We start from the raw sequence: 72,089 nt of genomic DNA, 5'->3' as shown, positions 1-72,089 counted from the left end.
CCAGCAACCAATAGAGTAACATAAGATAATGTAGAACCGGGATCAATTAAGGCATATACATCAAATGAAAAGATAGACAACGTACCCGTAACCACATCTGAGGAAGAATCTAAATTCTGTTGATCCGCTAGAGCATACGTATGATTTTGAGCCCTGCTAGAACTAGTGGCTCCTCTATCACCTCTAACACAACCCATTGGTTGTGTACCCCTTCTGAATAAGGCATCGATGATGATGATGCAAAAAATAACCCCGTAGGTCATGCCATACCCCCTATGCCCCTTCATGGAAATTCTCTTATCATATGCCCCGACATACCGCAACAAAAGCAAATATTGGTCCACAGCCGACATGCGCCCAAATAATACCTTTCACATTTATTACATGTCCCTCGAGGAGGTCTCGATTGGCTCATATTCCTTTGCCCTTGGTACACCACTATCTGCGAACTCTAACTCTCTTTTCTGTGTGCAAATTGATTTCCTCTGGACCCTTGGAACTGTGGTGGGGCACTATCTACAGAATAAGAAGATAATATCCTAGGTGGTCCAGCAGAAAACTGTGGTCTGAACCCTCCTTGGGATGCCATGAACTGCCCGGTAGATCTGGCCCTCTTGGAATATCCTCTTTTTAATTCCTGTGTTCTTCTCCTCTGCCTCTGATATTCCATTTTCTGTGCAAAATCTTAGATCCTCGCTATGACCATATCTTTGTTCAAAGCGGCAATAGTATAATCTCTAACCAGATATGGATCCAGCCTATCCACATATTGATGAACTCTGTCATCCTACTACTACATTAGGAGCATATCTTTAAAAGGAATTATATTGAAGACTGTACTCCTCACGCTCATATTTCCCTAACGATGATTTAAAAACTGATCTACACGGGCCTGACGAATCTCAAATAGAAGATAATGATCAAGAAATGCCTCTTTGAACTCTTTCAAAGTAGCTGGGGGTACATCAATACCCCTACATAATTTCCAGTCCTCGTACCAATATATAGCCTCCCATTTAAATCTATACGCCGCTAACTCCATTGTCTCTCTACTCGTTACATGCATAAATCTAAGGACCTTTGAATTTGATCAATAAAGTCCTGTGGGTCCTCATTAAGATCTGATCCAGTAAAAGTGGGAGGATCCATCTTAAGAAAATCCTATGTTCGAAGGCTAGCCACCCTATCTGTACCACTAGGAACCATGGTAGGAATGTCTTGCCCTTGAGCTTGCCCAGTTACTTTACGAGTCAAAAGTTGTACTGCATTTCTAAGATCTTGATCAGCATCATTAATAGGTGGCTCTGGGGATATAGTTCCCCTCCCCCTTATTTATTCCAGAGTGGAAGAAGTTTCTGATGTATGCTCAGCTGGAGCCTCACTTTGATTAGCTGGTATAGTGGGTGACTTACTAGCTCCCTCTCTGGCAGCCACATCTTCTTGTTTATCAGTATTCTTGCTTCTGGTAACCGGCATCATTACTATAATAAGAGAAACAAATAGATTTATTGGTCAACTATGACTTCATATATAATATAGGCTCTATCGCACGATCTAAGACATGAAGAAAATAAAGAATTCCTAAATGTCCATAGCCTCCTGTTTAAAGATGCGGTGCATGACACATCGATAAACAAGACTCTACGTAGACACGGCTTTGTAGACTCACTAGGACAAACTTCTCTGATACCACTATTGTCACGCCTTAAATCCTATTGGGGCATACTAGCACCCATAATCGAGGAGGCCCGGGAGAACCAACTCATAACCTTATACTTCCCATGCATACCTTTAAGACAACACGAAATTTGGACAGCATCATGTCGCATATAAAAGGAACTAATCACCTGTATAAGCTCGAGCACACATATATATGTATATACAATACTTGGCTGTTGGAGACATCACGTCTATTAATAAAATACCACATTGACTGTACATTAGGTCTACAAAGCCTCTAGACAATACACAGGTTTAACTAAGGTCGGGACATACACCGCCATATAACTAACTTCTATACAATACCAAAAGTGACTGGATATGACACGAAAAGCCCCAAAGCAAACTGGAGCTCACCAAAACCATCTGGATATCCTGGCTCCTACTTGTATGGTGTATGAGTTGAGGTACCTGTGCCTGCAGAATAAAATGTAGGTCCCCCGTGGGAGATGTCAGTACGAAATATGTAATGAGTATGTAAAGTTGTAGCTAATCAGATATGATATAGGAGCTCAATAGAAATCAGAAACCAGCAAATAAATCATAATCGGAGTGGACCACACTTAGTAGAACTTGTGATAACCTGTACATTGTATTTATTCAATCACTTTACCTTCGTTCTTATTATCTTTGTAATTATTATTGTACTGTACTATGACCATTAGGCTGCCTCCAGTACATATCAGCTGGGATCGACCCATGATAGACTTATGCCCCTGGGATACCACCCATAAACACATAAATAGGGATCAACCCAATATAGACTTATGCCCTTGGGATACCACCTGATAAGAGAGAACTTCCATCATTTAGTTTAAATAATCTTTGAGATTGTTATTTCGATCGCCACAACATTTTTGATACTTTGAAACAATGATATATCAATAAGACATATAAATAGACCATTAATGCAATAACAATGAAGTAACAACTCAATGGCACATCAATAAAGTGTCTTGGAGTCATTAATGCCATAATAATGAAGTAGGAACTTATTGGTATATCAATGAAATGTTTTGGAGTCATTAATAGAACATGGATCTTGTTTAAGTAACTGGATACCTTCTGACATTCATTAGTGCAATAAACATGTAAGATTTGGAAAACAAGTAAGTATTGGAATGTCTTGACATCTTGTAGGGTCGAAACAAGTTCATTGGTAACGTAGGACATCATACAAAACCATTATGGATCACATGTTACTAAATAACTTTGGAAACTTTCTTAATAGAACAATTGATCACTTTCATTCCAAAGATGTGGTATAGAGTATGCTTTACATACATGACTATCAACCTTCAATACTAGTCCCAAATAGACTTCCCATCTTTTCGGATTACTTATCTACAATGAACATATATAGCAATCCAGTATTAGCAATCAAACGTCACAATTCAATTATTTGAATTCACCAGACTAGTGGTTAAGTAGTAAGCCTTAATTACACTATAAAGGGTGTCTCTTTAACCCTCTTATACTCCTATTACATTCACATGTCATGCATATTCATACAACATCCTCCAATATCAAGTTTGGATTCATTTATCGTTCAACCAATCCATTAAACCAAATTGAGCCATAGATATAAATAATCATCAATTCAATAGTATATCACCATATCCACCTTCCATAACTCAATTACCATATCCACCTTCCATAACTCAATTACCATATCGACCTTCCATAATTCAATACAACCAAACCATGCAAAATAGTCCATAACCTTATTTCCATCACCTTTCAATAACAACCAATATATATAATCCTCTATCACACATATACATATGGAAAAGAACAAAGGAAAATAATATTCATACCTTAGAATTCACCTCTTGATTATGTATTCCTGTTTGCACAAATAATAGGTGTCGTTCGAAGCTCTCGAGATGACAAACGCAGTTATCGAATTACTTTGGAATTTCTACGATTGAATCAAAAGTAATTTAAAGGTCAAATTTGGCTAGGGTTTGTTCTTCCTCAATGATTGATGATGAAAATGAGTTTTTGAACTCATATACATGTATATATATACACATATTCCCGTCCATAATATGATGGAAAATGACCAAAATGCCTTTAAAATTTAAATAATGTCAAATCTGTCCTTTGATGGACTATTTTGTTCAGCTAAAGTAGATCGACCATAACTCTTTGCTCCAGTATTAGATTTTGGTGAAATTATTATTTTCGGAAGTATAATTCAAAGGGCTTTATTTTCATATGAGGTAGGCCACCTAGTTCGTCCTATACAAGGAGTTATGATCGTTTGAAATTGACCCTAAATATCTGTTTTGATAGGCTGAAGTAAAATGAGTATAACTCCTTACTCAAACGTTGGATTTGGATGAAACCAATTGCATTGGAAAGAATACTCAAAGATATTTCTTTTCATAGTTTGAAGATTTCCTAGTTCATTATATTAAGGGAGTTATGATCATTTTAATTAGACCCAAAAATTTGGCTGGCCTCAGTAGTTTGTGTGCAGGAAATTTTCCAGCACATTTAGTATTCCCAAATATCCCGGCCACCATTTTATAGTTTCAAACATGCTCGATTATATTCGAAACCTATCTATTTTTGTAATATTTATATCATTGGAAAGCTTATTCAATAACCTTCGCATGGAACCATCGACGGGCAAATTCCGGTATAAATAAAGTAAAAAAAAATTAATTCCATATAAATAAGACCAATACATGTACTTAAGTATGCCAATAGACGTACTTGAATATGGGGTGTTACATCCTTCCCCCATTTAGGACATTCTTCCTGGAATGTTAGCGTAGTTATTCAACTGAAACAAGTTCAAGTCCATCATTAATATTCATATCATCACATAAATACTATGCATATATAAAAAAAAAACCTTACTTGTTAATGTTCTAACTCCGTTTCTTGAACTTCCTCTTCATCTTTGAACAAATAAGGGTACTTAGATTTCATTTCTTCCTCAGCTTCCCATGTAATCTCTTCCCTTTGACGATTTCTCCAATGTACTTTAATAGATGCTATCTCTTTATTTCTCATCTTCTTAACTTGGCGATCTAGAATAGCAATAGGCACTTCCTCATAGTTAAGCTCTTCCACAACTTGCACATCCTCAGTAGAAGTGATATGTAAGGATCTCCGATGCACTTTCGAAGCATTGACACATGAAATACCAAATGTACTGATGAGAGCTCTTGGGGTTGCTCTAATTCATATGCAACTTGTCCAAATCTTCGAGTGATCTTATACGAGCCTATATAACGTGGACTCAACTTCCCTTTCTTGCCAAATCTCATTACTGCTTTCATTGGTGATACCTTCAAAAATACCCAATTACCTATAGAAAACTCTAGCCCTCTCCTTATACTATCCTCATATGACTTGTGTTGACTTTAGGCTATTTAGAGTCGTTGCTGAATTACTTTAACCTTATCTATGGCTTGATAAACAATTTCTGGTCCGAAGGAAAGAGTTTCACCCACTTCGAACCATCCTATGGGTGATCTACACTTCCTTCCATATAAAGCTTCATATGGTGCCATTTTGATACTTGAATGATAGCTATTATTGTAGGCAAACTCAATAAGAGGTAAATGATCATCCCAGTTGCCCTTAAAATCTATTACACAAGCTCGTAGCATATCTTCAAGTGTTTGGATGGTATGTTCTGCTTGTCCATCTTTTTGAGGGTGAAAAGTTATACTCAACTTCACTTGTGTTCCCAAACACCTCTGAAAATACTTCATAAAGTTTGCGGTAAATTGGGTTCCCCGATACAATATAATAGAAATTGGCACTTAATGTAATCAGACTGTCTCTTTAATGTACAGCTTCGCATACTCTTCAACTGTGTAAGTAGTCCTAACTGGTAGGAAATATGTGTAGATTTGGTAAGCCTATCAACAATCACCCACATAGAATCAAAATTTCAGGATGTACAAGGCAAACCAATATTGAAATCCATGTTGATTATGTCCCACTTCCATCTTGGAGGATCAATGCATTGCATTTAACCTCCGGGTTTTTGGTGCTCAACTTTAACTCTTTGACAATTTGGACATTCAGCTACAAATTCTGCATAGCTCTTCTTCATGTCATTTCACGAATACATATCTTTCAAATCTTGATACATTTTGGTTGATCTTGGATGAATGGAATACCTTGAACAATGTGCCTCTATCATAATCTTCTTTCTTAGCCCGTCAGCATACGGCACACACAATCGGTTTTGGCACTGAAGTACTCCTTCTCGCGTAAGCTCAAATGCCTTGGTCGCACAATTCTAAATGTTCTCCTTAAGCTGTAATAAAATAGGATCTGCATATTGCTTCTCTTACACTTCAGCTACTAATGAAGATTCCATAGAATTATGTATGATAAGCTCTTTATCCGGGTTTCAAGAAGGTGAACTCCCAAACTAGATAACTAGTGAAGATCTTTAATCACCCCTTGCCTTTCTATAGAAGCCATCATAGCCATACGACTTAACGCATCAGCTACCATATTTGCTTTTCCTGGATGGTACAAGATATCAACATCGTAGTCCTTTAATAGTTCAAGCCATCTCCACTGCATTAAATTTAGATCCTTCTAATTAAAAATATATTGCAAGCTCTTATGGTCAGTATATATATCAACATGAACCCCATATAAGTAGTGGCGCCATATGTTTAAAGTAAAAATAACTGCTGCCAGCTCAAGATCGTGTGTAGGATGATTTTCTCATGTGGCCACAATTGTCTAGAAGCATATGCTATTAACTTACCATGCTAGATAAATACACATCCTAAACCAATTCTGGAAGCATCACAATACACTGTATACCCTTCGGTGCCTTCTGGAAGTACCAACACAGGTGTAGAATTCAACTTGTTCTTTAAATCTTGAAAACTCTTTTCACAGGCATCATTCCATTGGAATTTGGATTCTCTATGGGTTAGCTTGGTTAAGGGTGCTGAAATGGAAGAAAATCCTTCAAAAAACCATCTATAATAATCGGCCAACCCGAGAAAACTATGAAACTCCATAGGCGTTGTGGGTCTTGGCCAGTTCTTCACAACTTCTATCTTTTGAGCATCAATCCTTATTGCATGACTCTTGAGGAGGTCTCGATTGGCTCATATTCCCTTGCCCTTGGTATCCCACTGTCCGTAAACTCTGAATATCACTTATGTGCCCAAATTGATTTCCTCTAGACCCTTAGAACTGTGGTGAGGCACTAGCTACAGAATAAGAAGATAATGGCCTAAGTGGCCTAGCAGAAAACTGTGGTCTGAACCCTCCTTGGGATGCCATGAACTGCTCTATAGATCTGGCCCTCTTGGAATATCCTCTTTCTAATTTCTGTCTTCTTCTCCTCTACCTCTAAGCTTCCATTTTCTGTGCAAAATCTTGGATCATTGCTATGTCCATATCTTTGTTCAAAGCAGCAATAGTATAATCACTAACCAGATATGGATCCATCCTATCCATATATTGGTAAACTCTGTCATCCATAGTACCTACAAAATTAGGAGCATATCTCTACAAGGAATTAAATTGGAGACTGTACTCCCTCATGCTCATATTCCTTTGATGAAGTTTTAAAAATTGATCTGCATGGGACTGACGAATCTCGAATGGAAGATAATGATCAAGAAATGCCTCTTTGAACTCTTTCCAAGTAGCTAGGGGTGCATCAATACCCCTGGATCATTTCTAGTCCTCGTACCAACATATAGCCTGCCCTTTGAATCTATATGCCGCTAACTCCACTATTTCTCTACCCGTTACATGCATAACATCTAAGGACCTTTGAATTTGATAAATAAAGTCATGTGGGTCCTCGTTAAGATGTGATCCAGTAAAAGTGGGAGGATCCATCTTAAGAAAATCCTGTGTTCGAAGGCTAGCCCCCCTATCTGTACCACTAAGACCCGTGGTAGGAATGGCTTGCCCTTGAGCTTGCCCAACAACTATACGAGTCAAAATTTGCTCTGCATTTCTAAGATCTTGATCAACAAGATTAATAGGTGGCTTTGTGGATATAGTTCCCCTCCCCCTTATTTATTCCAGAGTGGAAGAAGTTTCTGATGCATGCTTAGCTGGAGCCTCACTTTGATTAGCTGGTATAGTGGGTGACTTCCTAGTCCCCTCTCTGGCAGCCACATTTACTTGTTTACCGGTATTCTTGCTTCAGGTAAATGACATCATTACTTTAAGGGTTTGCATGAATCTATATCTATACTAACCAATCAACATAGAGTTTATCACCCAATATAAAATAGAATTCAATTACTCATTATCAACATGAACAAGAGCAACCCAATCATGAAATTCATAATAAAAATCCATAAATCTTGAATTTAGAAAAGAGATTCTTAGGCTTCATGGACGAAAGGTGTCCATGAACGAACACTATGCATACCTGGGTTGAGTTTCTTGATGTTCTTGGACTCGAAGGATTAGAATCTCTTAGTTCTTGAAGAAGATTTGGATTTTGTTCTTGGGGATTAATCTTAGAGAGAAACCCTAATATTTGTTGTTGTGAAATAATGAATAAATGAGTTGAGGTCGGGTATAACTGGGTATATATAGGTGGGTCGTAAAATACCAAAATACCCCTATTAAAAATGACTTAAAATAATTGCACGTGTCATGAAACGGAGGAGTGTGATGGTATGTCGCTAGCCTGATGGTCCATCGGACTCACCGTCGGCTAGGACTAGAACTGGGATCTATTGCCTTTGTGCAACGGTGGGGTGAGACGGTGCGTCGCCTGTCCGATGGTATGTCGTACCTCTTCGTCATACTCAACCAGAGAGTGTACCCACTTCCTCGATGTGAAAGTGGAATGCGACAGTCCATCGTTAGTCCGATGGTTCATCGGCCTGCACCGTCGCACTTGGCCGATTTTACTGCCTTGTATTTTTTGGCCATAACTTCCTCTTCTGACATCGGATTTTGATGAAATTGGTATCAATTGAGAGCTTATTCAATTTTCCACATGATAGAAAGTGAAAGTTGTAGGAATATCATGCATAAAGAGATGGATTCATATTTCAAAGAAAGTTCTAACATTCTTAAGACACATTCGAGCTAGGAAAAGGTATTGGGTGTTACAATATCTCCCCCTAGAGAACATTCGTCCTAAAATGACTTTGAGAGTGAGGGAAAGAATATAAACTGACGTTCATACTAAGCTTGAATGGCTGGAATATAATTTCATCGCTGACATGACTGATAATCTTAACATATCATACTGAACATGCATATCTGATGCATGTGTAACTGATTCATGAATGCAAGACTGTGTCTTCTAATGAACTAAGTTTTACTCAAAATGGGAATGCATTTCTAATTCCTAATTACATGAATGAATGGATATATGAATCCATAGCTGAATATATGAGGGTACTTGGTACCAAGTTTTAAATGGGGATTTGAGTATGAACTGAATAAGCTTAAGGGGAACTGTTATCTTAAACGAAAATGCTAATGAACCCGAGATCATTTTACTAAACATGCATGAGCGGTAACATGAGAACCTAATTGAGTCTTATACGTGACATACGGATTGAACATTATGAACTTAACTGAGTCTCTGAATACCTGGCCCACAGCTGAGGTTGGGACTTTGAGGGTCAACTTATGAGTACCCTCTACTCTAGACTGAATTTGTTATGCAAAGAGAAACTGAATTTAAGATATGAGATAATTGATGAATCATGGGGTATCTCCCCCCTTGGGATACTATATCTCTCTAAGAATGCTCACTTTATAGTAATATTAGGCCGATGCACAGGGCATCAACGAACTGATTGATGACTGAATACCTGGGGTTCAAAATGAGACATGATACCATAATGGAGCTGAACTCACAATCACCAGGATGTGTTACCTTGAAACGGTCTTATTCATGAAACTTAGGATAGTATGACTAAATGGAAAGTTTGAAAACAAACCATAGGGATTTGACTATCTGACTGCTAAACAAAATTGCTAGTTGTACTGACTAACTCATGCTGAAAAACTCTTAAGCTAAAATGAGAGCAAGAGGTTTAGCAATGCATATCATGAGTATGAAGGTCCTATAACATACCTGAATCTATGCTAGGGGAATTTCCTTGATCATGGCGAGTCTAAAGAGCATAAAACCTATTCTGACGCTGACCACTAGTTGTACTGGAAGTGATGCCCTACTATCACAAATCTTTTCCCATCTGAGCCTTTTTTCTCCATTCCAAAGCCTATGTCCCAGCTCACCATATCCATAACATACCCAACTACCTGCTCTATATATACCTAGGTGATTTGTACTACACTTTTTGCAAGGCGGATAGGTAAGACTCCTATTTTAACTACCCTGGGTCTCAGATCCTGTCACCTCATTAGTATAGTCATTCCTATACTTGGGCACTGGTTCACTCGCTGAAGATAGAGCCCGAACTGAGAACTTATGACTATACTAAGAATGGCTACCCCCTTCCAACTTAGGCTGAACAAAGTTGAATCTACCTGTCCTTTCCTTCTTATTCTTCTTTTCCTTCATCTTAATCTTATGCTCTTCTATCTACTGATCATAGGTCATAATCCTGGCTAAAGTCATGTCACTATTTCTCATGGCGGATCTACACTCATTAATCACACTATCATTTACCCATGACACAAACTTACTCATCTTGGCCCTACTGTCTGCAACTATATGAGGGTCATATTTGACTAATTGAGTAAACTTAATAGAATACTCTTTCACCATAATGGTGCCCTACCTAAGGTTGATGAACTCTAGCACCTTAGCTTCTTTAAACTCCAGTGGGAAGAATCTATCAAGGAAAGTAGAAGAAAACTCCTCCCACTTAACTGACCCTGCAACATCTGCCCTCTCTAACTTCCACTACTTGAACCAAGTCTTAGAAACATCCTACAAATGATATGCAGCTAGCTCAACACTCTCAACAATATTCACCCCCATTATGTCTGTTACCTTGTGAACCTGATCTAGGAATTCCTGAGGGTCCTCGTCTATCTTAGACCCAAGAAAGAATGAAGGATTCATTTGGGTGAAGTCCTGAATCCTGGCTATAGCTGAATTGGCCACTGGGTTGGCCTGAGCGATAACTGGGCATTCATTTAAAGCAGCAGCTGACTGAGCAAGAGTAGTGAATGAAGCCTTAAACTATACATGAGAGACATGTACGCTCAAAGGTTCTTCGGGCTGAGGGGCTAACTAACTTCCACTTCTTCTTTTAGGAGGCATGTTCTATATATGAAAGGGAGAAATGGATCAGACAGAGAGATTGACTTATGATTATGCTCACTGGAATGACATGAATACAGAAAGAAGGGAAATTATTCCTAAAACATCTTATATCCTCTTGCACATAAGTGTGGTACACAACACACCCATGTACAAGACTCTACTAGATAAAGCTTTTAGATTTCCTAGGACTCTATTGAACCTTAGGCTCTGATACCAAGTTTGTAATTCCCCAAATCTGGTATCCAGAGCGCTACACGGTGCTCATGACCCCAAAGGACCACAAACTAACCCATGACTGATATAAGTACCTGTATACTACATTAAATACTGAATAATGGAGAAAAAATGAACTGAAAGGCCATAAGGTTTAATACTAATACATAGCTAAAGATATGGTATAACAATACCAAAACAACTGAAATAACTATCTGAATATAATATAGTCTGAAAAGCCTATAAACTATCAGAATAAGGAGTTGATGGGACATGTCTCCAATGAACTATGACTACTGAATAAACTGAAAAACTAAATAGTAATATAATCATCATGTCCTCGAAGGATGAGGACTCACAGCTGACTCTGACTGCTGAAAGGATGCTACTAATGCTCTTGAGCTCATGCTTTTAAACTTTTTGTATAAGACACCATAGCGTAAAGTGTCAGTACTTTAAATGTGCTGGTATGCAACTGAGGTAGGCTGAATGAAAGTTGTTCAGATGCGTAAGCAATACTAACTAACTAACTATCATGAACGTGAGAATATATGCATGACTACGTAACTGTAACTGAGATCATGATAGGACTAAATACTAAGCTTTGATTACTGAGTCTACTGGTGTTGACATCTGAGTCACTGATAAAGAAGAAAGACTGATACTATATTACTGAATAGAAGAGGGAGTGATATTATATTACTGAAACATGAATAACTGTGTCTGACAGTTCTGATTATGAAGAACTGGTCTGGTTGACTATATCAATAGTCCTCAAACTAAATACTAATAATATGAGTTTTGGGAACTGAAATAACTTATAACATGAGTGACTGTATCTGACAATCCTAAATCTGATAGAACTAGCTGAGTTCCGTATTGTATCTGAGTTGACTATATCTGACAGTCCTAAATATGAAGAACTATATAATTTATTTTAGTGAGACTGAGACTGAGATTGAAACTTGTAACACCCCATATTCAAGTACGTGTATTGGCGTATTCATATACGTGTATTGGTCTTATTTATATTGAATTAATTTATTTTATTTTATTTATATCGGTATTTGCCCGTCGATAGTTCCATGCGAAGGTTACTTAATAAGATTTCCAATGATATAAAGATTTCCAAAAACGGATAGGTTTTGGATTTAATCGAGCATGTTCTAAACTATAAAATGGTGGGCGGGATATTTGGGAATAGTAAATGTGCAGGAAAATTTCCTGCACACAAACTACTGAGGCTAGCTGAATTTTTGGGTCAACTTTGAACGATCATAACTCCCTTAATATAATGAAATGGGAGACCTGCAACCTATGAAAAGAAATATCTTTGAGTCATCTTTCCAATGCAAATGGTTTTATCCAAATCCAACGTCTGAGTAAGGAGTTATACACGTTCTACTTCAGCCTATCAAAATAGCATTTTAGCGTCAACTTCAAACGACCATAAATACTTGTACAGGATGAACTGGCTGGCCTACTTTATATGAAATGAAATACCTTTGAATTATCCTTCCAACAATACCAATTTCACCCAAATCTGATATCGGAGCAAAGAGTTATAGTCGATCTACTTTAGCTGATCAAAACAGTCCACCAAAGGACAAATTTGACATTAATTAAATTTTAAAGGCATTTTGGTCATTTCCTATTATAATATGGATAGGAATATGTGTTATATACATGTATATGAGTTCAAAAACTCATTTTCATCATCAATCATTGAGGAAGAACAAACTCTAGCCAAATTTGACCTTTAAATTAATTTTGATTCAACCGTAGAAATTTCAAAGTAATCCGATAACTACGTTTGTCATCTCAAGAGCATCGAACGACACCTATTATTTATGCAAACCGGATTGCATAATCAAGAGGTGAATTCTAAGGTATAAATATTGTTTGCCTTTGTTCTTTTCTATATATATATGTGTGATAGGGGATTATATGTATTTGTTGTTATTGAAAGGTGATGGAAATAGGGTTATGGACTATTTTACATGGTTTGGTTGTATTGAATTGTGGAAGGTGGATATGGTAATTGAGTTATGGAAGGCGGATATGGTAATTGAGTTATGGAAAGTCGATATGGTGATATACTATTGAATTATGATTATTTATGTCTATGGCTCAATTTGGCTTAATGGATTGTTTGAAAGGATAAATGAATCCAAACTTGATATTGGAGGATGTTGTATGAATATGCATGTCATGTGAATGTAATTGGAGTATAAGAGGGTTAAAGTGACACCCTTTATGGTGTAATTAAGGCTTACTACATAACCACTAGTTTGGTGAATTCAAATAATTGAATTGTGACGTTTGGTTGCTAATACTATATTGCTATATATGTTCATTGTAGATAAGTAATCCGAAAAGACGGGAAGTCCATTTGGGACTAGTATTGAAGGTTGACAGTCAGGTATGTAAAGCATACTCTATACCATATCTTTAGCATGAAAGTGAACAATTGTTCTATTAAGAAAGTTTCCAAAGTAATTCAATAACATGTGATCCATAATGGTTTTGTATGATGTCCTACATTACCAATGAACTTGTTTCCACCCTACAAGATGTCAAGACATTCCAATACTTACTTGCTTTCCAAATTTTACATGTTTATTGTACTAATGAATGTCAGAAGGTATCCGGTTACTCAAACAAGATCCATGTGCTATTAATGACTCTAGAATATTTCATTGATATACCAATAAGTTCCTACTTCATTGTTATGAAATTGATGACTCCAAAACACTTCATTGACCTGCCAATGAGTTCTTACTTCATTGTTATTGCATTGATGGCCTATTTATATGTGTCACATTGATGTATCATTGTTTAAAGTATCAAAAATGCGGTGGTGACCGAAATAACAATCTCAAAGATTAATTGAACTAAGTGATGAAAGTTTTCTCTTATCGGGTGGTACCCCAGGGGCATAAGCCTATCATGGGTCGATCCTTATTTATGTGTTTATGGGTGGTATCCCAGGGTCATAAGCCTATCATGGGTCGATCCTAGTTGATATGTAATGGAGGTAGAATAATGGTGACAGTACAGTACAGTAATGATTACAAAGATGATAAGAACGAAGGTAAAGTGATTGAATAAATACAATGTACAGGTTGTCAGAAGCTCTAGTAAGTGTGGTCCACTCCTATTATGACTTATTCATTTTTTTCTAATTTCTATTGAGCTCCTATATCATATGTGATTATCTAAAGCTTTACATACTCAGTACATATTTCATACTAACGTCCCCCACGGGGGACCTGCATTTCATGCTACAGGCACAGGTACCTTAAATCTGATGATTCTAATACTGATTAACTATAGTTGAGATCCGCCATGTCTAATGTGTGATCTTGAAGTCTATTTATGATAATAAGGATTGACTGTCTTTAATAGTATTGAATCTATACTACTAAACTGAGTTGACTATATTTGATAGTCCTGAATCTGTAACTGAAACTATGGGATGTATTCATCTAACCGACATGCCCCATGCTAAGTTGACTGGGGTCCAATGTCTGCCCTGACTGGAAAGGTGTCAGTACCACACCACCAGTAAAGACAACTGTTTTGGAGTCAGTCCTAATCTAGCGGGTGACTCCTGGGATCAGTCCTATACATATAAATGTTCTAACGGGTGACCCCTGAGTATGCCTGTCCTATCTAACGGGTGACATCTAGAACCTACGCTAGCTACGTAGTTCTGGAAGTTATAAATTGCTTCTAAGGATCTCCATCCTTTCTAGCGGTTGAGTCCCCATCCTTAGGCTCACTCGGTGCTGAATCCTACACCCATCTGAAAGACATTAAACTGGATAACTGAGCTAAACTGAATAACTGAACTAAACTGATTAGCTAAACTAATACTGATTAACTAAACTGATACTAGTGGTATTATTTAGCGGAGCTAAACTAAGTTTATTGAGTTCCCTTGACTGAAGGAACGTATTGATTTTTAAGGACTGACTGAAAGTACTGAAATTATTGAGATCGCAAAGAATACTGCTATTACTGAGATCACTGAAATTACTGAGTACTGAGGTTACTAAACTACTGAGACTGCTGAGATTTTTGAGTTTTCCTGAGTCACATGACTAACTGAATTCTATAGACCATGTCTTGACTGAGAGTATCATGATAACATGACATGGCACTAGGCACATAGCTATATTATTTCAGGTACAAGTACCCCCAGGACTCGATGGAAAGAAACTGACACACATGACTGACTTGATCATAAGAATAGAGTCCACAATTCACAATATCATAAGCAGGGGATTTCATACTACACTTCATTCTCAACATTTTATACAAGGAAGGGGATGTGCACAATATGTATATACTCGCGTTGCTTTAATATCATGCTCATTCAATATCACAACAATAACACACAACAATAACGAGGAGTTCATGTGGAATCATAAAGAATAGAACATGTTCTTGTCATTTAAGAACTATTAAGTCATAAAAACATGGATTCTATCCTTTTTGGCATTTTATCAAACACCTTACATGCATAACTTTGGGCATAGGCGTACTTATTAATTTGACAATCTTAATCCATCCAAAAATTCATGGGTTTTAACTAACATACTCACATGCTTCATGAAAAACACATCAATATACAACCTTGAATCCAAATAACTATCATCAACATGAATATAGTCATAACACAACAACGAAATCACAATTTATAATTTAAAACATGATTCTTGAGCTCCATGGATGAAAGGGACACATGGATGAACACTACGCATACCTTAAATCTGGATCTTTAAAGAGATCTAATGTTTCTTGAAGGTTCTTGAATAAATCCTTACGCTTGCTCTTGATGAGATGATCTTTAGATGAAACCTTCATCTTATGGTTGAGAGTGTATGAGAGAGCTTTTTGAGATGTTTACCTAAAAAGAATGGAAGATAATATGCTTCTTGAGGTTTATAAGTCATAGGAAGTGAAGTAAAAAGACTGAAATACCCTTACTAAAACATCCCTCAATTTCTATAAAAAAATAGCTGACGACATCCGTGACAAGCCGTCATACTGGTTATAGGTCATCACAAATTGTCGTCACAAAAAAGTGAACTCTTGGTTTTCTAGTTAAGGTTGATGACATTGGTGATAGGCCATCATGGGCGTTACGGATTTGTCACAAAATGTCACCACTGGGGGTGAAAAACTGCCCAGGGCTGACGACTTTGGTGATAGGTCGTCACGGGCGTGATGGCTTGTCACAAATGTCATCACTCAGTTTCCCAGCTTGACATGCCGAAGTAAAATGGGCATAACTCCTTGCTCCGACATCGGATTTAGGTAAAATATGTATCATTGGAAAGATAATTCAAAGATATTTCATTTGATTTATAGTAAACCACCCAGTTCATCGTATAAAATGAGGTATGATAGATTGAATTTGACCCAAGTTTTGACGCTCACTAAAACTTGAACGATAGGAAAACTATCAACTTGTACTTGATTTAGGGACCTATATGATCTAAATTCATGCTCAAATATATTCCCACACTACATAATTGATTAACACACAAAATTTACATAGGATTCAAGGCTTTTGAAACGTCTATGCATAGGAATGACGAATTTTCATTCCAGTCAAAAATGTGTGGTATTACAATAACTTCTACTTGGGAACATTCGTCCTAGAATGAGAATAAATTAGATTGTAGAAAAGATCAACTGAAGTATGTACAATACATACACTACTGAAACATGGTTTCGGGACTGACATGACTGATAAGCTGAATATATCATACTGAACATGCATATTTGGTGCATGATTCTACGACTGACATGATACATGAATTCATGATAGAAAGTACTGATAAGCTAATCATGCATATCTAACACATGAATATATGATTGAACGGGCTTAGGAACATGCGGGTAAACATGCAATGGTAAAGGTGCCAAGTTTGAATTGAAAACTAAGCATGGAACTGAATACAATGTTTGGTACTAAAGTCTTAATATATGAATGAGTAAGATAAAAGAAGACTGTCACCTTGAACTAAAAATATCGATGAGTCTGAGATTAATCACTCAATATGCATGAGCAGAAACATAAGAACATAACTGAATCTGGAACGTGATACAAGAACTAAACTGAGTCTGCAATGCATGACATGGATAGATTATCGTATCGTGGACTAAACTGAGCCATTGAGTACATGGCTTACTGCTGAGTTTTAGAGCTAGAGGGTCGGCTCATAAGTAACACTTCCTCCAAGATAGATTAATCAAAGAAAATGACAAGTTTAAATCATGAAAGTTTTGGGGCTATAGTGTATCTCCCCCTTGGGACACTATGTCCCTTGAAGGATGGTCGACTGACATTGCTGAGATATTAAGGAAGCTGAGGCGATGCACAAGGCGTCTACGAACTAAATTATAACTGAACCTCAGGAGTCTGGGACTAATGCATGATGCATGAACTGAACTGAACTTGCAACTACTAGGAGGTTCTACTTGGAATAGTTATATTCCCTGAGATCTTGAATAGCATGAATATATGCAAGGATGAGGAAAAAAACTATACAAATCTGACTGCTCGAATGCTACACTGACTTACTAGCTTTACTAACTAACTCATGCTGAAACATATGTCCAAATCATAGAAAGAGATCTAACAATGCATACCATGAACATGAAAGACTGGTAACGTACCCGATTTTAGGTCAGGGAAACTTTCCGTATCATGCGGTTCTGGAGTGCATAAATTCTATTCTGACGTTGACCACTCTTGGTGCCTTGCTAACACAACTCTTTACCCCACTATGCTAGAAATCTACACTCTCACATCCTATGGCTTGGCTTGCCACACCCAAAGCATACATCAGTACCTATCCTATATGTACCTAGGTGATTCTTACCACACTCTTCATAAAGCGGATAAGTAAAAATTCTATTCTTACTACCCTGGGCCTCGGATCCTGGCACTCCATCATGATGGTCGTATCTGGACTTAGGTGCTGGTGCACTATCTAAGGATGGAGCTGGGGCTAAAAACTTCTGACTATGTTGAGAATGGTTACCACCCTGTGACTTAGGTTGAGCAAGGTTGAAACAACCTATCTGTGCTCTCTTACTCTATCTCTCTCCCATTCTAATCTTTTACTCCTCTATCTGCTGAGCATGAGTCATAAGTCTGGCTAAAGTCATATCACTAGTCAACATAGTAGATCTGCACTCATTTACCTCACTATCATTCACCCCTGACATGAACTTACTCATCTTAGCTCTAGTGTCTACAACCACAAGAGGACAATATCTTGCTAATTTAGTAAACCTAAGAGAATACTCTTTCACTATCATACTACCCTGCTTGAGGTTGATAAACTCTATAACCTTAGATTCTCTAAGATCTAGCGAGAAAAATCTATCAAGAAAAGCAGAGGCAAACTCCTCCCATTCTATAGAACCTGCATCATCTAACCTTTTTAACTTCCACTATTTGTACCAAGTATGAGCCACATCCTTCAACTGATATACAGCTAACTTAGCACTTTCCACAATAGTTACCCCCATAATATCTATCACTTTTTGAATCTAATCTAAGAATTCCTGTGGGTCCTCCTGTGACTTAGACCCCATGAAAGAAAGAGGATTCATTCGAGTAAAGTCCCAAATTCTAGCTGCATCTGAATAGGCCACTGGATTGGTTGTAACGATAACTGTTCATTCATTTTGGGCAGCAGCTAACTAAGCAAGAGTGTTGAATGTGGTCCTGAAATCCGCATAAGAAACATGATCGCCTAAAGGGTCTTCGAGCTAAAGGGCTGACTGATTCTCGTTGTTTCTTCTAGGAGGAATGTTCTGTAGAAGAAAGGGAGAAATGGATTAGAATAAGAGTGGCTAGAGATTATGCTCACTGGCATGACATGAAAACTGAAAGAAGGGAAACTGTTCCTAAAACATCTCATAGCCTCCTGCAAATAAGTGTGGTGCACAACACACGCATGTACAAGACTCTACTAGATGCGGCTTGCAGATTTCCTAGGACTCTAATGAACCTTAGGCTCTGATACCAAGTTTGTAACACCCTAATTTTCTGAATCAGAATGCTACACGGTTCTTATGACCCTGAAGGACCACAAGCTAACCCATGACTGATATTTATACCTATGCACTGTAATATATGATGTAATAATGCGGATAAACAAGAACAATAGCCCTTAAGGTTTAATTGAATAAAATAGCTGACAAACATTACATTCATATGGGTGGCAAATACCCAAATAAACAACTGAAGTCTGAATCAAATTTGAACTAAATCTGAAAGCCTCTAAATACTGTCTGAGTAAGGAGTTCAAGGAACATGTCACCAACTAACTTCATCTAGCAAAACTAAACTAAAATAATAAATAAAATAATATAATATCATTCGAGAATGGATGAGGACTCATTGCAACTTTGTGACTAGAATGCTACTGCTAATCTGAAACACGTACCTCTGAACCTATGGTGTAAATACAAAGGGTTATATGTATGAACAATGCTGGCTAATATGAATGTGAGAATACATACATGCATACGCAACTATAACTAAACACATTGTGATACTGACAACTGAGTCTGAATACTGACGACATGAATCTACTGATACTAAGATACTGAATAAATGAATGACTATTTCTGACCGTTTGAATTATAAAGAACTTGTCTGATTGATTGTATCTAATAATCCTGATATTGAATACTGATAACATAAGCTATGAAAACTGACATAACTTATATACTGTGAAGATTGATAATACCGATGTAACTGATACTGAGCAAATGTATTTAACAGTTTGAGTTCTCAAGGAACTATCTGTGTTTTATTCTATATGGAGTAATTAAATTTGATATTAGTCCTATCTATCGGGTGATCTCTAAATCTAATGATTCTGATACTGATTAACTATAGTTGAGATTAGTTCTATCTAAAGGTGATCTTGCAGTCTATTTATAATGATAAGGATTGACAATCTCTAACAATACTGAATTTGTACTACTGAACTGAGTTGACTGTATCTAACAGTCCTAAATCTGTAACTAAAACTGTGGGATGTATTCATCTAACCGACATGCCCTATGCTAAGGTGACTGGTTTCTAATCTCTGCCCTAACTGGAAGGGTTTCTGTACCGCACCACCAGTAAAGACAACTATAATGGAGTCATTCCTAATCTAATGGGTGACTCCTGGGATCAGTCCTATACATATATATGAGCAAACGGGCTACCCCTGAGTATGCCAATTCTATCTAATGGTAACATCTCGTACCTATGCTGGCTATGTAGTTCTGAAACTTAGGGATTGCTTGTAAGGATCTCCATTCTTTCTAGTGGTTGAGTCCCCATCCCTAGGCTCACTCGGTGCGGAATCCTACTCCTATCTAAAAGACACTGAACAGGATAAGTGAGCTAAACTGAATAACTAAACTGAACTAATTAGCTGAACTAATACTGATTAGCTAAACTTATACTAGTGGTATTATTTGGCAAAGCTAAACTAAGTTTACTGAGTTCCCTTAACTGAGATCACTAAGATTACTGAGTACTGAGGTTACTTAACTACTGAGACTGCTAAGATTTCTGAGTTTTCCTGAGTCACATGACTAACTGAATTCTATAGACCATGGCGTGACTAAGAGTATCATAATAACATGACATGGAACTAGGCACATAGCTATATTCTTTCAGGTACAAGTACCCCGAGGACTCGATGGAAGGAAACTGACACACATGACTGACTTGATCATAAGAATAGAGTCCACAATTCACAATACATAAGTAGGGGATTTCATACTACACTTCATTCTCAACATCTTATACGTAGTAGGGGATGCGCACAACATGTATATACTTATGTTTCTTTAATATCATGCTCATTCCATATCACAACAAGTCATAAAAGCATGGATTCTATCATTCTTGCCATTTTATCAAACACCTTACATGCACAACTTTGGGCGTAGGTGTACTTATGAATTTGACAATCTTAATCCATCCAAAAATTCATGGGTTTCAAATAACCTACTCACATGCTTCATGAAAAACACATCAAGATACAACCTTGAATCTAAACAACAATCATCAACATGAATATATTCATAACACAACAAGGAAAACACAATTTATAATTTAAAACATGATTCTTGAGCTCCATGGATGAAAGGAACCCATGGAAGAACTCTATGCATACCTTAAGGCTTGATCTTGAAAGAGATATAATTTTTCTTGAAGGTTCTTGAAGAAATCCTTAGGCTTTCTCTTGATGAGATGATCTTGAGAGGAAACCCTAATCTTGTGGTTTAGAGTGTATGAGAGAACTTTTTGAGATGTTTAACTAAATAGTATGGCAGATAATATGCTCTTTTAGGTTTATAAGTCGTGGGAAGTGAAGAAAAAAGAACAAAATACCCTTACTAAAATATCCCTCAATTTCTGGAAAAAAATTGCCGATGACATTCGTGACAAGCCGTCATACTGGTGATAGGTCATCACGAATTGTCGTCACAAAAAGGAGAAATCTTGGTTTTCTGGTTAAGGTTGACGAAATTAGTGATAGACCGTCACGGGCTTGATGTTTTGTCATAAAATATCATCAATGGGGGTGAAAATCTGCCCAGGGCTGACAACATTAGGGATAGACCATCATGGGCGTGACGGTTTGTTACAAATATCGTCACTTAGTTTCCCAGCCTGACATGCCAGAGTAAAATAGGCATAACTCCTTACTTCGATATCGGATTTTAGTAAAATTTGTATCATTGGAAATCTAATTCAAAGATCTTTCATTTGATATATAGTAAGCCACCCAGTTCGTCATATAAAAGGAGGTATAGTCGATTGAAGTTGACCCAAGTTTTGACGCTCACTAAAACTTGAACGATAGGAAAGGTTTCAACTTGTACTTGAGTTAGGGGACCTATATGATCTAAATTAATGCTCAAATATATTACCACACTACATAATTGATTAACACACTAAATTTACATAGGATTCGAGGCTTTTGAAACGTCTACGCGTAAGAATAACAGATTTTTATTCTAGTCCAAAATATGGGGTATTACAATATCTCCCCTTTGGGAACTTTCGTCCTCGAATGAGAATGACTGAGATGCAAGAAAAGATCAACTAAAGTACGTACAATACATACATTACTAAAACATGGTTTCAGGACTGACATAACTGATAAGATGAACATATCAAACTGAATATGCATATTCAATGCATGATTATATGACTGAAATAATACATGAATGCATGACAGAAAGCATTGATAAGATGATCACGCATATCTAACACGTGAATATATGACCGAACAGGCTCAGGAACATGCAACTGAATATGCATTTGTAAAGGTACAAAGTTTTAACTGAAAAATAAGTATGGAACTAAATACAAAGTTTGGTACTAAAATCTGAACAGAGGAATGAGTAAGATCAAAGAAGACTGTCACCTTAAACTAAAAATATCGAGAAGTCTGAGATTATTCACTCAATATGCATGAGCAGAAACATAATAACATAACTGAGTCTGGAACATGATACATGAACTGAACTAAGTCTGTAATGCATGAAATAGATGGAGTATCATATCGTGGACTAAACTGAGCCATTGAGTACATATCTTACTGCTAAGTTTTGGAGCTAGAGGGTCAGCTCATAAGTAACACTTCCTCTAAGATAGATTCATCAAAGAAAATGACATGTTTAAATCATAAAAGTTTAGGGGCTATAGTGTATCTCCCCCTTGGGACACTATGGCCCTTGAAGGATGTTGGACTAATGTTTCTGAGATATTGAAGAAGTTGAGGTGATGCGCAAGGCATCTACAAATTAGATTATAAATGAACCTCAAGAGTCTAGGGCTAATGTATGATGCATGAAATGAACTGAACTTGCAACTACTAGGAGGTTGTACTTGGAATAATTACACTCCCTGAGATCTGGAATAGCATAAATAGATGCAAGGATGAGGAAACAAACAGTACAAATTTGACTGCTCGAATGTTAAACTGACTTGTTGGCTTTACTAACTAACTCATGCTGAAACATATGTCCAAATCAGAGAAAGAGATCTAACAATGCATACCATGAGCATGAAATACTGGTAACATACCTGAATCTAGGTCAGGGAAACTTTCCAGATCATGATGGGTCTAGAGTATATAAAGTCTATTCCGATGCTAACCACTCTTGGTGTCTTCCTGACGTAACCCTTTACCCCTCTATACTAGAACTCTAAACTCTTGCATCCTGTGGCCTGGCTTGCCACACCCAAAGCATACATCACTACCTACCCTACATACATCTAGGTGATTCTTACCACACTCTTCACAAAGCAGATAAGTAAGATTTCTATTCTTACTACCCTAGGCCTCGGAGCTTGGCACTTCATCATGACGGTAATATCTGGACTTAGGTGCTGGTGCACTAGTTGAGGATGGAGCTAGGGCTGAAAACTTCTGACTATGCTGAGAATGGTTATCATCCTATGACTTAGGATGAGCAAAGTTAAAACTACCTGTCCTTACTCTCTTACTCTATCGCTCCCTCATTCAGATCTTCTGCTCTCTTTTTAATGGGTGATATTAAAGTTTATTTATAATGATAATGATTGATTGTCTCTAACAGTACTGAATCTGTACTACTAAATTGAGTTGACTGTTTCTGATAGTCCTGAATCTATAACTAAAACTGTGGGATGTATTCATCTAACCAACATGCCCCATGCTAAGCTAACTGGGGTCCAATCTCTGCCCAGATTGGAAGAGTGTTAGTACCGCGCCACCAGTAAAGACAACTGTTGTGGAGTCAGTCCTAGTCTAACGGGTGATAACGCTCAATCTACAGCTCTCGTGGGAGTGTAAAGCGGTCGTTAGCAAATATAGAACCCAACCTGGGTTGGGTATCGATCCCACAGAGAATAGCTTGGCCAACAAGCAAGAGAAATTACTAGACTTTTAGTGCAAGTCTCGTAGGAAAGGGGGGATTGTAGTATGTAACCAAAACAAGAATGTAAGAACTGAAAATAGCAAAATAAAGAGAGATTGTCACGTGTGTTGTAAACAATGAGAATTGAGGCGTTGGGGTTATGTCCACCTTCTGAGGTATACGTCTCTATTGGCTATGAGTGTGTAGAGTCTTGACATGTAATTGCTTATAGAGAATTGTAGTCGATGGTAAATCCAAGCGTCTCTCGACCTAAACAAGGACTATTTCACTTTAACTCTCTCGAGCTTAAAGCGTGACTAACGGTACGAATTCTCCAAGAAGTTAGTCCAGGTACGGCACTAGCTTTTTAATAGGAAAGGGTGTCCTACTACCTTGACATTATCTCTTTTCCAGACAAATAACTTTTCTCTCGAACAAGTCAGATGTTAGACTGGCGTTGGTCTATGCGTCTTCTTTTCTAGACAAATAACCTTTCTCTCGAACAGGTTAGATGTTAGAATGGCGTGTTCTTGTGTTTGAACCGCAAAGAATGTAGATTTAAGATGAAGAGAATAATGATATAAGCAATATACTTGTCTTGAACTCACAAACTCATAGCTATAGATAGTAACTCATTCGGCTTCCATAACCCCAACTAAGAGATTTAGTTACCCATGAATGCGAAGGATATCACGTTTTGCATGGTGGATGGCGTGAATAGTAGGTGTTTGGCGTGTGGTTTTAGTGATTCCGTAGCAAGTAACGATTCTCTTGTTGTGGAATTTAAGAGTAGAAGAATGAAGAATTGAGAATGGGTTGTAGGAAGATGTCTTAATTGTAAGGAGATGAATGAATTGTCAGAATGTCTCCCCCCCTTCTAAAATCTCTAACATGATAGGGTATTTATAATACTCCTATCCTACTCCTACTAAACTAATAAAATAAATAACCAAATCCTAATATACTAATGAAATCCTTGACCCAATTGTACTAGGGTAAGGTTACAAAATTATAATCCAAATAGAATGATGAAACACATAACCTAATTGCACTAGGTTAATGTATTATGGCAAAAATCCAGCTTTGTGTCTGTAAGTCCCAAAGTCTTCAGAAATGCTGTTTTAGCCCGGGACAGATTTTCCATGCAGCAGATTTAGTCCTTTATGCGTCCAGCTCCTTTCCATCTCGTTTGTGAGCTTTCTTTTGCGTCAAGTAAGCCATAAATTGCTGTATTTTGCATCATTTATACCTGAAACTTTCCTAATCACATTTGTTAGCTCATTTACAGGAAAAAGGACTAAAAGTGTACGAAATAGATAATTAGTTCTCGAAACTAGGCTAAAATATGGGCAAAATATATTGATATAGGCGCGTAATTTCGCCTATCATCAACGGGTGACTCCTGGGATCATTCCTATACATATAAATGTGCTACTAGGTGACCCCTTAGTATGCTAGTCCTATCTAACGGGTGACATCTCGTACCTACACTGGCTACATAGTTTTGGAACTTAGGGATTGCTTCTAAGGATCTCCATCCTTTCTAGCGATTGAGACCCCATCCCTAGGCCAAATCGGTGTTGAATCCTACTCATATCTGAAAGACGCTGAACTGGATAAGTGAGCTAAACTGAATAACTAAACTGAACTGATTAGCTGAACTAATACTAATTAACTAAACTGATACTAGTGGTATTGTTTAGCGAAGCTAAACTAAGTTTACTGAGTTCCCTTAACTGAAAGAACGTATTGAGTTTGGAGGACTGACTAAGAGTACTGAAATTATTGAGATCACTAGGAACACTGTTATTACAGAGATCACTAAGATTACTGAGTACTGAGGTTACTTAAGTACTGAGACTGCTGAGATTTCTAAGTTTTCCTGAGTCACATGACTAACTGAATTCTATAGACAATGGCGTGACTGAGAGTATCGTAATAACATGACATGGCACTAGGCACATAGCTATATTATTTCAGGTACAAGTAACCCCAGGACTCGATGGAAGGAAACTGACACACATGACTGACTTGATCATAAGAATAGAGTCCATAATTCACAATATCATAAGTAGGGGATTTCATACTACACTTTGTTCTCAACATCTTATACGTAGTAGGGGATGTGCAAAACATGTATATACTAACGTTTCTTTAATATCATGCTCATTCCATATCACAACAATAACACACAATAATAATGTGGAGTTCATGTGGAATCATAAATAATAGAACATAGGCTTGTCATTTAAGCATTATTAAGTCATAAAAGCATTGATTCTATCATTCTTGCCATTTTATCAAACACCTTAGATGCACAACTTTGGGCATAGGTGACAATCTTAATCCATCCAAAAATTCATGGGTTTAAACTACTTATCCTTGCTCTCTTACTCTGTCTCTCCCTCCTTCCAATCTTCTGCTCCTCTATCTGCTGAGCATGAGTTATAAGTCTGGCTAAAGTCATATCACTATTCAACATGGAAGATCTGCACTCATTTACTATGCTATCATTCACCCCTGATACAAACTTACTCATCTTGGCTCTACTGTCTATAACCACATGCGGGGCAAATTTGGCTAACTGAGTAGACCTAAGAGAAAACTCTTTCACTATCATACTGCCCTACCTGAGGTTGATAAACTCTAGTACCTTAGCTTCTCTAAGCTCTAGCAGGAAAAATCTATTAAGGAAAGTAGAGGCAAACTCCTCCAACTCTATAGAACCGGTATCATCTAACTTTTCCCACTTCCACTATTTGCACCAAGTATGATCCATATCCTACAATTGATATGCAACTAACTCAGCACTTTCCACAGTAGTGACCCCCATAATATCTATCACTTTCTAAATTTGATCTAAGAATTCTTTTGGCTCCTCATCTAACTTAGACCCCGTGAAAGATGAGGGATTCATTTGAGTAAAGTCTCAAATTCTAGATGTAGCTAAATTGGCCACCTGATTGGCTAGAACGATAGTTGGTCATTTATTCTGGGCAGCAACTGACTAAGCAAGAGTGGTAAATGTGTTCCTGAACACCGCATAAGAAACATGATAGCCCAAAGGGTCTTCGGGCTGAGGGGCTGACTGATTCCTATTTTTTTGCTTTTAGGAGGCATATTCTATAGAAGAAAGGGAGAAATGGATTAGACAAAGAGTGACTTGAGATTATGCTCACTAGCATGATATAAACACTAAAAGAAGGGAAACTATTCCTAAAACATCTCATAGCCTCCTGCACATAAGTGTGGTGCACAACACACGCATGTATAGGACTCTACTAGATGCGGTTTTCATACTTCCTAGGACTCTAATGAACCTTAGGCTCTATTATCAAGTTTGTAACACCCTGGTTTTCTAAACCAGAATGTTGCATGGTGCTTATGACCTCGAAGGACCATAAGCTAACCCATGAATGATATTTGTACCACTAGACTGCAATATATGACGTAATAATGTAAAAAAACATGAACAATAGGCCATAAGGTTCAACTGAATAAAATAACTGACAAACGTAATATCCGTATGGGTGGCAAAATACCCAAAAAAAACAACTGAAGTCTGAATCAAATCTGAACTAAATCTGAAAGACTTTAAATACTGTCTGAGTAAGAAGTTGAAGGAACATGTCTCCAAATAACTCCGTCAAGCAAAACTAAACTAAAATAATAAATGAAATAAAATAATATCGTCCTTGAATGGATAACGACTTACTACAACTCTGTGAGTAGAATGCTACTGCTGATCTAGAACACGTGCCTCTGAACTTATGGTGTAACATAAGAGAAAGCAACATAGTCCAAATGCGTCAGTAATGTAGGCAAAATGTAAAGGGTTATATGCATGAACAATGCTGACTAATAAGAACGTGAGAATACATACATGCATAAGCAACTATAACTGAACTTGTTATACTGACTACAGAGTCTGAATACTGATGACATGACTTTACTGATACTGAGATACTGAATAGATGAATGACTATTTCTGATAGTTTGAATTATGAAGAACTGGTCTGATTGACTATGTCTAACAATCTTGAGACTGAATACTGATAACATAAGGTATGACAACAGACATAATTGATATAACTGTGATAATTGATAAGACCGATGTAACTGATACTGAGCATCTGTATTTAACAGTCTGAGTTCTGATGGAACTATCTAAGTTTCATTCAACATGGAGTAACTGAATTTGAGATCAGTCCTATCTAGCGGGTGATCTTTAAATCTGATGATTCTAATACTGATTAACTATTGTCGAGATTAGTCTTGTCGAATAGGTGATCTTAAAGTCTATTTATAATGATAAGGATTGACTGTCTATAACAGTATTGAATCTGTACTACTGAACTGAGTTGACTTTATCTAATAGTCCTAAATTTGTATAACTCGTTCCTTTAATATCAGATATGGGAAAATTGGTATCATTGGAAAGATTATTTATTTGATACATAGTAATATACCTAGTTCGTTATATAAAACGAGTTATGGTCGATTGAAGTTAAACTAAGTTTTGACGTTCACTAAAACTTGAACGATAGGAAAGCTTTCAACTTGTACTTGAGTTAAGGGACCTATATGATCTAAATTCATTCTCATATATTTACACACTACATAATTGATTAACACACTAAATTTACATAGGATTCAAGGATTTTGAAATGTCTACGCATAGGAATGACGGATTTTCATTCTAGTTCAAAATGTGGGGTATTACAGTTACGTAGTCATGCATGTATTCTCATGTTCATATTAGTCAGTCAATTAGTATTGTTCATGCATATGAACCATTTAAATTCAGCCGATCTCACTTACATACTAGTACATTCAAAGTACTAACGCATTTACGCTATGGTGTCTTAGGTTTAGAAGCATGAGCTTCAGAGCATCATTAGCATCCCAGATCAGCAGTTAGAGTCAATTGTGAGTCCTCATCCTTCGAGGACATGATGATTACATTACTATTTCAGTTTTTTAGTTTATTTCATTAGTCGGAGTTAGTTGGGTACATGTCTTCTCAACTCCTTATTTAGACAGTTTAGAGGCTTTTTAGACTATAGTATGTTCAGACAGTTGTTTCAGTTATTTTGGTTTTGTTATCCCATATCTTCAGTTATGTATTAGTAATGAACCTTATGTCCTTTCATTTCATATTTTCACATTATTCAATATTTTATGCAGTATACAGGTACAAATATCACTCACGGGTTAGCTTATGGTCCTTCAGGGTCATGAGCACTGTGTAGCACTTCGGGTACCAAATTTAGGGCTTTACATATGGACTAGCAAGAAATGATCTGATTTGGTCATCCTTTCTATGATAACCCAAATAGAAACATTTTGATGACTAGTACGAGGCAAACCCATCACAAAGTCCATGTTCCCTTCCTCTGACTTCCATGTGGTAATATTGAACTCCTGTATGGATCCATTGGGTTTTTGGTGCTCAACCTTAACTTGCTGACTTGTAGAGCATTTAGCTACAAACTCTGTAAAATTCCTCTTCATCCCACTCCACCAATAGATCTCCCGTAAATCACGGTACATCTTAGTGGCCCTTGGATGATTAGAGTAATGCGCACCATGAGCCTCTGCAATAATTCGCTGCCTCAAGTCATCTACACCAGGCATACACAATCTACCCTTATAGAGAAAAACACTATTTCCCCTTGGGAGAAAACCATCACTTTCTGATCTCTGACTGGTTCTTTCAACTTAACTAGACTAGGATTTTTATCATACTTTCCTTTCACTTTAGAAACTAGAGATAATTCTAAGCTACTCTACACCCATACACTACCTTCTGCTGAATCGAGTTAGTGACCACCTATTCAAGAAAGCTGATGTACTTTCTAAGCTAACTTCTTCTTACCATCCTGAACATGAGCAACACTACCCATAGATAATCTAATAAGTGCATCAGCCACTACAATAGACTTATTTGGATGATACAGAATTCTCATATAATAATCCTTTAATAACTCTAACCTCCTTCTCTGATGTAGATCTAAATATTTCTGTGAGAACACTTACTGAAGGCTTTTGTGATCAGTGAACACATCAATATGCACCCATACAAGTAATGCCTCCAAATCTTTAAAGAAAATACTAGAGCTACTAACTCAAGATCATGAATTGTATAATTCTTCTCATAAGGCTTAATCTATCTAGAGGCATAGTTTATGAACTTACCTTTCTGCATGAGGACTTAACCCAAACCTACTCTTGATGTATTGCAGTGCACAAAAAATCTATCTGAACTATTTGGCAAGGTAAGAACTGGGGATGAGGTGAGTAGAGTCTTCAACTCCTGAAGACTCTTCTTGAAGGAATCTAACCACTGAAACTTAACTTTCTTCTGAGTTAATCTGGACATGGGGGATGCAATTGAATAATACCCTTCACTAAATAATAGTAATAGCTAGCTAAACCCAAGAAGCTCCTGATGTCTGATGGAGAGATAGATCTAGGCCAGTTTCTTACCATCTTGGTGTTTTGAGGATCAACCCTAATTCCATCACAAGAAATAATATGTCTAAGAAAAGCTACTGATCTTAGCCAGAATTCACACTTACTAAATTTAGCAAATAATTGATGGGCTCTAAGAGTCTGAAGTACTATTTTGAGGTGGTTTGCATGATCACTCGCTACATGAGTAAACAAGAATGTCATCATTGAAGACTATGACGAACATGTCCAAGTACTGCTTGAACACTAGATTCATCAAGTCCATGAAGGCTGCTGGGGCATTCATTAGAGAAAAGGACATAACTAGAAATTTAAAGTGACCATACCGAGTTCAAAAAACTGTCTTTGAAATGTCATATTCCCTAACACTGAGCTGATAATAGACTAATCTAAGGTCTATCTTTGAAAAATAGCTGGCACCCTAAAGTTGGTCAAATAAGTCATTGATTCTAGGAAGTGGATATTTATTCTTGACTATGACTTTATTAAACTGGCGGTAGTTAATACACATTCTGAGAGAACCATCTTTCTTACGCACGAATAAAATTGGTATGACCAAAGGGGATACGCTAGGTATGATGAAGCCCTGATCTAGGAGATCTTTTAACTTTTCTTTTAACTCCTTGTATTCAGATAGAGCCATTTTATATGGCGGAATAGATATGGGATAAGTGTCTAGCAGAAGGTCTATTTCAAAGTCGATTTCCCTTTCGGGAGGAACTCCGGGAAGATCATCAGGGAACATATCTAGAAATTCCTTAACTACTAAAACTGACTCAATAGTTGGGGTTTCTGAGCTAGAGTCTTTGACTAGAACCTGATGGTAAATACACCCCTTGGATATCATTCTTCTGGCTCTAAGGTATGAAATAAATTGACCTGTAAGAGCTATAGTACTAGCCTTCATTCAAGAATAAGTTCATTTGGCAATTAAAAATAAACTATTTTGTTTCTACACTAAATTGAGGCATAGCATGAGTGGAGCCAATCCATGATGATACTGACGTAAAAATCCATTATCACTAACTCCATGAGATCAACTGAGGCAAATTTCTGAGATATTATGACCGGAAAGTTCCTGTATACCTATCTAGCTACAATGGAAACACCTACTGGGGTAGGCACTGAAAAGGACTTTGCTAGAGTTTTATGACTAACTCTAAAGTTAATGGCTATACATGGAGTTACAAGAGAAAGAGAAGCTCCAGGGTCTAGTAAAGCATAAACATTTAAGTGAAAAACCTGCAACATACCAGAAACTATGTTAGGAGAATTTTCCAGATCTTGGCGGGACTGAAGAGCATATAATCTTTTTGGATGCTGACCACTGGTAGCACTGGAAGCGGCACCCTACGGAGTTGCGTGACTAGATGGAACTACTGACTGATGGGACTGGCCCTATTGGCATACATCCCTACCTTTCTGTGGAACAATCTGACACTCCTGAATCTGATGGCCTAGCATGCCACACCTGAAGTACACATCACTACCCGCTCTACACTCACCCTGATGGCATCTTTCATATTTTTGACATAAAGGATTTGTACAAGCACTACATTGACCTAGGACTTAGTGCCTGGTGCTCTATCCTTATTTTAGTTTTTGAATTTGGGTATGGGAGCACTGGCTGAAGAGGATGCTAGGGATGAAGACCTCTGATGAAGCTGAGGATGGTTACCACCCTCTGACCTTGGCTGAATAAAGTTAAAAATACTCATCCTAGCCCTCTTTTTCCCTCTCTATCTCTCCTTAATCTTCTTCTATTCTATCTGTTAAGCATGGACCATCAGCCTAGACAAGTTCATCTCACTAATCAGCATTGTGGTCCTACACTCCTTGACCACACTATCATACACTCCAGACATAAATTTGCTCATCTTGGATCTGTTATCAGCTACCATATAAGGAGCATATCTAGCTAACTAAATAAACTTGATGAAATCCTCCTTTACGCTCATGTTGCCCTTCCTTAAGTTAATAAACTCTAACACCTTTTACTCTCTCAACTTCAATGAGAAGAATCTAATTGAGAAAATTATGGGAAACTCTTCCCATTCTATTGGCCCTGCTTCAACACCTCTATCAAAATATCACTGCTTAAACTATGTACGGGATATATCTTGAAACTAATATACAGTCAAATCAGTACTCTGAGTAGATGTCACCCTCATAACATCCGTTACCTTCTACACCATATCTAAGAATTCCTGTGGATCCTCTTTATACTTAGATCTGTGAAAAAATAAGGATTCATCCGGGTAAAAACCCAAATTCTGGTTGCAGCAGTATTAGCTAAATATAAGTTGATGCGATAAGCCCCAACTAACTACTAAACTAAGACATGAAATAAAGTAATCCTATCCTCAAAATATGAGGACTCACCACTGCTACTGATGAGGATTTACTAAGTCTAATCACAAGCCGATAATTGAGCATCAGGACCTATGATATAATACACCATAGCGTAAAAGAAAGGTATGTGATCAATACTTTGAATGTATTGGTATGGTAAATGAGGTACGATTATATGCATGATTTTATGAACAGGAATAAAAAATATCTGTATATACATATAATGCATGGAGTACTGAATAGAGAATATGAAATCTGGAGATACTGAAAATATGTGAAAATTTGTAGACACTGAGGATGTATGAACAAGCATATAACATGGACTGAATAAAATTTGTAAACTGAATTACTAAAATAACTTATATTTGTATGCTTTGGTCAAACAACACTAAGACTGAATAACTGAACTCAGACAATAACTGAGACTATATCTGAGAATGTTGGAGGTATTATCTTACCGACATGCCACAATCTGAGCTAATCGGGGTCCAACCTGTAACCCCAGTTGGAAGGGTTTTAATATCATGCCATAGGTACTAACACTAGCTCTGTGGATCCAATAAACTGATATAATGTCCGAAGGACTAAGGGTGTCAAGTTTTAAATCAATTAACTTGAAAAGATCACAATTTTGTAATTTAAATAGGATATTTGTACTCCATGGATTAAAGGAATCCATGGATGAACATCTAACATACCTTAATTTGATAAGTTCTTAGAGTTCTTAGAGAGATTCTTGGGGTTGACTTTGATTCTTGAGAGTTAGGGTTCTTGTTCTTGAAGAAGGGTAATTTTAATTATGAGAATAATGCAAAAGTGAGCAAATAATGCTCTCTTAGGGTTAAATCCTGTGTTTAGGCAGATTTGAGGTCATGGGAAAAGACCATACAGCCCCTGAAATTTATAATCGCACAACTGGAAAAATTACCATTTTTTACCCTTGCCGCGATGCACCACTATCGCTCCAAGCCACTGCAAATTGCCAACTGGGAATGTGGCCAGTGGTGCGATGCGGTAGTATCGCGTTGACTTGGAAACTTGGCGCGATGCGGTACAATCGCATTGCTTTAATGGAAATTGACAATAGAGAATTTGGTCCTTGGAGAGATGTGCCAATATTCCAAACTCTTACTGGAATTGGACAATTCGGAATTGGAAGCCCTCTGCGACATGGTAGTAACCAAAATTATGGTGTTTTACGACTGTAACTTAAAATCACCATAACTTCTTACCCGGTTATCGAATTTGGGTGAATTTTATATCATTGGAAAGCTAATTGAATTTCCAACAAAATGGCAGACTCTAAATTAAATATTAATAAGTTTTTCAAAAATTTTATATATGACTACTTAATGTATTGGGACTTAGATTATGCTAAGGAAATGCTGGGTATTACACTGCTAGACCTTAGGTTGAGACTATGGATGTTGTAGTGAAAGGTATGATTTTGGTGTGATATAAGTTGTATCTTGCTTTATTTGATCCCGGATCCACTTATTCTTATATATCTTCTTATTATAAACTACAGTTGGATTTGACTAGTGCTTTATTTTCTATCCCATTGCGTGTATCTACTCTCATGGGTGATTCTTTACTAGTGTATCAAGTGTTCAAATCATGTGTTGTGACAATTAGGGATGTTGATATTTATGTTATCTTATTGTTTTAGATATTTTTGTTTTTATTATTCTAGATATGCTGGATTTTGAGTGTGACACTGGGCATGGACTGGTTGGATCACTATCATGCGATAATGGTTTGTTTTGCCAAGACCATTACCTTATCCATACCCGGCATACCCCCAGTCATGTGGTAGGGAGAGGTGAGCCACGAGCCGACAGGGATTATTTTTTTTATTTATGCTAGGAGACTTATATCGAGAGGTTGCGAGTCTTATAACCCAGTGAGAGCTTAATGCTCGCCAACATAGATGGATAGAGTTGCTAAAGGACTATGATATTACCATCTTGTATCATCCAAGTAAGCCAAATATAGTTGTTGATGCCTTAAGTTACAAGGCAGTGAGTATGGGTAGTTTTGTATTTCTACCAGTTTCAAAGAGGCCTATGGCATGGGACATTCAGTCCTTAGCCAACTTGATGATTCGACTAGATATTTTAGATACTATGAAGATTTTGGCTTGTGTAGAGACGAGGTCCTCCCTATTTGAGTAGATACATGATCTTCAGTATGAGGAAAGCAAGTTGTTCTTTCTCCATGACTATGTGATTAGTGGTGAGTCTATGAGGCACACTGTGGATTCTAAGGGTATTATGAGATTCTAAGTTCATATTTGTGTTCCCCGACTTGATGATTTAATCTAGTCTATTTTGAATAAGGCTCATAGTTCTTGACATTCTATTCATCCTGGTATGGCCAAGATGTATAAAGATTTGAGGTAGTTATATTGGTGGGATGGTATGAAGAGAGATATGGTAGACTTCATATCTTGTTGCTTATGTTTTCAGTAGGTTAAGGTCTAGCATCAGCGTCTTAAAAGATTGACTCAGAGATTGCCCATTCCCGAGTGGAAATGGGAAAGGATAACCATGGACTTTATTAGTAGTTTCCCTCGTGCTTCACGTGGTCATGATGGTATCTGGATTGTTATGGACCATTTGACCAAGTCAATATATTTCATTCCTATTTGGATGACCTTCAATGTCAAGAGATTAGCCTAGATTTATATTTGGGAGATAGTTCATTAGTATGGGGTTACTGTGTCTGTCATAGCTGATAGTGGTTTTGTGTTTACTTTGAGGTTTAAGAGAGCACTCTAGGAGGATTTAGGTACTCTAGTGAATTTGAGTACCGCCTTTTATCCAAAGATGGATAGACAGTCTGAGCGAACTATTTAGGTTCTTGAGGATATGCTCTGAGCTTGTGTTATGGACTTTAGAGGTCAGTGGGAAAAGTGCTTACATTTGACAGAGTTCGCCTACAACAATAATTATCATTCGAGTATTTAGAAGGCCCCTTATTAGGCATTGTATGGTAAGAGGTGTCGTTCTCCTATAGGATGGTTTGATGCATCAGCGGTTACACCCAATGGTACAAATTTGCTTTAGGACTCATTGGGCATAGTCAGGGTGATTCAAGATAGGTCGAGAGTAGCCCAGAGTAGGTAGAAGGCCTATACTAACTGTAGACTTCGTGCCTTGATATTTGGAGTGTGTGATCATGTGTTTTTTTAAGTTTCACCTATGAGAAGTGTGATGAGGTTAGGAAGGAAGGTTAAGCTTAGCCCTCTCTATATTGATCCTTTTGAGATTCGTATGGTTGGCGAGGTAACCTATGAGTTGTCTCTACCTCTAGACTTTGTCGTCATCTATCTGGTTTTCCATGTGTCTATGTTGTGGAAGTATATTTTGAATCCTTCTCATGTGCTTAGATGGGACTCAGTACAGTTGGAAGATCAGTTGACCTTTTGTGGAGAAACCCATGCTTGTTTTGGCTAGTAATGTAAGGTAGTGCATACTAGGGAGATTTCGGTGGTAAAGGTTCAATAGAGGAATCGCCGAATAGAGAAAGATACTTGGGATATTGAGAGTAAGATGTGGACCCAATATCCTCACTTGTTCGAGACTTTAGGTATTTGCTTGTCTTTAATTTTCAGGGATGAAAGTTCCTTAGTAGTGGATATTGTAATAACCCTTCAGGTCATTAACCGTGTTCTTGCTTACTTTTGTTGATAGAGCTCCTCCATAGTTGTCCCAAGTCATTAGTGACTTTCAAGAACTAATAGTTTGGTTACTTAACGATTTGTTTGGTATTTTTGAATCACTTTACTAATTTGAAGTCTCTGTCGATTCCAAATGACCGTCGAGCAAAAAATTGAATAAAATGATTTTGAATGCAACTTTCAATTTCACCAATAGCTATGTAATATCAATTTTAGGATAGATAAACCCTTTTTTCATATCCCACAACACCCGAGCTTATTATAACTCATCAGTTGAAAACTCAAAAAATTAGAATATATTGGTGTAGCACAAACAAGTGGCCTAAATGAACATGGATGTAAAATCTAAGTTCACCAATGCATCTGTAATATCAAATTTAAAGGGGTTACATAGTTTGTTTGCGAAAAATAGAGTCCGAATGAGCCCGGGAGGTCAAAAACAAGTTTTGACATTGCGGACCCATATGAAACCGTATAAAAGGGTCTTTTTGGTATATTTTGTGGCATTCTTCATTTCTATTAAAACCCTATCAGCCTTAGGAGATTGGTTAATTAAAAAATGAGTCTTGTGGGTTGATTAAAAGTTTAGATACTTGTGTAATCCATCTTTTTACTACAAATCTAAGGTAAGAATTCCTGTAATTTGTTATTGATTTCATGATTTCTTGACTCAAAACTCCTAAATCATTGTGGCTCAATTTTAGCCCCAAAATTGAATGATTAACTCAAATTACTTGAGGGTTTTAACTCCCTAAAGATAATTAGGCTATGGGTTGGTCTTGGAAACTCCTTTCCAAGGGTGAAACCCAATTGAAGTTTTAGTGTCCATTTGAAATCCATGGAACAATGGTGCTATAATGGCTATTGTCATTCTTGTTGTAATTCTTAGATTGTATTAGAGATAGCATTAATTGTGGAAGGGGAGGCTTCTTAAAAAGGAAAGAAAAAGCTTGTTGGTTCATGAGTTGTTTGGATTCAAGGTGGGTTGGGCTTACCTATAGTACAGATTGAGCTTGTTCGTAATGTAATCATTGATATCTTGGGACATTGGGCAGGGAATTTAGACGATAGCTGACCAAGTGGTGAACTTGGGATTCATTAATTGCTATTGGCCATGAATTTGTATGTTATGATATTTGACACTTAGTCTAGGACCTTGGTTTGCTTAATTGTGGTGTCATGACTAGTTTAAGAACACTATAGTTGTTCTAAGTAGACATGAATGGTATACTTCTCTATCCCTTGGAGTGTATTCATCTATATAATGCATATATAGGAGATAACCTTAGTGTTGGATTGACTTAGGAAGGATTCTTGGAGAGACTTTCCCTATAGACCTAGAAAGGATTGGTAAGCACTTATGGTGAGGTATGGATAACATAGTCTAATTCTGGGTAGAAGCTAGACATGTATTAGTAAGCTTGACATTCTCAGAATTAAGAAGTGGGACTTGACCCACCTTAAGCTTGAACTAAGTAAATTCTTAGCGACCCTAGATACATGGTGATTGTCCAACCTATATACATATGTGTAGGAGTTGTGCTAGTTGCACTCAATTATTGGATTATCTTGTGATCATGACTTGAATTCCCTTGTTAAGTTATTATTGTGCATGTTTGGTAAATACTCATTATCTTGTTGATACTCATATTATGTGTGAAGCTTATTAGTAAGGTAAAATGGCAAGTGTTATCCCATATCCCTACTTCTTTATATATAGTGAGCTTTTGTGTATGCCTATTTGTTTGGCTATGTATGTGGATGTATGTTGTTGTATCCGGAGAAATATGTGATATTATGATGATGCCCCGTTTGAGTTCTGAGGAATATGTAACATTATGATGATGCCCGGTTCGAGTCCAGAGGAATGTGTGATATTATGATGATTCCCGATGAATATGGAGGAATATAGTGATATTGTCATGATGCTCGGTGAATTCAGAGGAGATAAGAACATTATGATGTCGCGTGGGGTAAATTTACTTATATGCATTGATATTTGTAAGGTTAGGTAGTGTGGGGCCAACTGCCTATGTGCTTGAATTATGAGGTATTACTTTGTAAATTGTTATTTGTTTTTATTCCAAATCATTATAGAAGAGGTGTGACCCTTGTTGATGCTAAATTATCTACTAGAGGAAATTTATGCCTAATATTGAGTTAAGGCTTAGAGTTATGTGTAAACTTGCATAAAAATTAATGGGCTAACCTAATATATATACTTCACTTGAATAAAAGGTTATATTATGAAATCTTGTCTAGTAAGGTGGCTTATGTGATAACTAGCTACTTCTAAAATATATTAATATTATTTGGAACCTAGTAAACTAGTTGGTGGACTTTACTTGGTTAAAATATGAAAACTAGTCCTTAAGGTTCTGATTTAGTTCTAATGGAGGAAATAATAAATATTTATAAGGTCATGATGGAGGAAAAAAAGAACTTTTAATGATTGTTTCTCTTTTCTACATTTAGCTACCGCATTCATATTCGCTCATCTTAAATGCATGCATCAACATTAGTATTTTCCTTCGCCTTTAACACATTTGTTAATTTGTGGTGGTGTTCATCTAAATTCTTTTCAGAAGCTTCATGATTTAGTTGAAAATATGGACCATTTATTGTAGTTCCTTAGAAATTTACTGCTTAAAGTGATCTAGAAAGGTACCAGCTAAAATAAGTCTATAGTGCCTTTTCTGAGTGAAGTTGCATTAGTTACATTTTTTTGCTTGTTGACTTAAATAGAGTTGAAACTTCCTTATTCTTTTTCAGAAGAACCCGACAAGTACTTTGGTTAATAACGTTAATTAGTATGGACTTTGCAGTATCTATCAATGAATTATAGAATTAATGAATACATGTCTATGCTATGACAATGTTGTTTTCTTTATGTTGAATTACAGTATGGGTATTTAGAAGTGGATTTCGGTAATGAGTCATGGTGGGGTTGTGCCACCTGCGGCTTTCAGTAAATTGATAGAGTAGTCGTACTTTATGGTATTATTGGTTGTATTCTTTTGTGTACTCACAGGAGGTATGGGACGTCGTGATGAGTTATTTGTTGTGCTCTCTTTCATGTACTTCCCGGGGATATGGGACGTCTTGGTAAGTTCTTATGTGTAGGTTCTAAAGATGGTTGATGAAGATTATGGCAAGTAGATGTTTTGCTATTTTGTATATGTCTGTATACTTTTGAAATGATACTCAGTTGTGATGGTGATTATGGAGTATATTGAAATAGTATGTCATGTTATTGCTTTAGTAGTATAGATGTTGTTACAATGGTATCAAAGAAGATTCAGGTCTGATCCTACCACTTGACTTTAAGATCATTGTCTTACTTTAGATCGTCTTAACATTATATTTGACCTCAGTCGGTCGATGACGCCCAATGAGTACCCATTTTTTGGGTACCTTTTTGGTGTAGACCCAGGTTCTAGTTGCCGTTGTTGATCTAGTTCATACGAGTTGACTATTTAAAGACAGGGTGAGCTCTTGGAGATCGATTTACCCTCTTTCCCCTCTATCCTTATTTGTCTTTTTTTTGAGACAAATGTATGAGATTATTTAAGACATTTTTTATTCTGGGATTGTAAATTCCTCTTGTCAAGGTTAGAAGCTCTTGTATTAATACTATCAGGTCGTGGGATTTGAGTTTGAATATCGGTTGTCCTTAGTTATGAAATGGTTTTGTATATATATTGTGTTCATACAAAGAGTCCATGTTGGACATTATTGCCGAGGTAACCCATTTCCATAGCTCTGGGTTATGGTATTGGCATATATATCGCTGGGATGTGGTAGGTTCCATCATGACTCCAAATGGGGTCATGAAAGATGAATGACCAGAGGCGTTTAGAAAGCTTTTGACTACTAATCGTGTTCTGTGTAACATTGCAAAGTCATCTCCAGTGTTGGTGATTAGTACGTAGATACCCATATATCCTAACACCCAGTTCCCCTTTGTATCTGTAAGATTGGTACCAAAAGTGTACATTATTATTCATCCGAGTGCTACAAATTTATAGTACACGAAAGCAAACACTCAGAGAAGCAAATCGCTTGATTCTAACAGATATGAGAATCAAGATATGATCTTATCTAATTTAACTACCTAACCTATCTATATCAAATAAGATCTAATTTTATCAAATCAATTAAGATCCTACAAAATCAAATCTTAAATATTCACAAATCAATATACCCCCCCCCCCCTCATGTTGGCATGGAAATATGTGACATGCCTACCTTGCTTACAAGAATCTCAAATTTTGGTTTAAACAAGCCTTTTGTGAAAATATCTGCAATTTGTTGATTTGTTGGGACGAAAAGGCAGGCATATACTTCCTTCTTCAATCTTCTCTTTTTTGACGTGCCTATCCACTTCAACATATTTTGATGTATTATGCTGAACTGGGTTGTGAGCAATACATATAGCTGCTTTATTGTCACAGTACAACTTTATTGGTAAACAAAACGAGTTTTTGAGTTCTTTCATCATCTTCTTGAGCCAAATTATTTAACAAATCCCATAGGGTATAGATCGGTACTCAGATTCAGCACTGCCGTGGGTACAACATTCTGATTTTTACTCCTCCAGGTCACAAAATTTCCCTAAATAAATGTACAATATCCAGATGTAGACCTCCTGTTAGTAGTAGAACCTGTCCAGTCTGCATTGGTAAAGATTTTAATTACCCTATGCTGACATTTTTTGAAAAACAATCCTTTCCCTAGAGAACATTTAAGATATCTCAGGATCTTGTAGACAACTTCTTGGTGCTCTTCCTTTGGATATTGTAAAAACTTACTAACTAAGCTTACAACAAAAGCTACATCAGGTCGAGTATGTAAACAAGTAGATCAACTTCCCCACTAGTCTTTGATATTGACTGTGGTCAACTAAATCTCCTTCATTATTTTTAATTTTTCTATTTGGATCAATAGGTTCTTCAGCTGGATGACAACCACTCATCTATGTCTCTTTTAGAAGGACTAATACATACTTCATTTGTGAGACCATAATGCCTTCTTTTGATCTCCCCACTTCCATGCAAAGAAAATATTTCCACTGGCCCAAATCTTTAATCTCAAACTCTGAGGCCGACTATTTCTTTAAATTCTTTATTTTCGACAAGTCATCTCCTTTAAGTATAATATCATCGACATACACTATCAGGATAGTTGTCATTCCCTCAAGAGAATGTCAAATGAACATGGTATGATCTACTTGATTTTGAGAGTACCTTTGTTTTTCTGAAACTTAGTAAACCTCTCAAAACAAGCTCTCGGAGATTGTTTGAGTTAGTAGAGAGATTTCTTTATCCTGCACACTATAGTTCCATATATATCTTCATATCCTGGAGGAGGGTCCATTTAAACTTCTTCTTTGAGTTTTCCGTTCAATAATGCATTCCTCACATCAAGTTATTGGAGGGGACAATCAAGGTTGGCACTACTAGTCAGAAGAACCCTTATTGAATTAACCTTGGAAACTGGAGCAAATGTCTCAAAATAGTCAATCCAATAAGTCTGAGTAAATCCTTTTCTACAAAACGTGCCTTAAACCTCTCTAGGGACCCATATGATTTACATTTGATGGTGAACACCCACTTGCGGCCCACAATTTTCCTTCCACATGGTATTTCTACCATTTTTCAGGTTTCATTTCTCTCTAGAGCATTCATCTCCTCTAGAATTGCCTCCTTCCACTCACAAATATTAAAAGCATCCTGCATATTTATCGATATCTCCATTTCAGAAAATTTATAAATAAAAGCTATATAGGAGGGGACAAGTTTCAATATGACATAAAATTTGACATGGGATGGTTGGTGACTTTACTTACCCTTTTACATTCTGCAATTGAAAGAACAAGTTCTAAACAAAAATAGGATAAATCAGAATTAGGTTATGGAGAATTACTTTGTGTATCAGTGAGATCCTGTGGGGCCAACATTTGGTTCTGATGAGAGTACTTGATCTCTTTTTCTTGGTTTTGGCTTCTTCTCATGTAAACATGTAATTCATTTGTTTGTTCCCAGTTCTTGTCATTAATTATATCATGAAAATGCTCTATTGTCTAGTATCCTTATTTTCATTGTTTAAGTTAGGATCTCTTACCTTATCTAGGTTGTTATTACCCAAAAAAACTATTTCCTGTATTTATCATAAAACATGGATCATTTTGTTTCTCACATGTGAGGTCAAGAAGATCTTTATCATCCCTCGAATCATGGAATGTTCACTATGTTTCTCACCCTAAAGATGATTTTCAAAAGAAAACTATGATTCAAAAAGGTGACATCCATTGTGCCAATAACCTTCCTAGTACTTGGGTACACTTGTAACCCTTTTGACGAGGGGCATAGTTAATAAAAACACATTTTTAGCACGTGAATCAAGTTTACTCCTATAATGATGATGAACATGAACAAATATACTACACCCAAAAACTCCTACAGATAGATCAGCTGTCAATTTAAAAGTAGGCAAGTATGTTCTGAACATACTGAAAGGGGTTTTAAAACCTAAAAACGGGAAGGCATCATATTAATAAGATAGGTGGATGTCAAAAGAGCTTCTCCCCTAAGAAATTTAGGAACTCCACTTGTGAATATTAAGGATCTAGTCACTTCCATAAGATGCCTATTTTTTCTCTCCTCTACTCCATTTTGTTTTGTTGTATGAAAACATAAACTTTGGTGCACTATTCCCTTAGAAGTGAAAAAAATTGCTTTGGTGGTCATTAAAAACTCTCTCCCATTATCATTCTGCAATATTTGAATCTTCTCATGAAAATTGTGTCTCAACCATAACATAAAAGGCCTCAAATATATGTTTTACTTGAGAAGTAAGCTGAAAGAAAAAATGAGAAGAATCGGATACTTGGTTCTCTGTAGAACTTTTTTAATAGAACTCTCGTCTTCTGTTAATGCCGATGGGTGACGTAGCCCAATAAATGTTGTTTTAGTTATCAACAACACAAGAATAGAGCAAAATTGTTAGCTCTGATACCATGTAAGATTGGTACCAAAAGTGTATATTTTATTCATCTAAGAGCTACAAATTTATAGTAAATTAAAGCAAACACACAGAGTCAAATCACTTGATTCTAGCAGAAATGAGAATTAAGATATGATATTGTTTGATGTAATTACCTAACCTATCTATACCAAATTAGATAGGTCCTAAAAAATCAAATCTTAAATATTCACAAATCAACAATATCCCTTACTACCCCTCCTATCCCTCCATGCCCCAGATTTACCCAAGGAGGACCCATTGGTGTTTATCTTGAAACCTATGACTAGGGGGTTCCACTTAATGTATTTTAACATTGTAAGCCATACATTTGAGAATAAGAATTGCAATAAAATTTATAAGGCCATGAGTGACTTCTCAAAATTCATTAAAGATATAGAACTTGTGGATCTTGATATCATTGGGTGGAAATACACTTGGAAGAGAGGAGATAGGCATGATAGTGCTGAAAGCATTAATAAATTCCTCATTTCTGAGGAGTGGGGTACAAGTTTAAAAAACATTAGATAATCAATTCTACATGGTGTAACCTCTGATAGTTCTCCATTACTGCTACAAAGTGGAAACTACAAAAGAGTCAAAGACCAATTCATACTTTAAGTTTGAGAACGTTAGATCCATCCCATGCCACAATTGTCTTTATTGGCTGCAAGGATGGTGAAAAATGTCAAGATAAAATCAAGATTTTCTACTTGATAAAAGCAGGCCATTAAATGTGTTCACTGTGAACACTTTGAAACATTGCCATTCCTGATGTCATTGATGACACGGGAAAGAACATGTTTTTTCTATAAATAGAGTGCGACTTTCATTTGTGAGACACATCAAAAATCAAAGAGTAGAGGTGAAAAAAAGTGAGGCATCATAGAGAGTTTTGTCTGTGAGAAAAAATAGAGTATGTGAGTGATATTGTAGTGAGGTGAAAAATCAAAAGAGATGTTTTTTTGAATGTGTAGTGGTTTTCGGAGTATTTTACTTAGACTACCATTGTAAAATTTCTTACTATAGTGATATTAGTGCTCCACTCGATCCGTGTTTCTTTCCCTTGATTTCCATGTAAAAATTTTGGTGTTATTATCTCTCTTGTTGTTCTTATTGATTAATCATATTATTGTTATTTTCAGATTTATTGCTTTTATCATTGCAAATATTATTATAATGGCGGGGTTTATCCCTAACAACTAGTATCAGAGCACAAGTTCTACACATTCGTGAAAATAATTTTTTATGGTTGGTAGTACTATACTAGGTAAAAATAAAATATCTAGTGTAAAGTATGAGGTAGCATAATTCAACGGTGAAAACAGTTTCTCAAAATGGTAGAGAAGGATGAGGGATCAGGTTATTCGACAAGGATTACACAAGGCACTAAGTGGCAACTTCAAAAAGCTCGAATCCATGAAAATGGAAGATTGAGAAGAAATAGATGATAAAGCTTCTAGTGCAATCAGGTTGCCCTTAACAGATGATGTGGTCAGTAACATCATCGACGAAGATAGGTCATGTGGTATTTGGCCAGGCCGTGGTTCGGTTCGTGACAGGTAGATACGGGGGTCATGGAAAGTCCAAGGTACCATCTAAATCAAGAGATAGAAACTGCTACAATTGCGATCAACCAGGTCACTTCAAAAGGGATTGTCCAAATCTAAAAAGAGGCAATAGTGAAATTAGTGGTCTGAAGAAAAACAACAGTGAAAAAGAATGATAATGTTGTTCTATTTATAAATAAAAAAGGAGAGCGCATGCAATTGGCAGGTTCAGAGTCGGAATGGGTGATTGATATAGCAACATCTTGACATACTACACCAGTAAGTGATACTTTATGCAAATATGTATCAGGTGATTCTAGCATTGTAAAAATGGGAAACACAAGTTATTCAAAGACTACGGGGATTGGAGACATTTGTATTAGGACAATTTCGGATGCACATTGGTTCTAAAAGATGTGCATGATTTACATGCTTTGTGGTTGAACTTGATCTCTAGAATTGCTTTGATTTGCCAAATATTTATCGCAACCATATTCATCCAAAGCACTTCCTGAGATCAAGTTCAACCATAAATAAGGTACATGACGTACATCTTTTAGAACCAATGTGTATCCGACATTTGTCTTAATACAAATATCTCTAATCCCCACAATTTTGAGTAACTTGTGTTACCCATTTTTACAACACCAAAATCACCTACTAAATATTTATAGAAAATATCCCTTACCAATGTAGCATGGTAAGATGCTGCTACATCAATCATCTATTCCAAATCTGAACCTGCCAAGTCCATGCACTCCTCTTCTTTATTTATAAAAAGAACAACATTATCATTTTTTTGGATCATGGTAGTTGTGTTGTCGTCATTATTTAGGACACTATTTTCACCTTTGCCCATTTTTAGATTTGGACATTCTCTTTTGAAGTGACCTAGTTGATCGCAATTGTAGCAATTTCTATCTCTTGATTTAGATAGTACCTTGGACTTTCCATGACCCCTGTATCTACCTGTCACGACCCGAACCAGGGCGTGGCCGTAATGAGCATTTCAAACCTTTGAGGCCTAAAACACCCTTATCTGTCTGGTAATCATGCACCTAATTCATATGATCAAAGTAATGCGGAAGAAACACAATATAACGAAAACATGGTCAAGAATCATATGAAAACAATAATGGGGACCGTAAGCACCGTGTGGCGATCAGGGTGTATTTCCAAGTCATTACATTATATGTACATGGTATGGATTTTGAAATTATTTGAACAACATGTATCATGAACCCCTTTTTATGAAATTTTGTATTTATTATGGTGTTTTTTGTAAATGTAAAACTATATTTATATGCATGTGTTATGAATCGTGAATTGGATTTCAGAGCATGAACCATAAGTCCCCTTTTTTATCATGACATTTATTTGTGACTAGCTTTGGGGTTGTATTATGAATTATGATGAATAGTGAGTTTTAAATTCCTCTTTATCTATTATGTATTTTTATTATATTTTACATGTTTTCAGAGAGGCGATTCTTAGTCTAAACGCTCTTTTTTTCTAATGGAGAGTTGTGTGTGATTTATGAAAGAGTTGGCCACCATATGTAATGTCTTGAAAATAGATTATCTTCCATAAGTTCATATGCCATTTGAAATAAGAACTCCTATGTGATGTTTAAATCTTTTGGTGGTCACTAACATGATTTTTAAATAAAAATACCATGACATGATATGACATGATATGATATGGCTTAGATGACTTTCATGTGTTGGCATGATAATACCAAATCAGACAAATGTAATTATAAAATAGGATATTTGGACCTCATGGACGAAAGGAATCCATGGATGAACATCTAAAATACCTTAATTTGAGGAGTTCTTAGAGTTCTTGGAGAAATTCTTGGGATTGACCTTGATTCTTGAGAGTTAGGGTTCTTGTTCTTGAAGAGGGTTGATTTTAATTTGTGAGAACAATGCAAAAGTTAGCAAATAATGCTATCTTAGGGTTAAATCCCATGTTTAGGTGGATTTGAGGTCATGGGAAAAGACCAACCGGCCCATGGAATTTAAAATCGTGAAACTAGAAAAATTCTCGATTTTCTCCCTTGGCAGAACGCACCACTATTGTGCCCAGCCAATAGAAATTTCCAACTAGGAATGTGGTTGGGGGCGCGATGCGGTGGTATCTCATTTCCACCTTGGATACGACATGGAAACTTGGCGCGACATGGTACAGTCGCATTGCTTTATTGTAAATTGACAATCGTGAATTTGATCCTTAGCGTGATGCTCCAATATCATAGACCCTTATTGGAATTGGAAAATTGGGAATTAGAAGCCCTCCGCGATGCGGTAGTAACCAAAATGACGGTGTTTTATGACTGAAACTTAAAATTGCCATAACCTCTTACCCGATTATCAAATTTGGAAGAATTTTATATCGTTGGAAAGCTATGTAAATCTATACCCAATGGCAGGCTCTAAACTGTAAATTATTGAGTGTTTTGAAAACTTTATATATGAATACTCATGTATTGAGACTTATATTACGCTAAGAAAATGTGGGGTATTATAATATCTCCCATTTGGGATCATTTGTCCTCGAATGAAACTGGTTAAGCTGAGTAAACTGATGGACTAAGCTTACACATGGAATATGCATATCTGATGCATGGAATGCTTGACTGAACTAACTCATGATTGTACAACTAACATGAACATGGTGTGCAACTAAAACTGATCATGATAGAGAGATATCTTAAGAATATTAATACTTTAAGCCAAACCTGAATTCGTGGAGAAAAGATAAGGGTACTTGGTTCGCATATCTGCCTCTGCTTCCAAAGTGGCTCCCTCAACGGATTGATTTTGCCAAAAAACTTTGACTAGTGGAACTTTGTTGTTCCTTAGTCTACAAACTTGATGACTAAGAATTTTGACTCGAACTTTCTCATGGAAAGACTATCCTAAATATCCACACTTTCTAAGAGAAAAACTATAGCTTAATCACCAATACACTTTTTCAACAATAAGACATGGAACACTAGGTATATTGAGGCTAGATCTAAAGGTAATTCAAGCTCTTAAGCTACCTTTTTAAAATGACTGAGAATTTGAAGGGATCGATATATCGGGGACTGAGTTTGCCTTTCTTGTCGAATCTCTTCACTCCCTTCATGGGAGAGATTTTCAAGTACACAAAAAAACCGACCTCAAACTTGAGATCCTTTCTCCTCACATAGCATATGATTTATATCAGCTCTGGGTTCTTCTAAGTCTTTCTCTGATCATCTAAACCTTCTCTAATGCATCAAACACCAAGTCAGGCCCTACTACTATGGTCGCACCTACTTCAAACCAACTAATTAGAGATCTATATCATCTACCATAGAGAGCCTTAAATGGAGCCATCTGGATACTTGAATGATAGTTGTTATTATATGCAAACTCAATAAAAGGCAAATGGTCATCACAACTGCCATTGAAATTAATAATGCATGCTCTCAGCATATCCTCAATAGTATGAATGATCCTTTCTACTTGACCGTATGTCTGAGGGTGGAAAGTTGTACTGAGATGGACTTGGGTACCAATACCCTTTTGGAATGCTTTCCAGAAATAAGAGGCAAACTAGTTACATCTATCTGAGATAATAGATAAGGGAACTCCATGCAACCTAACAAAATCTCTAAGATAGAGTTTGGCATAGTCCTCGGCTAAATAAGAGGCATGGTGTAATACCCTATACCTTTTCCTAGCTCGAACGTGTCTCAAAAATGCTAAAACTTGCTTTGAAATATGAATCAATCATTCTACGCATGGTATTCCTGAGATTTTCACTTTTTATCACGTAGAAAATTAAATAAGCTTTCCTTCAATACCAATTTCATCAAAATTTGGTGTCAGACGAGAAAGTTATGGCCAAAAAATAAAAGGTAGTAAAACCGCCCATGTGCGACGGTGCAAGCCAACGGACCATCGCATCCCACCGTCACATTGAGGTAGTGGGTACACTCTTTGGTTGAATATGATAGAGAGGTACGATAGACCTTCAGACAAGTAACGGTCCATCACACCCCACCATTGCACAAAGGCAATAGGTCCCAGTTCTGGCCCCAGCCGACGGTGAGTCCGACACACCATCGAACTAGCGATGGACCATCGTACTCCACTATCGTATAATCCACTCAGTATTTGAAGTTATTTTTAAAAGGGGTATTTTGGTATTTTACCACCTGCTCAGTTATACCCAACCTTAGCGCATTTATTCATTATTTCACAATAACAAATATTAGGGTTTCTCTCTAAGATTAATCCCCAAGAAAAAAATCCAAATCTTCTTCAAGAACTAAGAGATTCCAATCCTTCAGGTTCAAGAACCTTAAGAAACTCAGCCCAGGTATGCTTAGTGTTCATTCATGGACACCTTTCATCCATGAAGTCCAAAAATCTCTTTTTCTAAATTCAAGATTTATGGATTTTCTTTATGAATTTCATGATTGGGCTGCTCTTGTTAATATTGATAATTAGTAATTGAATTCTATTTCATGTTGGGTGATAAATTCTATATGGGTAGATTAGTATAGATATAGATTTATGCAAACCTATGACTAAACCCTTGAATGATAAAATTAGAATTTAACCATAATGTTTAATTGTTGTACAATGTTGTTTACATATATTATGCCTGTCATGTATTTGATTAAAAGCTTATCTAAAGGAAAAGTGCCTAACTAGTATGATATCATGAAATTCCAAATTTTGTACAAATTTATGCATACACATGTTTGTTGAATTGCTTCAATTGCTTCAATACAATTGATGAATTTCGTTCCATCGAGTCCTGGGGGTCCTTGCACCTAATGATTTAGCTATGTGCCTAGAGCTATGTCATGTTTTCATGATAATCTCAGTTAAGCCATGATCAATAGAATTTATTTAGTCTCATGACTTAGGAAATCTATGTAAATTCAGTATCCATCAGATCAGTCCTACTCAGTAATCTCAGTAATCTTAGTAACCACAGTATTTATAGTAATCTTAGTAACTTCATTACTCTCAATCAGTCCTCAGAATTCAGTACATTCTGTCAGTCAACAGAACTTAGTAAATTTGCCCCTCCAAACAATACCAATAATATCACTTCAGTTCAGATAATTGGTTCAGTTCAGTTAATTAGTTTAATGTCTTTCAGATGGGAGTAGGATTTAGCACCAAGTGAGCATAGGGATGGGGACTCACCCACTAGATAGAACTGAGATCCCTAGAAGCAATCCTAAAGTTCAAAAACTACATAGCCAGCGTACGTACGAGATGTCACTCGTTAGATAGGACTGACATACTCAAGGATCACCCATTAGCACATTTAAATGTACAGGACTGATCCCATGGGTCACCCTCTATATTAGGACTGACTCCATAGCAGTTATCTTTACCAGCGGCGCGGTACTGATACCCTTCTAATAGGGTTATAGGTTGAACCCCAGTTAGCTTAGTATAGGGAATGTCAGTTAGATGATCACTTCCTACAGTCTAAATTTTAGTCTCAGTCTCAGTAAAAGAACTTAGATAGTTCTTCAGATTTAGGAATGTCAGATACAGTTTCCTCAGATACAATATGGAATTCAACTAGTTCCATCAGATTCAGGACTATCAGATATAGTCACTCATGTTATCTATTATATCAATTCTCAGAACTCATATTATTAGTATTCAGTTTCAAGACAGATAGATACAGTCAACCAGACCAGTTCTTCATAATCAGAACTGTGATACATAGTTATTCATGTATCAGTAACAAATGAATTTGTCCCTGTTGTATTCAGTAATACAGTATCATTCTCTTTTATCAGTGACTCAAATGTCAACATCTGTAGACTTAGTAATCAGAGCTTAGTATTCAGTCCTATCATGATATCAGTTACAGTAACGTAGTCATGGATGTATTCTCACATTCTTATTAGTCAGTCATTTAGTATTGTACATGCATATTTGTGCCAGTACATTCAAAGTACTGACATATTTGTGCTATGGTGTCTTATACTATAGGTTTAGAAGCACGAGGCCAAGAGCATTACTATCATCCTTTTAGCAATCAGAGTCAGCTGTAAGTCCTCATCCTTTAAGGATATGATGATTAAATTACTATTTTATGTTTTTGGTTTTTTCAATAGTCGGAGTTAGTTAGGGAAATGTACTATCAACTCTTTATTCTAACAGTTTGGTGTCTTTTCATACTATAGTATGTTCAGACAGTTATTTTAGTTGTTTAGGTATTATTATACCATAACTTTAGTTATGTATTAGTATTAAACCTTATGGACTTTCAGTTCATATTTCCGTATTATTCAGTATTTTATGCAGTATACAGGTATTGATATCAGTCATAGGTTAGTTTGTGGTCCTTTGGGATCATGAGCACCATGTAGCGCTCCGGGTACCATATTTGGGGTGTTACAAACTTGGTATCAGAACCTAAGGTTCAATAAAGTCCTAGGAAGTCTGAAAGCCACATCTAGTAGAGTCTTGTACATGGGTGTGTTGCGTGCCACATTTATGCGCAAGAGGATATAAGATCTTTTAGGAACAGTTTCCCTTCTTTTAGTAGACATGCCGTGCCAGTGAACACAATCTCAATTCATTCTCTCAGTATAATCTTTTTCTCTCTTTCTTATACAGAACATGCCTCCTAAAAGAAGAAATGGAAATCAGTCTGCCCCTCAGCCCGAAGAGCCTTTGGGTAAACATGTCTCTCATGTAGAGTTCAGGGTTTCATTCACTACTCTTGCTCAATCTGTTGTTGCATATAATTAATGACCAGTTGTCATTCCGGCCAACCCAGTGGCTAATTCAGCTGTAGCCAAGATTTAGGACTTCACCTGAATGAATCCTCCATCCTTTCTTAGGTCTAAGACAGACGAGGACCCTCATGAATTCCTAGATCAGGTTCAAAAGGTGACCGAAATAATGGGGGTGACTACTATTGAGAGTGCTGATCTAGCTACATATCAGTTATAGGATGTTTGTCACAGTTGGTTCAAGAAGTGGAAGTCAAAGAGGGCAGATGGAGCAGGGTCAGTTGAGTGGGAGGAGTTTGCTTTTGCTTTCCTTGATAGATTCTTCCCACTGGAGCTTAGAGATGCTACGGTGCTAGAGTTCATCAACCTCAGGTAGGGCACCATTATGGTGAAAGAGTATTCTCTTAAGTTTACTCAATTACCCAGATATGCCCCTCATGTGGTTGCAGACAGTAGGTCCAAGATGAGTAAGTTTTTGTCAGGGGTAAATGATAGCGTGGTTAATGAGTGTAATTCCGCCATGCTGAATAGTGAAATGACTTTAGCCAGGCTTATGACCCATGCTTAGTAGATAGAAGAGCAAAATATTAAGATGAAGGAAAAGCAAAATAAGAGGGAAAGGACAGGTAGATTCATCCTTGCTCAGCCTAAGTCAGAAGGGGTAGCTTTTCTTAGTATAGTCATAAGTTCTTAGTTCTAGCTCCATCTTTAGCTAGTGCACCAGTACCCAAGTATAGGAATGACTGTCGTAATGGGGTGCCGGGCTCCGAGACCCAGGGTAGTCAAAACAGGAGGCTTACCTATTCGCCTTGCAAAAAGTATGGTTGGAATCACCTAGGTGTATATAGAGCAGGCAGTGAGGTATGTTATGGATATGGTAAACTGGGCCACAGGCTGTGGAATGTAGAGAAAGGACTCAAAAGGGAAAAGATTTACGCCAGCAGGGCATCACTTCTAGTACCACTAGTGGTCCGCATCAGAATAGGTTTTATGCTCTTCAGACTCGCCATGATCAAGGAAATTCCCCTAGTATAGATTCGGGTACATTATAGGACCTTCATACTCATGATATGCATTGTTAAACCTCTTTTTCTAATTTTAGCTTAAGAGTTTTTCAGCATGAGTTAGTCAGTAAAACTAGCAATTTCATTTAACAGTCAGACAGTCAAATCCCTATGGTTTGTTTTCCAACTTTCCATTTAGTCATACTATCCTAATTTTCATGAATAAGACCGTTTCAAGGTAACACATCCTGGTGATTGTGATTTCAGCTCAATTATGGTATCATGTCTCATTTCGAACCCCAGGAATTCATCCATGAATCAGTTCGTTTATAAGGGGTATTTTGGTCTTTTACCACCCCGCCTATATATACCCAGTTATACCCGACCTTAGATCATTTATTTATTATTTCACAACAACAAATATTAGGGTTTCTCTCTAAGATTAATCCCCAAGAACAAAATCCAAATCTTCTGCAAGAACTAAGAGATTCCAATCCTTCAAGTTCAAGAACATCAAGAAACTCAACCCAGGTATGCATAGTGTTCATTCATGGACACCTTTCATCCTTGAAGCCTAAGAATCTCTTTTCCAATTCTATATTTATGGATTTTCTTTATGAATTTCATGATTAGGTTGCTCTTGTTCATGTTGATAATGAGTAATTGAATTCTATTCTATGTTGGGTGATAAATTCTATGTGGGTTGATTAGTATAGATATAGATTCATGCAAACCTATCACTAAACCCTTGAATGATGAAATTAAAATTGAACCATGATGTTTAATTGTTATACAATTGTTTTACATATATTATGCCTATTATGTATTTGATTAAAAGCCTATGTGAAGGAAAAGTACCTAACTAGTATGATATCATGAAATTCCCATGTTTGTACGAATTTATGCATATCATATGTTTGATGAATTGCTTCAATAGATGAATTATAAATTGTGTTGTTGGTCATGTGTTCAAGTAAGTCATGCTATGTTGGTTTCTTTCCATCGAGTCCTGGGGGTACTTATAGTCAATAATTTAGCTGTGTCCCTAGAGCCATGTCATGTTTTCATGATAATCTCAGTCAAGCCATGATCAGTAGAATTTAGTCAGTTTCATGACTTAGGAAATCTCAGTAAATTCAGTATCCATTAGATCATTCCTACTCAGTAATATCAGTAATCTTAGTATTCCTAGTAATCTTAGTAAATTTAGTACTCTCAGTCAGTCCTCAAAATTCGGTACATTTCGTCAGTCAATGAAACTCAGTAAATTCAGTTTAGCTTTGCTAAATGATACCATTAATATCACTTCAGTTCAGCTAATCAGTTCAGTTCAATTAATTAGTTCAGTGTTTTTCAAATAGGAGTAGGATTCAGCACCGAGCAAGCCTAGGGATGGGGACTCACCCGCTATATAGGACTAAGATCCCTAGTAGCAATCCTTAAGTTCCAAGACTATGTAGCCAGTGTAGGTAAGAGATGTCACCCTTTAGATAGGATGACATACTTAGGGATCAGCCTTTAGCATATTTAAATGTACAAGACTGATCCTAGGGGTCACCCGCTAAATTAGGACTGACTCCACAGTAGTTATCTTTACCAGTGGCGTAGTACTGACACCCTTCCAACTGGGTTATAGGTTGGACCCCAGTTAGCTTAGTATGGGTGATATCAGTTAGATGATCACTTCACAAAGTCTCAGTTTCAGTCTCAGTCTCAGTCTCTGTAAAAGAACTCAGATAGTTCTTCAGATTGAGGACTGTTAGATACAGTTAACTCAGATATAGTATGGAACTCAGCTAGTTCCATTAGATTCAGGAATTTCAGATATAGTCACTCATGTTATTTATTATATCTGTTCTTAGAACTCATGTTATCAGTATTCAGTTTTAGGACTGTCACATACAGTCAACCAGACCAGTTCTTCATAATCAGAACTGTCAGACATAGTTATTCATGTATCAGTAACATAGTATCAGTACCTCAAGTATTTAGTAATACAGTATTAGTCTTTCTCCCTCATCAATGACACAGATTTCAACATCAGTAGACTCAGTAATTAGAGCTTAGTATTCAGTCCTATCATTATCTCAGTTACAGTTACGTAGTCATGCATGTATTCTCACATTCATGTTATTCAGACAGTTAGTATTGTTCATGCGTATGAGCATTTGCATTCAGCCTACCTTACTTGCATACCAGTACATTTAAAGTACTGATGCATTTGCGCTATAGTGTCTTATACTATAGGTTTAGAAGCACGAGCTCTAAAGAATTAGTAGCATCCTAATTCAGCAGTTAGAGTTAGCTGTAAGTCATCATCCTTCGATGACATGATGATTACATTACTATTTTAGTTTTTCAGTTTATTTCATTAGTTGAAGTTATTTGGGGACATGTCTTATCAACTCCTTATTCAGACAGTTTAGAGGCTTTTCAGACTATAGTATGTTCAGACAGTTGTTTTAGTTGTTTTGCTATTGTTATACCATATCTTCAGTTATGTATTAGTGTTGAACCTTATGTCCTTTCAGTTCATGTTTTTGCATTATTCGGTATTTTATGTAGTATATAGGTACTGATAGCAGCCATGGGTTATCTTGTGATCCTTTGGGGTCATGAGCACCGTGTAGCGCTTCAGTTACCAAATTTGGGGTATTACATATGGACTGGCAAGAAAAGAGCTGATTTGGTCATCCTTTCTATGATAACCCAAATAGAATCATGCTAATGATGAGTACGAGGCAAAGCCATTGCAAAGTCCATATTCCCTTCCTCAGATTTCCATATGGGAATACTGAACTCCTGTATGGATCCTTTGGGTTTCTGGTGCTCAACCTTAACTTGCTGACTTGTAGAGAATTTAGCTACAAACTCTGCAATATTCTTCTTTATCCCACTCCACCAATAGATCTCCCACATATCATGGTATATCTTAGTCGCCTGCGGATGAATAGAGCAATGTGCACCATGCACCTCTGCAATAATTCATTGCCTCAAATCATCTACACCAGGCACACATAATCTACCCTTATAGAGAAACACCCCATTTTCCCCTTGGGAGAAAACCTTCACTTTCTTATCTTTAACTGATTCTTTCAACTTAACTAGACTGGGATCTTTATCCTGCTTTCCTTTCACCTCAGAAACTAGAGATGATTCTGAGCTACACTATACTCATACACTACCTTCTGTTGAATCGAGTTAGTGAACACCTATTCAGGAAAGATGATGGACTTTCTGAGCTAACTTCTTCTTACCATCCTCAACCTAAGCAACACTACCCATAGACAATCTAATGAGAGCATCAGTCACTATATTGGCCTTACTCAGATAATATAGAGCACTCATGTCATAATACTTTAATAACTCTAACCGCCTTCTTTGACGCAGATTCAAATCTTTCTGTGAGAACACATACTGAAGGCTTTTGTGATCTGTGAACACATCAACATACACCCCATACAAGCAATGCCTCCAAATCTTTAAAGAAAACACTACAGCTGCTAACTCAAGATCATGAGTCATATAATTCTTCTTATGAAGCTTAATCTGTCAAGAGGCATAGGTTATGAACTTACCTTTTTGCATGAGGACACAACCCAAACCTACTCTTGATGCATTGCAGTACACAAAAAATCTATCTAAACAATTTGGCAAGGTAAGAATTGGCCTTGAGGGGAGTCGAGTCTTTAACTCCTGAAGACTCTTCTCAAAGAAATCTGACCACTGAAACTTAACTTTCTTCTGAGTCAATCTAGACATGGGGGATGCAATTGAAGAAAACCCTTCAACAAACTAACAGTAATAGCTAGCTAAACCCAAGAAGATCCTAATGTCTAATAGAGAGATGGATCTTAGACAGTTTTTAACTATCTTTGTCTTTTGAGGATCAACCCTAAGGCCATCACCAGAAATAATATGGATAAGGAAAGCTATTGATCTTACCCAAAATTCACACTTACTAAATTTAGCAAATAATTGATGGGCTCTAAGAGTCTAAAGAACTATTCTGAGGTGGTCTACATAATCACTTTCGCTACATGAGTAAACAAGAATGTCATCATTGAAGACTATGATGAACATGTCCAAGTACTGCTTGAAAACTCGATTCATCAAGTCCATGACGGCTGTTGGGGCATTCGTGAGAGCAAAGGACATGACTAGAAATTCAAAGTGACCATACCTAATTTGAAAAGTTGTCTTCGAAATGTTATATTCCCTAACCCTTAGCTGATGATATCCTGATCTTAGGTCTATCTTTGAAAAATAACTGGTAAAGTAGATCAAATAAGTCGTCAATTCTAGGAAGTGGATATTTATTCTTGACTATGACTTTATTCAACTGACGATAGTCAATACACATTCTGAGAGAACCATCTTTCTTACACACGAATAAAATTAGTGTGATCTACAGGGAGACACTGGGTATGATGGAGCCTTGATCTAGGAGATCTTTTAACTTTTCTTTTAACTCCTTGAGTTCAGCTGGAGCCATTCTATAAGGTGGAATAGATATGGGCTAAGTGTCTAGGAGAAAGTCTATTACAAAGTTGATTTCCCTTTCGGGAGGAACTCCGGGAAGATCATCAGGGAACACATTTGGAAATTCCGTGACTACTAAAACTGACACAATAGTTGGGGTTTCTGAGCTAGATTCTTTGACTAGAACGTGATAGTAAATACACCCCTTGGATATCATTCTTCTAGCTCTAAGGTATGAAATAAATTGACCTTTAAGAGCTGTAGCACTACCCTTCATTCAAAAAATGGTTCATTTGGGAATAGAAAATAAACTATTTTGTTTCTACAATCAATTGAGGCATAGCATGAGTGGAGCCAATACATGCCGAGAATCACGTAAAAATACATCATCATTAACTCCATGAGATCAACTGAGGTAAATTTCTGAGATATTGTGACCGGATAGTTCTTGTATACCTGTCTGGCTACAATGGAAACACCTACTGGAGTAGTCACTAAAAAGGGCTCTGCTAGAGTTTTAGGACTAACTCCAAAGTTGATGGCTATACATGGAGTTACAAAAGAAAGAGAAGCTCCAGGGTCTAGTAAAACATAAACATTTAAGTGAAAAACCTGCAACGTACCAGTAACTATGTCAAGAGAATTTTCCTGATCTTGGTGGGACTGAAGAGCATATAATCTGTTTGGACGCTGACCACTGGTAGCACTAGATGCGGTACCCTATAGAATTGGACGACTTGATGGAACTGACGACTGATGGGACTGGCCCTATTAGCGTGCATCCCTACCTTTCTGAGCAACTATCTGACACTCCCATATCTGATGGCCTAGCTTGGCATACCTGAAGCACACATCACTACCCGCTCTACACTCACCCTTATGGTGTCTTCCATATTTCTAACATAAAGGATTTGTACAAGCACTGCTAACATTAACCTAGGACTTAGATACTGGTGCTCTATCTCTATTGTTATTTCTAAATTTTGGTACAAGAGCACTGGCTGAAGAGGGTGCTGGGAATGAAGAACTCTAATTAAACTAAGGACGTTTACCACCCTCTGACCTTGGATGAATAGCGTTAAAACTACTCGTCCTAGCCCTTTTTTTTCCTCTTTATCTCTCCTTAATATTCTGCTCCTCTATTAATTAAGCATGGACCGTCGTCCTAGAAAAGTCCATCTCAATAATCAGCATTGCGGTCTAACACTCTTTGACCACACTATCAGACACTCAGACATAAATTTGCCCATCATAGATCTGTTATCAGCTACCACATGAGGAGCATATCTAGCTAACTAAGTAAACTTGATAGAATACTCCTTTACGCTCATGCTGCCATGCCTCAAGTTAATAAAATCTAACACCTTGGCCTCCCTCAACTCCAATAAGAAAAATCTATCTGAGAAAATTATGGCAAACTCTTCCCATTCTATTGGCCCTGCTTCAACACCTCTACTAAAATTTCACCGCTTAAACTATGTATGGGCTATATCTTGATACTAATATGTTGTCAAATCAGAACTCTGAGTACATGTCACCCTCATAACATCTGTTACCTTCTACACCATGTCTAAGAATTCATGTGGATCCTCTTCATACTTAGATCCCATGAAAAAATGAGGATTCATCTGGGTGAAATGCCAAATTCTGGTTGCAGCAGTATTGGCTGAATATGAGTTGATAGGATAAGCCTCTAGACTTGACTGAATATGAGTTGATGGGATAAGCCCCAACTAACTACTGAACGGAGACATGAAATAAAGTAAGCTTGTCCTAGAAATATGAGGACTCACCACTGCTACTGCTGAGGATTTACTAAGTCTAATCACGTGCCGAGAATTGAGCATCAGGACCTATGAGATAATGCATCATAGCACAAAAGAAATGTATATGATCAATACTTTGAATGTACTGGTATGCTAAATAAGGTAGGCTGATATGCAAGATTTTATGAACAGGAATAAAATTATATGTATATACATGTAAAGCATGGAGTACTGAATAGAGAATATGAAATATGGAGATACTAAAAATACGTGAAAATTTGTAGACACTAAGGATGCATGAACAAGCATATAAAACTGGCTTTAACACTAAATAAAATCTGTAAATTGAAATATTAAAATAACTTATGTTTGTATGCTTTGGTCAAACAACACTAAGACTGAATAACTAAACTCAGACTATAACTGAGACTGTATCTGAGAATGTGGGAGGTATTATCTAACCGACATGCCCCAATCTGAGCTAATCAAGGTCCAACCTATAAACCCAGTAGAAAGGGTGTTAATATCATTCCATAGGTACTAAAACTGGCTTTGTGGATCTAATAAACTGATATAATGTCTGAAGGACTAAGGGTGTCAAGCCTAAACTGATGGGTGACCCCTTTGAGATAGTCAAGCTTGAACTGACGGGTGACCCCTACAAGATAGTGAAGCCTAATCTGATGGGTGACTTCTTATATCCTATGCTGGCTATGTAGTTTTGAAATATAGGGACTGCTACTAGTGACTCTTTCTATTGACGGGGAAGCCACCATTCCTACACTCGCTCGGTGCTAAATTCTACTCTCAACTAAAAGACACTGAAATACGAGACTGTTCTGAGTTTAACTGACTAATATCTAACTATTCTGATAATACTCATAGTATGTTTTGAACACTATTCTATAATGTACAGAGACTATACTAAATAAATAGCTATGTTTTTTGGGTATTCAATACCCCCCAAGACTCAAAAACAACAATGGTAAAATGACACTAAAGCTTGGAGTACAAAGCACGAAGGCTTTTATTAAATCAATCAATCTTATAGGCATTTCATCAAACACTTGTTGTTCATGGTTTCAAACAATCATAGGAATGACATGGAACTTATAGAAATAGAATGAAGTCGACATAATAATATTAAATCATGGTTTAATTTAATAAATAATAATATTAAAATATGGAGGATTGACTAACAACAATAATTTCAATGAATCATGGTATAAAATTAATAGTACATGGAGATTCATGGGTGAAATCACAATTTAAAATCAATTAACTTGAAAAGATCACAATGTTGTAATTTAAATAGGATATTTGTACTCCATGTATAAAAGGAGTCCATGGATGAACATCTAAGATACCTTAATTTGATGAGTTCTTAGAGTTCTTAGAGAAATTCTTAGGGTTGACCTTGATTCTTGAGAGTTAGGTTTCTTGTTCTTGAAGAAGGTTGATTTTAATTTGTGAGAATAATGCAAAAGTGAGCAAATAATGCTCTTTTAGGGTTAAATCCTGTGTTTAGGCAAATTTAAGATCATGGGAAAAGACCAAACAGCCCCTGAAATTTATAATCACACAACAGGAAAAATTTCCAATTTTTACCCATTATGCGACGCGCCACTATCACGTCAAGCTACTGGAAATTGCCAATTGGTAATATGGCTGGTGGTGCGATACGGTAGTATCACGTTGACCTGGAAACTTGGCGTGATGCGGTACAATTATATTGCTTTACTAAAAATGGACAATAGAGAATTTGGTCCTTGGAGCGATGTGCCAATATCACAAACTCTTACTGGAATTGGACAATTCAGAATTGGAAGCCCTTGGCGACACGATAGTAACCAAAATTATGGTGTTTTACGACTGTAACTTAAAATCACCATAACATCTTACCCGGTTATTGGATTTTGACAAATTTTTTATCGTTGGAAAGATAATTGAATTTTCTACACCATGGTAGGCTCTAAATATAAAAATACTTAGTTTTTCAAAAATGTTATATACGACTATTCATGTATTGGGACTTAGATTATGCTAAGGAAATGCTGGGTATTACACTGCTAGATCCTAGGTTGAGACTTTGGATGTTGTAGTGACAGGTATGATTTTGGTGTGCTACAAGTTGGATCTTGCTTTATCTGATCTAAGATCCACTTATTCTTACATATCTTTTTATTATGAACCACAGTTGGATTTGACTAGTGATTTATTTTTTGTGCCATTACGTGTATCTACTCTCATGGGTGATTCTTAGTAGTGGATCGAGTGTTCAAATCATGTGTTCTGACAATTAGGGATATTGATATTTATGTTGATCTTATGGTTTTAGATATTGTTATTGTTGTTATTATTCTAGATATGCTGGATTTCGAGTGTAATACTGGGCATGGACTAGTTCTCTCACTACCATGCGATCATGGATTGTTTTTCCCAGATCATTACCTTAGCCATGCCCGGTATACCCCCAGTCATATGGTAGGGAGAGGTGAGCCATAAGTCGATAGGGATTATTTTTTTCGGTTTATGCTAGGAGACTTATATCAAGAGGCTGCGAGTCTTATCTCGCTTATATATATAATACCCATGTAGAGAGTCTGATTGTTGACTCAATTCCTATTGTGTATGAGTTTCTTGATGTATTTCCTAATGATCTACATGGTATTCCCCCTGACCATGAGATTGAGTTTGCTATTAGCCTTGAGCCTGGCACCCGACCTATTTCTATGGCACCATACCATATGGCTCCTACCGAGCTTAAGGAGTTGAATTCTTAGCTTTAGGATCTTCTTGGTAAGGTTTTTATTAGATCGAGTGTGGCCCCGTGGGGAGCTCCTATTGGTTTGTAAAGAAGAAAGATGGTTCCATGTATATGTGTATTGATTATAGGTAGCTTAATAAAGTAACAGTGAAGAACCATTATCCTATGCCTCGCATTGATGATTTGTTTGACCAACTTCAGGGTGCAATAGTGTTTTCTAAGATTGACCTGAGATATAGTTACCATCAGTGAGCTGAGGATATTCGAAGATAGCTTTCAGGACCCGTTATGGTCACTATGAGTTCTGTTATTAGTGCCCCCACCTCATTCATGAACTTGATGAAATATTTGTTTAGACCCTATCTAGACTCCTTTGTTATTGTGTTTATTGATGATATTCTTGTGTACTCGAGAAGTAGTGAGGAGCATGCACATCACTCGAGAATTGTACTCTAGGTTTTGTGAGAGCATATATTTTTTGCCAGGTTATAGTTTTGGCTTGAGTCATTATCTTTTCTCGGACACGTGGTGTCTAAAGCTAGTATTATGGTAGAACCATCTAAGATTTTAGTGATTTGTGATTGGGCTAGGACTACGTCTCTGACTGAGGTTCAAGGTTTATTAGTTTGGTGGGTTACTATAGACGTATTGTCAAGAGCATTGCTACTATATTAGCCCCTATGACTAGATTGACTTGGAAGAAAGTTCCTTTTTGATGGTCCATGAGTGTGAGTTGAGCTTTGGGAAGCTCAAGGATTGTCTCACTTTCACCCATGTGTTAGCTCTTCCAGTTAAGGTTAAGGGATTCATAGTGTTTTTGGATACTTTTGGTGTTGGTCTTGGATGTGTTTCGATGCATCAGGGTCGTGTCATTTCCTATTCTTCTAGAAAGCTTATGGTGCATGAGCGCAACTATCCTACTTATGATTTGGAGTTAGCAGTGGTAATCATCGCACTCAAGATCTGAAGGCACTATTTGTATGGTGTACGTTGTGAGATTTTCACCGAACATCGTAGTCTTCAGTATCTGATAACCCGGTGGGAGCTTAATGCTCTCAAGTACAGATAGATGGAGTTGCTAAAGGACTATGATATTTCCATTTTGTATCATCAGAGTAAGGCAAATATGGTTGTTGATGCCTTGAGTCGCAAGGTAGTGAGTATGGGTAATTTGGCATTTATATTAGTTTCTCAGAGGCCTATGGCATGGGACATTCAGTCCTTAGCCAACTTGATGGTTTGACTAGATATTTTGGATACTATGAAGGTTTTGGCTTGTGTAGAGATGAGGTCCTCCCTATTTGAGCGTATACGTGAGATAGCAAGTTTTTCTTTCTTCATGACTAGATGAGTAATAGTAAGTCTATGAGGCACACTGTGGATTCTGAGGGTATTATGAGATTCTAGGGTCATATTTGTGTTCCCCAACTTTATGATCTAATCCAGTCTATTTTGAATATGGCTCATAGTTTTAGATATTCTATTCATCCTGGTATGGACAAGATGTATAGAGATTTGAGGTAGCTATATTGGTGGGATGGTATGAAGAGAGATGTGGCAAACTTTATATCCTATTTCTTATGTTGTCAGTAGGTTAAGGTCGAGTGTCAATGTCCCAGAGGATTGATTCAGAGATTGCCCATTGCCAAATGGAAATGGGAAAGGATCACCATGGACTTTATTAGTGGTTTCCCTTGTACTTCCTGTGGTCACAATGGTATCTGGGTTATTATGGATTATTTGACCAAGTTAACATATTTCATTCCTATTCAGATGACCTTTAATATCGAGAGATTAGCCGAGATTTATGTTTGAGAGATAGTTTATTTGCATAGGATTCCTGTGTCTGTCATATCAGATAGTGGTTTTTTGTTTACTTTGAGGTTTTAGAGAGCAATCTAGGAGGAGCTAGGTACTCTAGTGGATTTGAGTATAGCCTTTAATCCAAAGATGGATGGTCAACTATTTAGGTGCTTGAGGATAAGATCTGAGCTTGTGTTATGGACTTTAAAGGCCAGTAGGATCAGTACTTAGCTTTGACAGAGTTCGCCTACAACAATAATTATCATTTGAGTGTTGAGATGGCCCCTTATTAGGCATTGTATGGTAGGAGGTGTCGTTCTCCGATAGGATGGCTTGAGATATCTGAGGTTAGACCCTGTGGTACAAATTTGCTTTAGGACTCATTGGATATAATCAGGGTGATTCAGGATAGGTAAAGAGTAGCCTAGAGTAGGTAGAAGGCCTATACTGATCGTAGACTTCATGCCTTGATATTTGGAGTAGGTGATCGTATGTTTTTTTAAGTTTTACCTATGAGAGGTGTGATGAGGTTTGGAAGGAAGGTTAAGCTTAGCCCTTTCTATATTGATCCTTTTGAGATTCATGTGGTTGGCAAGGTAGCCTATGAGTTATCTCTACCTCTAGACTTTGCCATCATCCATCTGGTTTTCCATGTCTCTATGTTGTGGAAGTATATTTTAAATCCTTCTCATGTGCTTAGATGGGACTCAATTCGGTTGGAAGATCAGTTGATCTTTGTAGAGGAACCCATGCTTTTTTTTGCTAGTGATGTAAGGCGACTGCGTACTAGGGAGATTCCAATGGTCAAGGTTCAATGGAGGCATCGCCAAATAGAGAAAGCTACTTGAGAGATTGAGAGTAAGATGCAGACCGAGTATCCTCACTAGTTTGAAACTTCAGGTAATTACTTGTCTTTAACTTTCAGGGATGAAAGTTCCTTATTAGTGGATGTTGTAATAACCCTTCAGGTCATTAGCCGTCTTCTTGCTTACTTTCGTTGATTGAGCTCCTCCATAGTCGTGACAAGTCATTAGTGACTTGCTGGAACCAATAGTTCAGTTACTTGACGATTTGTTTGGTATTTTAGAATCACTTTTCCAATTTGAAGTCTTCGTCAATTCCAAATGATCGTCAAGCAAAAAATTCAATAAAATGATTTTGGATGCAAATTTCAATTGCACCAACAGCTACGTAATATCAATTTTAGGATAGATAAACCCTTTGTTTGGATCCCACAACACCCGAGCTTATTTTGACTCATTAGTTGAAAACTTACAAAATTACAATATATTGGTGTAGGAACAACAAGTGTCCAAAATTACGTTGGATGTAAAATATAAGTTCACCAATGCATCTGCAATATCAAATTTAGAGGGGTTACATAGTTTGTTTGCAAAAAACAGTGTCCGAATGAGCCCGAGAGGTCCAAAACAAGTTTTGACCTTATGGACCCATCTGAAACAGTATAAAAGGGTCTTTTTTGTTTATTTTGGGGCATTCTTCATTTCTATTAAAACCCTATCAGCCTTAGGAGATTGGTGACTTAAAAAATGAGTCTTGTGGATTGATTAAATGCTTAGATACTTGTGTAATCCATCTTTTTACTTCAAATCTAAGGTAAGAATTCCTCTAATTTGTTATTGATTTCATGGTTTCTTTACTTAAAATGCCAAAATCATTGTGGGTCAATTGTAGCCCCAAAATTGAATGATTGACTCAAATTACTTGAGGGTTTTAACTCCCTAAAGATAATTAGTCTATGGGTTGGTCTTGGAAACTCCTTTCTAAGGGTGAAACCCAATTGGGGTTTTGGTGTCCATTTGAAATCCATGCAACAATGGTGCTATAATGGGTATTGTCATTTTTGTTGTAATTCTTAGATTGTATTATGTATAGCATTGTTTGTGGAAGAGGAAGCTTCTTAGAAAGGAAAGAAAAAGCTTGTTGGTTCATGAGTTGCTTGGATTCAAGGTGGGTTAGGCTTACCCATAGTACAAATTGAGCTTGTTTGTAATGTAATCATTGATATCTTACGACATTAGGTGGGGAATTTAGATGATAGTTGATCAAGTGGTGAACTTGGGATTTATTAATTGCTATAGGCCATAGATTTGTATATTATGATATTTGACACTTTGTCTAGGAACTTGGTTAGCTTAATTGTGGTCTCATGACTAGTTTAAGAACACTATAGTTGTTCTAAGTAGACATGAATGGTATACTTCTCTATCCCTTCGAGTGTGTTCACCTATATAATGCTTATATAAGAGATAACCTTGGTGTTGGATTGACTTAGGAAGGATTCTTGAAGAGACTTTTCCTAAAGACCTAGAAAGGATATGTAAGCCCTTATGGTGAGGTATGGATGACATAGTCTAATTTTGGGTATAAGCTAGACATGTGTTAGTAAGCTTAACATTCTTAAAATTTATAAGTTGGACTTCACCCACCTTGGGTGTAGGAGTTGTGATAGTTGTAATCAATTATAGGATTATCGTGTGATCATGACTTGAATTCCCTTGTTAAGTGATTATTGTGCATGTTTGGTAAATACTCATGCTCTTGTTGATACTCATATTATGTGTGAAGCTTATTAGTAAGGTAAAATGGCAAGTGCTATCCCATATCCCTACTTCTTTATATATTGTGAGCATTTGTGTACACCTATTTGTTTGTCTATGTATGTGGATGTAGCTTGTTATATCCGGAGAAATATGTGATATTATGATGATGCCCCATTCGAGTTCGGAGGAATATGTAATATTATGATGATGCCCGGTTCAAGTTCAGAGAAATATGTGATATTATGATGATGCCCAGTTTAAGTCCAGAGAAATGTGTGATATTATGATGATGCCCGATGAATACGGAGGAATATACTAATATTGTGATGATTCTCGGTGAATTCGAAAGAGGTAAGAACATTATGATGTCGTGTGGGGCAAATTTACTTATATGCATTGACATTTGTAAGGTTAGGTCGTGTGGGGCCAACTGCCTATGTGCTTGAATTATGAGGTATCACTTTGTAAATTGTTATTGATTTTTGTTCCAAATCACTATATAAGAGGTGTGACCCTTGTTGATGTTAAATTAGCTACTAGAGGAAATTTATGCCTAATATTGAGTTAAGGCTCAGAGTTATGTGTAAACTTGCAAAAAAATTCAAGGGCTAACCTAATATATATACTTGACTTGAATAAGAGGTTATATTATGAAATCTTGTCTAGTAAGGTGGCTTATGTGATAACTAGCTACTTCTAAAATATATGATTATTATTTGGAACCTAGTAAACTAGTTGGTGGACTTTACTTGATTAAAATATGGAAACTAGTCCTTAAGGTTCTGATTTAGTTCTAATGGAAGAAACAATGAATATTTATAAGGTCCTGATGGAGGAAACAAAGAACTTGTAATGATTGTTTCTCTTTTCTACATTTAGCTACTGCATTCATATTCGCTCATATTAAATGAATGCATCAACATTAGTATTTTCCTTCGCCTTGAACACATTTGTTAATTTGTGGTGGTGTTCTACTAAATTCTTTTTTGAAGCTTCATGATTTAGTTGAAAATATGGACCATTTATTGCAGTTCCTTAGAACTTTACTTCTTAAAGTGATCTAGAAAGGTACCAGATAAAATAAGTCTATGGTGCCTTTCTGAGTGAAGCTGCATTAGTTACATTTTTTTGCTTGTTGACTTAAATAGAGTTGACACTTCCTTTTCCTTTTTCAGAAGAACCCGATAAGTACTGTGGTGAATAAGGTTAATTAGTATGGACTTTGCAGTATCTATCAATGAATTATAGAATTAATGATTACATTCCTATGCTATGACAATGTTGCTTTCTTTATCTTGAATTACGGTATGGGTATTTGGAAATGGATTTTGATAATGAGCCATGGTGGGGTTGTGCCACCTGCGGCTTTTAGTAAATTGATGGAGTAGTTGTTCTTTATGGTGTTATTTGTTGTATTCTTTTATGTACTCTCAGGTGGTATAGAACGTTGTGATGAGTTCTTTGTTGTTCTCTCTTTCATGTACTTCCCGGCGGTATGGGACGTCTTGGTAAGTTCTTGTGTGTATGTTCTAATGATGGTTGATGATGATTATGGAAAGTAGATGTTTTGCAATTTTGTATATGGCTGTACACTTTTGAAATGATACTCAGTTGCTATGGAGATTATGGAGTATATTGAAATAGTATGTCATTTTATTGCTTTAGTAGCATAGATGTTGTTACAATGGTATCAAAGTAGATTCAGGCCTGATCCTACCCCTTGACTTTAAGATCATTGTCTTACTTTATATCATCTTTACATTATATTTGAGCTCAGTCGGCCGATGATGCCTAATGAGGGCCTATTTTTTGGGTACCTTTTTGGTTTAAACCCAGGTTCTAGTTGCCGCTGTTGATCTAGTTCATGCGAGTTGACTATTCGGAGATAGGGTGAGCTCTTAGAGATCGAGTTGCCCTCTTTCCCCTCTATCCTTATTTGTCTTTTGTGTTTGAGACAAATCTATGAGATTATTTAAGACATTTTTTATTCTGGGATTGTAAATTCCTCTTGTCAAGGTTAGAAGCTCTTGTATTAATACTATCAGGTCGTGGGATTTGTTTTTGAATATCGCTTGTCCTTAGTTGTGAAATGTTGTTGTATATATATTATGTTCATATACAAAGTCCATGTTGGACATTATTACCGAGGTAACCTATTTCCATAGCTCTTGGTTATGGTATTGGCATACATACCTCTGGGATGTGGTAGGTGCCATCATGACTCCAAATAGGGTCATGACAGATGAATGATCAGAGGTGTTTAGAAAGATTTTGACTACTAATCATGTTCCATGTAACATCGCAAGGTCATCTCCAGTGTTGGTGATTGGTACGTAGCTACCCATATATCCTAACACCCAGTTCCCCTTTGTATCTATATATAACATTGGTACCAAAATTGTACATTTTTATTCATCCGAGTGCTACAAATTTATAGTACATGAAAGGAAACACATAGAGAAGCAAATCGCTTGATTCTAGTAGATATGAGAATCAAGATATGATCTTATCTGATTTAACTACCTAACCTATCTATATCAAATAAGATCTAATTTTATCAAATCAATTAAGATCCTACAAAATCAAATCTTAAACATTCACAAATCAACACCCCCCTCAAGTTGGCATGAAATATTTGACATGCCTAACTTGCTTACAAGAATCTCAAATTTTGGTATAAATAAGCCTTTTGTGAAAATATCTGCAATTTGTTCATTTGTTGGGACGAAAAGGCAGGCACATACTTCCTTCTTCCATCTTCTCTTTTTTGACGTGCCTATCCACTTCAACATGTTTTGATGATTATACTGAACTGGATTGTGAGCTATACATATGGCTGCTTTATTGTCACAGTACAACTTTATTGGTAAACCAAGCAAGTTTTTGAGTTCTTTCATCATCTTCTTGAGCCAAATTATTTAACAAATCCTATGGGCTATAGATTGTTATTCATCTTCAGCACTGATATGTGCTACAGCATTCTGATTTTTACTCCTCCAGGTCACAAAATTTCCCTAAATAAATGTACAATATCCAGATGTAGACCTCGTGTCAGTAATAGAACCTGTCCAGTCTGCATCTGTAAAGATTTTAATGACCCTATGTTGACTTTTTCTAAAAAACAATCCTTTCCTTAGAGAACATTTAAGATATCTCAGGAACTTGTAGACAGCTTCTTGGTTCTCTTCCTTTGGAGATTGCATAAATTGACAGACTAAGCTTACAACAAAAGCTATATTAGGTCGAGTATGTAAACAAGTAGATCAACTTCCCCACTAGTCTTTGATATTAATTGTGGTCAACTAAATTTCCTTCTTTATTTTTAATTTTTCTATTTGGATCAATAGGTTCTTCAGCTGGACCACAACCACTCATCCATGTCTCTTTTAGAAGGTCAAATACATACTTCATTTGTGACACCATAATGCCTTCTTTTGATCTCGCTACTTCCATGCCAAGAAAATATTTCCACTGGCCTAAATCTTTAATCTCAAACTCCGAGTCCAACTATTTCTTTAAATTCTTCATTTTCGACAAGTCATCTCCTGTAAGTATAATATCATCGACATACACTATCAGGATAGTTGTCATTCCCTCAAGAGAATTTCAAATGAACATGGTATGATCTACTAGATTTTGAGAGTACCTTTATTTTTTCAGAAACTGAGTAAACCTCTCAAACCAAGCTTTTGGAGATTGTTTGAGTTCGTAGAGGGATTTCTTTATCTTGCACACTCTAGTTCCATACATATCTTCATATCCTGGAGGAGGGTCCATTTAAACTTCTTCTTTGAGTTTTCCATTCAATAATGCATTCCTAATGTCTAGTTATTGGACGGAACAAACAAGGTTGGCAGTAATAGTCAGAAGAACCCTTATTGAATTGACATTGGAAACTGGAGCAAATGTCTCAAAATAGTTAATCCCATAAATTTGAGTGAATCCTTTGCAACAAAAAGTGCCTTAAACCTCTCTAGGGACCCATCTGATTTACATTTGATGGTGAAAACCCACTTTCATCCACAGTTTTTCTTCCACATGGTATTTCTACCATTTTCCAGGTTTCATTTCTCTCTAGAGCATTCATGTCCTCTAGAATTGCCTCCTTCCACTCACAAATGTTCAAACATCCTGCATATTTATCGGTATCTCCATTTTAGATAATTGAGAAAGAAAAGCTATATAGGAGGGGGACAAGTTTCTATATGACATAAAATTTGACATGGGATGGTTGGTGACTTTACTTACCCTTTTACATTTGGCAATTGAAAGATCAAGGTCTAAACAAAAAAGGGTACATCAGATTAGGTTATGGAGAATTACTTTGCGTATCAGTGAGATCTTGCAGGGACAACATTTGGTTCTGATGAGAGTACTTGATCTCTTTTTCTTGGTTTTGGCTTCTTCTCATGTAAACCTGTAATTCATTTGTTTGTTCCCAGTTCTTGTCATTAATTATATCATGAAAATGCTCAATTGTCTAGTATCCTTATTTTCACTATTTAAGTTAGGATCTCTTACCTTATCTAGGTTGTTATTACCCTAAAAAACTATTTCCTGTATTTATCATAAAACATGGATCCTTTTGTTTCTCACATGTAAGGTCAAGAAGATCTTTATCATCCCTCGAATCATGGAATCTTCACTATGTTTTTCCCCCTAAAGATGAGTTTCAAAAGAAAACTACTATTCAAAAAGGTGACATCCATTGTGACAATAACCTTCCTGGTACTTGGGTACACTTGTAACCCTTTTGACGAGGGGAATAGTCGGTAAAAACACATTTTTAGCACGTGAATCAATTTTACTCCTATGATGATGATGAACATGAACAAATATACTACACCTAAAAACTCTCACAGATAGGTCAGTTGTCACTCTAGAAATAGGCAAGTATGTTCTGAACATACTGAAAGAGGTTTTAAAACCTAAAACACTGGAAGGCATCATATTAATAAGATAGGTGTATGTCAAAAGAGCTTCTCCCCTAAGAAATTTAGGAACTCCACTTGTGATTATTAAGGATCTAGTTACTTCCATAAGATTCCTATTTTTACTCTCCACTACTCCATTTTGTTTGGTTGTATCAAGACATAAACTTTGGTGCACTATTCACTTAGAAGTGAAAAAAATTGCTTAGGTGGTCATTAAAAACTCTCTCCCATTATCATTCTGAAATATTTGAATCTTCTCATGAAAATTGTGTCTCAACCATAACATAAAAGGCCTCAAATATATGTTTTACTTGCCCTTAGTCTTTCAATAGGTACACCTAAGTTAGTCATGTGTGATCATCTATGAAACTCACAAATCACCTTTTTCCATTTACAATTGCTATCCTAGAAGGACCCAAACATCACTATGGATTAACTTAAAGGGTTTTGTGGTATGTTAACTCTTGGGATGAAAAACATGAATATTTGTGTCGAGCCATTTCACAAAATTCACATTGAAAAGAGGATGTAGTTTTATTCATAAGCAACTGTGGTAACAAGAGTTTCAAATAATGAAAACTAGGATGCCCAAGTCTATAGTGCCTTAACACGACGTTATTATAAACTAGAACAAAGTTCAAAGAAACTGACCTAAAATTTATTGGATTGTCTCCATATTCAAGAAAATAGAGACTTTCAAACTCTCTAGCATTGCCAATCATCCTCCCCGAGACCTTTTCCTAAAGCACACATGAAATATCATCAAAGATAGCACAACACTTACGTTTTTGAGTGAATTTGTTTATGGACAAAAGAGTATGA

Source organism: Capsicum annuum, chromosome 7 (assembly GCF_002878395.1).
Source record: "Capsicum annuum cultivar UCD-10X-F1 chromosome 7, UCD10Xv1.1, whole genome shotgun sequence".
In the NCBI taxonomy this organism is placed as follows: Eukaryota; Viridiplantae; Streptophyta; class Magnoliopsida; order Solanales; family Solanaceae; genus Capsicum; species Capsicum annuum.
This window is presented reverse-complemented; position numbering follows the sequence as displayed.